Source organism: Triticum urartu, chromosome 7A, assembly GCF_056163025.1.
Source record: "Triticum urartu cultivar PI428250 chromosome 7A, HENAU_Tu73, whole genome shotgun sequence".
NCBI lineage: Eukaryota > Viridiplantae > Streptophyta > Magnoliopsida > Poales > Poaceae > Triticum > Triticum urartu.
The window spans coordinates 517,027,093-517,099,181 of record NC_141879.1 but is presented as its reverse complement, the minus strand read 5'-3'; the positions used below and the strand labels follow the sequence as shown (position 1 = coordinate 517,099,181).

The window sequence follows — 72,089 nt, the reverse complement described above, 5'->3', positions numbered from 1 at the left end:
ATCTCCGAAAGTGTCTGTTGGGTTGACACGGATCGAGACTGGGATTTGTCACTCCATATAACGGAGAGGTATCACTGGGCCCACTCGGTAATGCATCATCATTATGAGCTCAAGGTGACCAAGTGGTTGATCACGGGATCATGCATTACGGTATGAGTAAAGTGACTTGCCGGTAACGAGACTGAACAAGGTATTGGGATACCGACGATCGAGTCTCGGGCAAGTAACATAACGATTGACAAAGGGAATTGTATACGGGGTTGTTTAATCCTCGATATCGTGGTTCATCCGATGGGATCATCGTGGAGCATGTGGGAGCCAACATGGGTATCCAGATCCCGCTGTTGGTTATTAACCGGAGAGTCGTCCCGGTCATGTCTGCATGTCTCCCGAACCCGTAGGGTCTACACACTTTAAGGTTTGGTGACGCTAGGGTTGTGAAGATATGTATATGCAGTAACCCAAATGTTGTTCGGAGTCTCGGATGAGATCCCGGACGTCACGAGGAGTTCCGGAATGGTCCGGAGGTAAAGAATTATATATAGGAAGTGCTGTTTCGGCCATCGGGACAAGTTTCGGGGTTATCGGTATTGTACCGGGACCACCGGAAGGGTCCCGGGGGCCCACCGGGTGGGGCCACCTATCCCGGGGGGACACATGGGCTGTAGGGGGTGCGCCTTGGCCTACATGGGCCAAGGGCACCAGTCCCAAAAGCCCATGCGCCTAGGGTTCCACAAAAGGGAAGAGTCCCAATGGTGGAAGGCACCTCTAGGTGCCTTGGGGGCGAGGGAAACCTCCCCTTGGCCGCCGCACCTAGGAGATTGGATCTCCTAGGCTGGCGCACCACCCCCCCTTGGCCCTCCTATATATAGTGGGGGAGAAGAGGGACTTCATACCTCAGCCTTTGGTGCTTCCCTCTCCCCTGTTACATCTCTCCCTCGTAGTACACGGCGAAGCCCTGCTACTGTGACGCCCTGCATCCACCACCACGCCGTCGTGCTGCTGGATCTTCATCAACCTCTCCTCCCCCCTTGCTGGATCAAGAAAGGAGGAGACGTCATCCGCTCCGTACGTGTGTTGAACGCGGAGGTACCGTCCGTTCGGTGATTTGGATCACGTCGTGTTCGACTACATCAACCCCGTTCTTTGAACGCTTCCGCTCGCGATCTACAAAGGTATGTAGATGCATCCAATCACTCGCTGCTAGATGAACTCATAGATGGATCTTGGTGAAACCGTAGGAAAATTTTTGGTTTCTGCTACGTTCCCCAACAGTGGCATCATGAGCTAGGTCTATGCGTAGTTCTCTTGCGCGAGTAGAACACAATTTGTTGTGGGCGTAGATGTTGTCAACTTTCTTGCCGCTACTAGTCTTATCTTGCTTCAACGGTATTGTGGGATGAAGCGGCCCGGACCAACCTTACACGTATGCATACGTGAGACCGGTTCCACCGACTAACATGCACAAGTTGCATAAGGTGGCTGGCGGGTGTCTGTCTCTCCTACTTTAGTTGGAGCAGATTCGATGAACAGGGTCCTTATGAAGGGTAAATAGAAGTTGACAAATCACGTTGTGGCTTTCACGTAGGTAAGAAAACGTTCTTGTTAGAACCCTACTTCAGCCACGTAAAACCTGCAACAACAATTAGAGGACGTCTAACTTGTTTTTGCAGCAAGTGCTTTGTGATATGATATGGCCAAAGTTGTGATGAATGATGAATGGTCTATATGTGATGTATGAGATGTTCATGCTATTGTACAAGGAATCACAACTTACATGTCGATGAGTATGACAGTGACAGGATGATCATGGAGCCCCAAGATGGACATCAAAGGAGCTATGTGATATTGGCCATATCATGTCACTATTATTATTTGATTGCATGTGATGTTTATCATGTTTTGCATCTTGTTTACTTAGAACGACGGTAGTAAATAAGATGATCCCTTACAACAATTTCAAGAAGTGTTCTCCCCTAATTGTGCACCGTTGCTACAGTTCGTCGTTTCGAAGCACGCCGTGATGATCGGGTGTGATAGATCCTTACGTTCACATACAACGGGTGTAAGACAGTTTTACACATGCAAAACACTTAGGGTTAACTTGACGAGCCTAGCATGTACAGACATGGCCTCGGAACACAGAAGACCGAAAGGTCGAGCATGAGTCGTATAGAAGATACGATCAACATGAAGATGTTCACCGACGTTGACTAGTCCGTCTCACGTGATGATCGGACACGGTCTAGTTAACTCGGATCATGTAATACTTAGATGACTAGAGGGATGTCTAATCTGAGTGGGAGTTCATTAATAATTTGATTAGATGAACTTAATTATCATGAACTTAGTCTAGAATCTTTACAATATGTCTTGTAGATCAAATGGCCAACGTTGTATTCAATTTCAACGCGTTCCTAGAGAAAACCAAGCTGAAAGACGATGGCAGCAACTATACGGACTGGGTCCGGAACCTGAGGATCATCCTCATAGCTGCCAAGAAAGATTATGTCCTACAAGCACTGCTAGGTGATCCACCCGTCCCACAGAACCAAGACGCTATGAACGCTTGGCAGACACGTACTGATGACTACTCCCTCGTTCAGTGCGGCATGCTTTACAGCTTAGAGCCGGGGCTCCAAAAGCGTTTTGAGAGACATGGAGCATATGAGATGTTCGAAGAGCTGAAAATGGTTTTTCAAGCTCATGCCCGGATCGAGAGATATGAAGTCTCCGATAAGTTCTTCAGCTGTAAGATGGAGGAAAATAGTTCTGTCAGTGAGCACATACTCACTATGTCTGGGTTACATAACCGCTTGACTCAGCTGGGAGTTAATCTCCCGGATGACGCGGTCATTGACAGAATCCTCCAGTCGCTTCCACCAAGCTACAAGAGCTTTGTGATGAACTTCAATATGCAGGGGATGGTGAAGACCACTCCTGAAGTATTTGCTATGCTGAAATCAGCAGAGGTAGAAGTCAAGAAGGAACATCAAGTGTTGATGATGAATAAAACCACTAAGTGCAAGAAGGGCAAGGGTAAAAAGAACTTCAAGAAGGACGGCAAGGAAGTTGCTGCGCCCAGCAAGCAAGCTGTCGGGAAGAAGTCAAAGAATGGACCCAAGCCTGAGACAGAGTGCTTTTATTGCAAAGGGAAGGGTCACTGGAAGCGGAACTGCCCCAAATACTTAGCGGACAAGAAGGCCGGTAACACCAAAGGTATATTTGATATACATGTAATTGATGTGTACCTTACCAGTGCTCGTAGTAACTCCTGGGTATTTGATACCGGTGCCGTTGCTCATATTTGTAACTCACAGCAGGAGCTGCGGAATAAACGGAGACTGGCGAAGGACGAGGTGACGATGCGCGTCGGGAATGGTTCCAAGGTCGATGTGATCGCCGTCGGCACGCTACCTCTACATTTACCTACGGGATTAGTTATAAACCTCAATAATTGTTATTTAGTGCCATGTTTGAGCATGAACATTGTATCAGGATCTCGTTTAATACGAGATGGCTACTCATTTAAATCCGAGAATAATGGTTGTTCTATTTATATGAGAGATACGTATTATGGTCATGCTCCGATAGTCAATGGTTTATTCTTAATGAATCTCGAGCGTATTACTACACATATTCATAGTGTGAGTACCAAAAGATGTAAGGTTGATAATGATAGTCCCACATACTTGTGGCACTGCCGCCTTGGTCACATAGGTGTCAAACGCATGAAGAAGCTCCATGCAGATGGACTTTTAGAGTCTCTTGATTATGAATCATTTGACACGTGCGAACCATGCCTCATGGGAAAAATGACCAAGACTCCGTTCTCAGGAACAATGGAGCGAGCAACCAACTTATTGGAAATCATACATACTGATGTGTGCGGTCCAATGAGTGTTGAGGCTCGCGGTGGCTATCGTTATGTTCTCACCCTCACTGATGACTTAAGTAGATATGGGTATGTCTACTAAATGAAACACAAGTCTGAAACCTTTGAAAAGTTCAAGGAATTTCAGAGTGAGGTTGAGAATCAACGTGACAGGAAAATCAAGTTTCTACGATCAGATCGTGGAGGAGAATACTTGAGTCACGAATTTGGTACACACTTAAGAAAATGTGGAATAGTTTCACAACTCACGCCGCCTGGAACACCTCAGCGTAATGGTGTGTCCGAACGTCGTAATCGCACTCTATTGGATATGGTGCGGTCTATGATGTCTCTTACTAATTTACCGCTATCTTTTTGGGGCTATGCTTTAGAGACTGCCGCATTCACTTTAAATAGGGCTCCGTCGAAATCCGTTGAGACGACACCGTATGAATTATGGTTTGGGAAGATACCTAAGCTGTCGTTTCTAAAAGTTTGGGGATGCGATGCTTATGTCAAGAAACTTCAACCTGAAAAGCTCGAACCCAAGTCGGAAAAATGCGTCTTCATAGGATACCCTAAAGAAACTATTGGGTATACCTTCTACCTAAGATCCGAAGGCAAGATCTTTGTTGCCAAGAACGGAATCTTTCTGGAGAAAGAGTTTCTCTCGAAAGAAGTAAGTGGGAGGAAAGTAGAACTTGATGAAGTATTGCCTCTTGAACCGGTAAATGGCGCAACTCAAGAAAATGTTCCTGAGGTGCCTGCACCGACTAGAGAGGAAGTTATTCATGATGATCAAGATACTTCTGATCAAGCTCCTACTGAAATTCGAAGGTCCACAAGAACACGTTCCGCACCAGAGTGGTACGGCAACCCTGTCTTGGAAATCATGTTGTTAGACAACGGTGAACCTTCGAACTATGAAGAAGCGATGGCGGGACCGGATTCCGACAAATGGCTAGAAGCCATGAAATCCGAGATAGGATCCATGTGTGAAAACGAAGTATGGACTTTGACTGACTTGCCCGTTGAACGGCGAGCCATAGAAAATAAATGGATATTTAAGAAGAAGACAGACGCGGATGGTAATGTGACCATCTATAAAGCTCGGCTTGTCGCTAAGGGTTATCAACAAGTTCAAGGGGTTGACTACGATGAGACTTTCTCACCGGTAGCGAAGCTAAAGTCCGTCCGAATCATGTTAGCAATTGCCGCATTCTACGATTATGAAATATGGCAAATGGCGTCAAAACGGCATTCCTTAATGGTTTCCTTAAGGAAGAATTGTATATGATGCAGCCGGAAGGTTTTGTCGATCCTAAGAATGCTGACAAGGTGTGCAAGCTCCAACGCTCGATTTATGGGCTGGTGCAAGCATCTCGGAGTTGGAACATTCGCTTTGATGAGATGATCAAAGCGTTTGGGTTTACGCAGACTTATGGAGAAGCCTGCGTTTACAAGAAAGTGAGTGGGAGCTCTGTAGCATTTCTCATATTATATGTAGATGACATACTTTTGATGGGAAATGATATAGAACTCTTGGACAGCATCAAGGCCTACTTGAATAAGAGTTTTTCAATGAAGGACCTTGGAGAAGCTCCTTATATATTAGGCATCAAGATCTATAGGGATAGATCGAGACGCCTCATAGGTCTTTCACAAAGCACGTACCTTGATAAGATTTTGAAGAAGTTCAAAATGGATCAGTCCAAGAAAGGGTTCTTGCCTGTTTTGCAAGGTATGAAATTGAGCTCGGCTCAATGCCCGACCACGGCAGAAGATATAGAAGAGATGAGTGTCATTCCCTATGCCTCAGCCATAGGTTCTATTATGTATGCCATGCTGTGTACCAGACCTGATGTAAACCTTGCCGTAAGTTTGGTAGGAAGGTACCAAAGTAATCCCGGCAAGGAGCACTGGACAGCAGTCAAGAATATCCTGAAGTACCTGAAAAGGACTAAGGAAATGTTTCTCGTTTATGGAGGTGACGAAGAGCTTGTCGTAAAGGGTTACGTCGACGCTAGCTTCGACACAGATCTGGATGACTCTAAGTCACAAACCGGATACGTGTATATATTGAATGGTGGAGCAGTGAGCTGGTGCAGCTGCAAGCAGAGCGTCGTGGCGGGATCTACATGTGAAGCGGAGTACATGGCAGCCTCGGAGGCAGCACATGAAGCAATATGGGTGAAGGAGTTCATCACCAACCTAGGAGTCATACCCAATGCGTCGGGGCCAATCAAACTCTTTTGTGACAACACTGGGGCTATTGCACTTGCCAAGGAGCCCAGGTTTCACAAGAAGACAAGGCACACCAAGCGTCGCTTCAACTCCATTCGTGAAAATGTTCAAGATGGAGACATAGAGATTTGTAAAGTACATACGGACCTGAATATAGCAGATCCGTTGACTAAACCTCTCCCTAGGGCAAAACATGATCAACACCAGAATTCCATGGGTGTTCGATTCATCACAATGTGACTAGATTATTGACTCTAGTGCAAGTGGGAGACTGTTGGAAATATGCCCTAGAGGCAATAATAAAAGTATTATTATTATATTTCTTTGTTCATGATAATTGTCTTTATTCATGCTATAACTGTATTATCCGGAAATCGTAATACACATGTGAATACATAGACCATAATATGTCCCTAGTAAGCCTCTAGTTGACTAGCTCGTTGATCAACAGATAGTCATGGTTTCCTGGCTATGGACATTTGATGTCATTGATAACGGGATCACATCATTAGGAGAATGATGTGATGGACAAGACCTAATCCTAAGCATAGCACAAGATCGTGTAGTTCGTTTGCTAGAGCTTTTCCAATGTCAAGTATCTTTTCCTTTGACCATGAGATCATGTAACTTCCGGATACCGTAGGATTGCTTTGGGTGTACCAAACGTCACAACGTAACTGGGTGACTATAAAGGTGCACTACAGGTATCTTCGAAAGTGTCTGTTGGGTTGACACGGATCGAGACTGGGATTTGTCACTCCATATAACGGAGAGGTATCACTGGGCCCACTCGGTAATGCATCATCATTATGAGCTCAAGGTGACCAAGTGGTTGATCACGGTATCATGCATTACGGTACGAGTAAAGTGACTTGCCGGTAACGAGACTGAACAAGGTATTGGGATACCGACGATCGAGTCTCGGGCAAGTAACATACCGATTGACAAAGGGAATTGTATACGGGGTTGTTTAATCCTCGACATCATGGTTCATCCGATGAGATCATCGTGGAGCATGTGGGAGCCAACATGGGTATCCAGATCCCGCTGTTGGTTATTAACCGGAGAGTCGTCCCGGTCATGTCTGCATGTCTCCCGAACCCGTAGGGTCTACACACTTAAGGTTCGGTGACGCTAGGGTTGTGAAGATATGTATATGCAGTAACCCGAATGTTGTTCGGAGTCCCGGATGAGATCCCGGACGTCACAAGGAGTTCCGGAATGGTCCGGAGGTAAAGAATTATATATAGGAAGTGCTGTTTCGGCCATCGGGACAAGTTTCGGGGTTATCGGTATTGTACCGGGACCACCGGAAGGGTCCTGGGGGCCCACCGGGTGGGGCCACCTATCCCGGGGGGCCACATGGGCTGTAGGGGGTGCGCCTTGGCCTACATGGGCCAAGGGCACCAGCCCCAAAAGCCCATGCGCCTAGGGTTCCACAAAAGGGAAGAGTCCCAATGGTGGAAGGCACCTCTAGGTGCCTTGGGGGGGAGGGAAACCTCCCCTTGGCCGCCGCACCTAGGAGATTGGATCTCCTAGGCTGGCGCACCACCCCCCCTTGGCCCTCCTATATATAGTGGGGGAGAGGAGGGACTTCATACCTCAGCCTTTGGTGCTTCCCTCTCCCCTGTTACATCTCTCCCTCGTAGTACACGGCGAAGCCCTGCTACTGTGACGCCCTGCATCCACCACCACGCCGTCGTGCTGCTGGATCTTCATCAACCTCTCCTCCCCCCTTGCTGGATCAAGAAAGGAGGAGACGTCATCCGCTCCGTACGCGTGTTGAACGCGGAGGTACCGTCCGTTCGGTACTTGGTCATCGGTGATTTGGATCACGTCGTGTTCGACTACATCAACCCCGTTCTTTGAACACTTCCGCTCGCGATCTACAAAGGTATGTAGATGCATCCAATCACTCGCTGCTAGATGAACTCATAGATGGATCTTGGTGAAACCGTAGGAAATTTTTTGTTTTCTGCTACGTTCCCCAACACAGGTTCCATCCGCAGGGAGTCCGGCCGAGGTTTCCACTTACGACCCCGAACGATGTGAACAGGGTTCCCGAGACACCAAACGGGTGACTCGGTACACCGTGCCATGGTGTATCTACCGCAACATAGCCCACCCCTAGGGTCAGCGCTACGCACGGCCGCCAACACATAACCTACAAACACCAGAAACTATTTGCAACTCCAGGACAGAGTACTAGGGTGATTAAGAAGCCGAGAGGGTCCATTTGTTTCGGGCCCAATGTACGGTAGTAACTGCATCTTAAATCACACATACAGATCTCAGTTCTTATGGATGGCCTCAATGAAACAACCCACCATGTACTCCTACATGGCCTCTCATCGATACCTTTACCAAAACATGTTCAACACATCCCTCACATTACCGGCATAAGCATTTCACTCTAGCCCATCACCCAGATGAACCAGACCTGACACAACTCTAAGCATAGCAGGCATAGCAAGGTAGGAATCACATACATGGCTCAATCAACTCCTACACATGCTAGTGGGTTTCATCTAGTTACTGTGGCAATGACAGGTCATGCAGAGGATAAGGGTTCAACTACTGTAGCACACAGTAGTTTGAATCACGTTGTCTTAATGCAGTAAACAAGAGCAGAAGCGAGAACATGGGTTTGTATCGGAATGATCAATGGGTTGCTTGCCTGATGGAGTGGTAGTGGTATACTGCCCTTCAGTTGGATACTCGTGAATATCCTCGGAGGCAGAACCTACCACGAAGAACACATCGGAACACAATCAATCACATGACGATATGCAACAATATGATGCATGCTATGACATGGGAATATGAATGTGTCTTGGCCTAATGCAAGGTAAAACAGAAGGGGATGAACTCATTTGAAACAAAGATTCAATTATTAGCTCATTAAACATGGCCTTAATAGTGCATTACCTTATTCTGCTTAAACAGTAAGGTAAACTTGTTTTGTCATGCATGAAACCATTACAGATGGATATATTGAATTTTTCTGATCTTTTTCATATATAAATCTTTACATTTGGAGCTATGGTTGATTTTCTATGATTTTTAGAAGTTTTGATTATTTTCTGGAATTTCCTGTATAAGAATAATTCCAGTAATTTAATTACTGCGTCAGCATTACGTCAGGGTGACGTCACTGGTCAACGGGGACGTCCAGGTCAAACCTGACTGGTGGGTCCCGCGTGTCAGTAGTTAATTAAACTAATTATTTTAGTTAAGACTAATTTGATTTAGTTAGCAGAGGGGGGCCCACTTGTCATTGACTCAGGGAAGTCAAACTGGGGTCAAACCCCTGGTCAGCAGGGCTAATCCCGCCGGCATTGAGTCGCGGGCGAGGCCGAGACGGCGGAGGGCTTCGGATTTGGTCCTACGGTGACCAAATCGACGGCGGAGACGTGCTACGTGTAGCTGGGGCTCGCGCGCATCTAGTGGGGCAAGTGGGAGGAGCTGGGGTGGGGCGAGCTCGCCGGAATCGAGCTCGTGGCGGCGGCCGGAGTTCCGACGGGGTTGGGTTCGACGCTACGGTGCACGGGAGAAGGAGCTGGTGGTGGCTACGGGCTCCTGGTGCTGCGCGGAGCACAACGGCGAGCTTGGCTTCGAGCCACTGTGGCTCTGGCCACAATGGCGCCATGGCCGGCGGCGGGGAACTTTCGGGTGCGGTGGAAATGGGGACTATAGAGGCCAAACGAGCACGGGAGCTAGGGGAAGAGGAAGAGGAGCTCACAGCGGGGTCGGAGAGGGGGTCAGCGAGCTCGGGGAGGTCCTGGCGGTGGCGAATCGACCGGAGACGGCTCGGGTGCCCGAGGTCGAAGACGAGGGTGAAGACGGCGTTCGGCGGCGTTTGGAGTCGCGTGGGTCGGCGGAGATGTCCAGGGCGACGAGGCGGATCTATTGGGCTCGTCGGAGGGGCGAGGGTGTGGCTCTGGTGGCGTCTACGGCGAACGGCGGCGAGGAACGCGCTCGGCCATCGCCGGAGAGAGTGAGGGAGACGAGGGAGATAGTGAGGGAGGATGAGAGGGGGACGTGGGGGTTGCGTGGCATCCCTGGACGTCTCCAGGGCGTCGGCAGAAGCAGGAGGTGGCCGGCGTGTGGCCGCGGGCGCCGGCCACGCGCTCCTCGTCCTTCTGGCGGGAGGAGGAGGACGACTGGCAGGGCCAGTCGGCTGGGCCGAGCCAGGTTAGCTGGGCCAGCACAGGTAAGGCCCAGGTGGGCTTCCCTCTCTCTCTTTTTTTGATTTGTTTCTGTTTTTTCTATTTAACTGCAACTGTTGGGCTTTATTTAAAATACTAAAACGTTTCCAAAAATCCTGAAAATAATTGTGGGCTTTGTTTAGAATATATCCAACAGCAAGCATTTATTTCCAGAATTATTTGAGCATTTAAATTATTTTATAGCATTTAAATACCCAAATTCAAATACTTATGATTTAATTCAATGACCTTCTGTTGACCTAGAAAATTGTGCACCAATTTAGCCAGAGGTTCTAACCCAACACAAAGAGGGTGAACTTTTTAGAAGGGCATTTCAGGTTCATTGAAAATAATTTTAGTAAACCCTAGTTGTTTCCAGGGGGGTGTTGGGGGTTTCTGCCTTCCCCATTTCAAACTTAAAAGGAAATTAAACATGATGCACACTCTAATGCTTGAACTAGCTAGGGTGTGACAACTCACCCCCACTCAAAAGAATCTTGTCCCGAGATTTAGGATCCTCTGGAAAGAAGGTGGGGTACTCGAGTCGAAGACGATCCTCCCTTTCCCAAGTGGCTTCTTTCTCGGAATGGTGTGACCATTGAACCTTGAGAAACTTGATATTACGACGTCGAGTGGTACGCTCGGCTTGATGAAGGATACGAACGGGATATTCCTGATATGAGAGGTTATCTTGTAGATCAAGCGTTTCGTGGTCCACTCCACGGATAGGATCCACGAAGCAACGCCTGAGTTGTGAAACATGGAAGACATCGTGAACTTTGGAAAGATGCGGAGGTAGTTCCAATTGGTAGGCAACTTCTCCTCGTTTGGCATGAATGCGAAAGGGTCCAATGTAACGAGGAGCCAATTTGCCTTTGATACCGAAACGATGGGTTCCCTTTAACGGAGTAACCCGAAGGTAAGCCTTCTCGTCGACTTCATAAGTCATAGGCTTATGTTTACGATCATATTGACTCTTTTGACGAGATTGGGCTGTTTTCAATTTCTCACGAATAACGCGAACCTTCTCTTCTGCTTCCTGAATCATATCCGGGCCAAAGAGTTGTCTTTTACCGGTTTCTGACCAGTTAAGAGGCGTTCGCCATTTTCTTCCATAGAGAACTTAGAAAGGAGCCTTGCCCAAGATGGCTTGATAACTATTGTTATAAGGAAACTCCGCAAATGGGAGGCAATTCTCCCAACTCATTCCGAACGAGATGACAGAAGCTCAGAGCATATCTTCCAGAATTTGATTGACTCGCTCTACCTGACCACTTGATTGAGAATGGAAGGCGGTACTAAAAGAGAGACGAGTTCCCATAGCATTTTGGAAACTTTCCCAAAATCGAGAGGTGAAGAGAATCCCACGGTCTGAGTTAATTTCCAATGGGACACCATGAAGAGACACTATTCGGGAGATGTATAAATTGGCTAGCTAGCTAGCGGTGATACTCTCACGAACAGGTAGAAAGTGGGTTACTTTGGAAAGACGGTCGATCATGACGAAGATGGCATTATTCCCTCTCTTGGTCCTGGGAAACCCAGTGATGAAATCCATACTGATTTTATCCCATTTCCATTCAGGAATGGCCAAAGGTTGAAGGGTGCCAGCAGGCCGTTGGTGCTCTGCTTTAACACGACGACAAACGTCGCAATTAGCAATGTATTGAGCGATTTCTCTCTTCATCCTAGTCCACCAAAACCTCTAGCGTAGGTCTTGATACATTTTGGTACTAGTGGGATGAATGGTGAGAGGGGATTCATGAGCTTCCTTAAGGATCAGCCGCCTCAGGTTTCGTGCCTTTGGAACCACTAGGCGATTTCCAAAGTATACGACACCTTGATCATCAATGGAGAAACAATTCGCGACCCCTTTCTTAATGTTTCTCTTAATACTGGAGATTCTCGGATCTACCTTCTGTGCCTTGATGATCTGATCCGTAAGGGTAGGTTTCACCACCAGGGTGGATAGGAATCCTCGAGGAACAATGTGAAGATTTAGCTTACGAAATTCCTCATGGAGAAATGGTTGACTTTTTTGTAACATCAGGTTGTTACAATAGGACTTACGGCTTAGCGCATTAGCCATGACATTGGCTTTGCACGGGGTGTAAGTTATTCCTAAGTCATAATTCGAGATCAACTCAACCCAATGTCTTTGCCTGAGATTCAAATCTGGTTGGGTGAAAATATATTTCAAACTTTGGTGATCGGTGAAGATCTTGCAACGATTACTGAGGAGGTAATGTCGCCATGTTTTAAGTGCATGGACTACAGCTGCAAGCTCTAGATCATGTGTGGGATAATTTTCCTCATGTGGGTGTAATTGCCGTGAAGCATAGGCAATTACCTGACGATCTTGCATGAGTATGCAACCTAGTCCTTGTCGCAAGGCATCGCAATAGATAATAAAGTCCTTGGAGAAATCTGGTGGTACCAGTACGGGAGCAGATGTCAGGCGTCTTTTCAGTTCCTGAAAACTGAACTCGCACTGTGGAGTCCACTCAAACTTTTTGTCTTTCTTGAGGAGTTCAGTTAGAGGTTTAGCAACGTTGGAGAAATTCTCGACGAAGCGGCGGCAATAGCTCGCTAAGCCAAGGAAGCTCCGAACTTGCTTGACCGTCTCAGGTGGAGTCCAATCAAGGATGGCTTGAACTCGCTCGGGATTGACAGCAATACCCTTACCAGAGATTACATGGCCTAGATAGGTCACTTCTGGCAACCAAAATTCACACTTGGAGAATTTGGCATAAAGGCGATGCTCTCGAAGTTTCATCAATACCAGCCTTAGATGTTCGGCATGTTCCTCTTCATTCTTGGAGTAGATGAGTATGTCATCGAGGTATACTACGACAAATTTATCCAAGTACTCCATGAAGACCGAGTTCATTAACCGAGAGAAGGTGGCTGGGGCATTGGTTAAACCGAAGGACATAACGGTGTACTCATATTGGCCATAACGAGTAACAAAGGCCGTTTTGGGAATGTCCCCGTTTCTGATTTTGATTTGATGGTAGCCCAACCTCAAATCCATCTTGGAAAAGACTGAGGATCCAGCAAGTTGATCATACAGATCGTTGATCCTGGGAAGCGAGTATTTGTTCTTGATAGTGACCAAGTTGACAGGTCGGTAATCTACAAGCATTCGATCCATTCCATCCTTCTTCTTGATGAAGAGGACGGGGCAAGCCCAAGGAGAGGAACTAGGACGGATGAAACCCTTTTTCAAGGACTCATCGAGTTGGTTCTTAAGCTCGGCTAGTTCTAAGGGTGCCATCTTGTAGGGTCTTCTAGAAATTGGAACGGTTCCTGGAACAAGGTTTATCACAAACTCGACATCCCTGTCAGGTGGAACACCTGGCAGTTCTTCTAGAAAGACATCTGGAAAGTCTCGGACTACCGGAATATCCTCAAGGTCTGGAAGAGGGTTGGCATTTAGGGAGTAAAGCTGGCGCTTGGCCACTCAAGTTAAGACATTGTCTGTCTTGCCCGATGGGTGAGTAAGTTGAACGATTCTAGTGGCACAATCGATCTTAGCATAATGAGCTGACATCCAGTCCATACCTAAGATGATGTTTATGTCCGTGGACTTGAGAGCTATTAATGATGCAAGGAAGACAAGTCTATCAACAAGAATTTCGTTCCCATGGCTTACTCTAGAGGTTTGCCATTTGGAACCCGGAGTTTGAATTACCATGGAAGTGGGCATGTCACAGAATGTCGTGTTATGCATTCGAGCATAGTTCTCGGATATGAATGAATGAGATGCTCCAGTATCGAAAAGAACAGATGCCGGATGGCAGTTAACAAGGAGCGTACCAAGAACGACGTTGGGATCCTCATGAGCCTCCTCGGCTGAAACATAGTTGACATGGCCACGGGCAGTGGTGACCGGCTTGGCATAGAATGTCTTTCCCGCGGGCTTACCACGGCCAACGGACTTTCCAGTTTGATTGGGGTTGTTGTTCTGGGGACACTCTCGACTATAGTGACCCGGCTCTCCACACTTAAAGCATGTCACCACATTGGGGCATGGAGCAGCATTAGCAGCGGGGCCACCATAGGCTTGGGCGGTGCAAATTTCTGGTTGGGACAAGGTGCCTCAAAGGATGGCCTCGGGATGAACCTGGGTGGCAGTGCCGTGCTTGGGATCCACACCCGGCGCTTCTGAGCTCCAGAGCCGGATGAAGAGCCAAAATCACAGGAGTGCTTGCGTGAAGCGTCATAATCAGTCTGGCCTGTCTCAGCACTGATGGCTTTATTGACCAACTTCTGAAAGGAGGTGCACTCGTGCAGACGAAGATCGCGGCGAAGCTCAGGGCTAAGTCCCTTGCGGAACCTTGCCTGCTTCTTAGCGTCAGTAGATACCTCTTCAGGAGCATAGCATGCCAGATTCCCAAATTCACGACTATAAGCATCCACGGTCAGTCTTCCTTGGGTGAAGTTGCAGAACTCCTCCCTCTTGTTATCCATGAGACCTTCCGGAATGTGATGCTCACGGAAAGCCTCACTGAATTCAGCCCAAGTAGTAATTTGGCCGACCGGGCGCATAGCTTCAAAATTCTCCCACGAGAGGCTAGCAGGGCCTTCGAGGTGGTAGGCAGCGTAAGTAACCTTGTCGGCTTCGACTACGTTGGCAGAACGTAGCTTGTGGGTAATGCTGCGAAACCAGTCATCCGCGTCGAGGGGTTCGACGGAATGGTTAAACTTTGGTGGGTACAGCTTGATAAATTCATTGATTGACACCAAGTCATTTCGTGGGTGGCGTGCAGTGTTCTGCTCAATCTGCTCCAGCAGGCGGTTAGTCTCACGCTTGTTTCTTTCCGCCTCCAGCATTACTTCGGCCAGAGAAGGCGGGTGAGGCAGATTTTCACCCCTAGCTGCACTGGCTTCCCCCTGCTCCGAGGCAGCAGGGTTGCTGCGGGTGTTGACCATCCTAGGAGAAACAAGACAATGGTTTAGATAAGGATGGCTCAAACTTGGCAAGGAAGTGCAGAATGTAATGGATAACACGGAATGCAGAGATGTTCATCCGTATGTCATGGTAATATAAAACTGCCATATATATACCAACGGTCATACCCATCATACATAGTTTAGTACAAGCCCAGGCTACAGTACAACTATGATGAAAGACATTACATCTCACCGGAGGCATCCCAAGCTCCTATACATTATTTGTCTACACCACCGGAATTGATTACACTCCAAGTCATATTCCACAAGTCACGCAGGACAGTGGAGATACAACTACTACAATACTAGTGGTACTAATACTAACTCAGACAGCTCCGTAGTAGTCCTCATAGAGGTCACCTCCATAGCCTGGAAGTTCAACGTGACCATCTGGGAACAGACGGTCCTGAGGAGCCTGTGGACCATAGGGGCTAGGATGAGGTCTTGGACCAACAAACGGTGGCCTGCGGGGACCACGGGGTGGGGTGATGCCTCCCACATCACGCAAATCCACCATGTCTGGCAGAGCAGATCTCACAGGATACAGATCCCTTGTATCCATACATCCAGCTTGCACCGCAGGTGAAAACCGAGTCAATGTGGCCCAATGATCATCACGGTATTGAAAAGCTCTAGCCTCAAGGCCCAATTCTCTCGATCCTTATCTTCAAGCATCTCGGCAGTGGTACGAGTTAATGAGTCCTCCTGAGTGGAGTCAGCATAGATAGCCTGAAGATACCCTTGCGCTCTCGGAAGTGAAGCTGGCATGTAACGGAAGTCAGTGTTCCGAAGCAGGCCAGTCCAGACTCGCATGATGGTCATCATGGAATAGGCAGCATCCTGCACAGCCATCTCAACAGTAACCCCGAGTCCATAGGAACAGTGAAGGGGCTCGGTAGATCCAGGATAAGAAGGAAATATCCTGACGGTGCAGAAATATTGTCTTTGATTAAAGTCTCGGAATTGCTCTTCGATGATGTATTCGGGATACCAACGGTAACCCGTCTCGATCATTATCCGGACTAACATAGCAGTATGACCGGGCATGTCGAGGCACCGGGTCAGGCGAACCACTTGGTTTTGAACACGGTTGGCCATCTAAAAGCACAACCACAATGCAAAGACATCAGAATTTCTAGGGAAAATTGGACAGCATAACAGCTGTAAATGCTCAGAAAAAGATTTGAGACATCCACAACAGTTCGCAATACCACTCAACAACATCATATCAAGGTTCTGATCCAATTAGCAACATACTAAAAGTAGTAGAAACTGAACTAGGACTTGTAACAACAATCCTATAAGCTACTACGGATTAGTAACACGTGAACCTGATAGAAGAAGAGAGCCTAGTCCTTAACCCACGTTGAATGAGAAGAGAATGACTCAGATCAGAGGCATAGGGTAAAGGAGTAAAAGAGCCTTACGTTCCTTCCCACAATCAATTCCCCTACATATAACTAAAGCATTTCTAGACTCGACATCGACCAGTTTGGCTCAACGAACCTACAAGCAGTCCGGGTCTGATACCAACGCTGTCAGGACCCCGATTCCAAGCCACATCGATCTAGCCGGTAACACCTCATATCACTTTGTGGCCTCATGCACGGTATCCCACGGGTGTCGCCTTACCATGGCCCGGGACCATTTGCGCCTTTTGGCTCACGTATATGATAGTGTCGCTAGCATCCATATGACAGAGAACCTGGGCCGACATGGCTAGTCGTGAACCCAAAGCGGCACAGACCTATGGAGACAGGCATACATGAATCACATTGAGCATGTCTGTCATCAGCGAGTGATTCCGGGCTGTAGCACTTGGCCAACAGGACTCAGGGGAACCCGGGCTGTAGCAGGCTAGGCAGGACTCCGGAAGTCACCGCGTGACATTTCCCCGAAGGGACAGACATAGGAACGAAGTGAAACACATGCCGGCCAGTCAAGTGTCCTAAACAGTAGTGCTGGGCTAGCAGGACTCCGGTGAACCGGGCTGTAGCTGACTACTATGGCTCGAGGAACACTAGACTACATTTCCCCATAAGATAGGCTGCCAAGGATAAACAACTAGATTGTCGGATCCCACTCATACCAAGCATTTCAATCATACACACAATATGCCTGATATGAGTACATACAACATGGCATCACAACAAAACTCTACAACTCAAGTACTTTATTTAAAGGCTCCAGGGAGGCATACATAACAAGTTCATACAGATAGGGGTCACATGACCCGACACTCAAGTCATACAATCATACAAGCACATGCGGAAGCAACTAGTCTGAGTACAGACTCTAGAAAGAAAGAAGGCTTCTCGAAGCCTGTCTATCTACATAGGGCCCTCCATGGCCAGGATCACCACCCGGGTGGCAAGTCACTCGTCGACGTCAAGGTCTACGTAGAACCCATCGGAGGGGGCGGTGTTGTCGTCTAAAAATAGTAATTAAGAAAACATGAGTACAAAGGTACTTAGCAAGTCTTACATCAGAACCTAATATACATGCTCATCCTCAAGAAGGTGGTGGGGTTATTGCAGCAAGCCAGCTTTGACTCTTGGCTAAGCTATCCTACGGAACTCCACTAGTAAAATAGTTTTCGCACACGAGTCCACTACTCACCAACACAATACTCCACCGGGGATCCTCCCTCGTTATCCTGCGAGAGGGCCATGCTCGGTACTCACACATATCTTGAGTCTTTTAGTAGTATCCATTAACTTGTCTATGAACTGTATAGGCAACCAAGTAGTCCTTTACCGCGGACGCGGCTATTCGAATAGTTTTATACCCTGCAGGGGTGTACTTCTTCATACACGCTTTCACCACTTACCGCCGTTTACACGACATGTACTCGGCAACCTTCAAGCGGAAGCCCAGCGAGGGTGTCGGCCACGGCCTACCTAAACACTTAAGTCTCTAGTCCATGTTTATCGCCTATCCAGGTTCCATCCGCAGGGAGTCCGGCCGAGGTTTCCACTTACGGCCCCGAACGATGTGAACAGGGTTCCCGAGACACCAAACGGGTGACTCGGTACACCGTGCCACGGTGTATCTACCGCAACATAGCCCACCCATTGGGTCAGCGCTACGCACGGCCGCCAACACATAACCTACAAACACCAGAAACTATTTGCAACTCCTGGACAGAGTACTAGGGTGATTAAGAAGCCAAGAGGGTCCATTTGTTTCGGGCCCAATGTACGGTAGTAACTGCATCTTAAATTACACATACAGATCTCAGTTCTTATGGATGGCCTCAATGAAACAACCCACCATGTACTCCTACATGGCCTCTCATCGATACCTTTACCAAAACATGTTCAACACATCCCTCACATTACCGGCATAAGCATTTCACTCTAGCCCATCACCCAGATGAACCAGACCTAACACAACTCTAAGCATAGCAGGCATAGCAAGGTAGGAATCACATACATGGCTCAATCAACTCCTACACATGCTAGTGGGTTTCATCTAGTTACTATGGCAATGACAGGTCATGCAGAGGATAAGGGTTCAACTACCGTAGCACACAGTAGTTTGAATCGCGTTGTCTTAATGCAGTAAACAAGAGCAGAAGCGAGAACATGGGTTTGTATCGGAATGATCAATGGGTTGCTTGCCTGATGGAGTGGTAGTGGGATACTGCCCTTCAGTTGGATACTCGTGAATATCCTCGGAGGCAGAACCTACCACGAAGAACACATCAGAACACAATCAATCACATGACGATATGCAACAATATGATGCATGCTATGACATGGCAATATGAATGTGTCTTGGCCTAATGCAAACTAAAACAGAAGGGGATGAACTCATTTGAATCAATTATTAGCTCATTAAACATGGCCTTAATAGTGCATTACCTTATTCTGCTTAAACAGCAAGGTAAACTTGTTTTGTCATGCATGAAACCATTACAGATGGATAGATTGAATTTTTCTGATCATTTTTCATATATAAATCTTTACATTTGGAGCTATGGTTGATTTTCTATGATTTTTAGAAGTTTTGATTATTTTCTGGAATTTCCTGTTTAAGAATAATTCCAGTAATTTAATTACTGCGTCAGCATTACGTCAGGGTGACGTCAGCGGTCAACGGGGACGTCCAGGTCAAACCTGACTGGTGGGTCCCGCGTGTCAGTAGTTAATTAAACTAATTATTTTTAGTTAAGACTAATTTGATTTAGTTAGCAGAGGGGGGCCCACTTGTCATTGACTCAGGAAAGTCAAATTGGGGTCAAACCCCTGGTCAGCGGGGCTAATCCCGCCGGTGTTGAGTCGCCGGCGTGGCTGAGACGGCGGAGGGCTTCGGATTTGGTCCTCCGATGACCAAATCGACGGCGGAGACGTGCTACGCGTAGCTGGGGCTCGTGCGCATCTAGTGGGGCAAGTGGGAGGAGCTGGGGTGGAGCGAGCTCACCGGAATCGAGCTCGTGGCAGCGGCCGGAGTTCAGACGGGGTTGGGTTCGACGCTACGGTGCACGGGAGAAGGAGCTGGTGGTGGCTACGGGCTCCTGGTGCTGCGCTGAGCACAACGGCGATCTTGGCTTCGAGCCACTGTGGCTCTGGCCACGACGGCGCCATGGCCGGCGGCAGGGAACTTTCGGGTGCGGTGGAAATGGCGACTACAGAGGCCAAACGAGCACGGGAGCTTGGGGAAGAGGAAGAGGAGCTCACAGCGGGGTTGGAGAGGGGGTCAGCGAGCTCGGGGAGGTCCTGGCCGTGGCGAATCGACCGGAGACGGCTCGGGTGCCCGAGGTTGAAGACGAGGGCGAAGACGGCGTTCGGCGGCGTTTGGAGTCACGTGGGTCGGCGGAGAGGTCCAGGGTGACGAGGCGGAGCTATTGGGCTCGTCGGAGGGGCGAGGGGGTGGCTCTGGTGGCGTCTAGGGCGAACCGCGGCGAGGAACGCGCTCGGCCATCGCGAGATAGAGTGAGGGAGACGAGGGGGAGAGTGAGGGAGGATGAGAGGGGGACGTGGGGGTCGCGTGGCATCCCTGGACGTCTCCAGGGCGTCGGCAGAAGCAGGAGCTGGCCGGCGTGTGGCCGCGGGCGCCGACCACGCGCTCCTCGTCCTTCTGGCGGGACGAGGTCGACGACTGGCAGGGCCAGTTGGCTGGGCCGAGCCAGGTGGGCTGGGCCAGCACAGGTAAGGCCGGCTTCCCTCTCTCTCTTTTTTTGATTTGTTTCTATTTTTGCTATTTAACTACAACTGTTGGGCTTTATTTAAAATACTAAAACGTTTCCAAAAATCCTGAAAATAATTGTGGGCTCTGTTTAGAATATATCCAACAGCAAGCATTTATTTCTAGAATTATTTGAATATTTAAATTATTTTATAGCATTTAAATGCCCAACTTCAAATACTTATGATTTAATTCAATGACCTTCTGTTGACCTAGAAAATTGTGCACCAATTTTGCAAGAGGTTCTAACCCAAGACAAAGAGGGTGAACTTTTTAGAAGGGCATTTCAGGTTCATTGAAAATAATTTTATTAAACTCTAGTTGTTTCCAGGGGGGTGTTGGGGGTTTCTGCCTTCCCCATTTCAAACTTAAAAGGAAATTAAACATGATGCACACTCTAATGCTTGAACTAACTAGGGTGTGACAAAGATAGCCCCTGACTCTCCATTATGGAGAATGGAGATTATCTTGTCTCCAATTCTTGCCTCTCGCCTAATGTTACTTCCAAGAACCTCCTTGCGAATGTCCAAACATTTTTTCCATTCTTTTATTAGCATGTGTTCACCGCTTTTAGAAATCCGATATGCACAGGTGAGCTCCTTAGATTCACCTGGATGTATGTTCATAACTGCAAGGCGACCATTCTGATACATCAGATGAGGCACACAATCCATCGGGATTTCCTGTTGAAAAACATAGTAATAACTTCGTAGTTAGCAATGATGTACTAGTTTTAGAAGTATGCAAAAGATGCACGGATGTCGTAATAGTAAAAAATCTTACCAGGGTATCTCCATAGAAGTTAACGTGGTTCAACACGTGCACTAGTGGCACATATTCACCATAATTTGGAGGAGTTCGATAATAGGTATGGTAATTCTCAAGAAAGGTACAATAAGCAATCATATGACTTTTCTCCTTATAAGTTAATTCGGAGCCATCAGTGTAGTGGGTTTTGTCTACCATCTTTTGCACATTCTTTGAAGATTCAAAATAAGCTGTCAATGGAAATAAGTTGTCAACTATTTTGAAATAAACAATATAAATTAGTTAATAACTATGTTTGAGAAACTCACATTGCGATAGAATCGGAAGCGTATCAACAAGGACCCAAATGTCCATATTGTCTTGCTCGATGTCAGGATTACCAAGATCCATGGTGACAATCATACCCTCATAAAAACCATACATTTTGCAAAGTGCTTCCTAATTTTGGCAACCAAAATGGGTTACGCTCTGAGAATTGTACAGATTTGCTTCAAAATCGATATCATGATGGGTCCTTAGGTGTATTTTCTTTGTTTCATAATTTTCATGGTCTTCAAAACCCATCCTCTCCAAGACATAGCGTCTTGCATGGCATGGGATAAGCTAGTCGAATTGTAAAAGATGAAAATTAGACGTTGAAATAGTTGAAGTCATGCTTAATTACAAAAAAACACTTGTCGTTGTTGCGTACCGTTTCAACATCGAAGGTCTCCTCGAGGTTAATGCTGAAGCGCCGATCTTCATCCAGCTCAACGAACCTGTCGCACATACCTCGATCATCATGGCACCAGCTGCACTCCCCCGGGAGACTGTCGTCGTCCGAGTACGACATTTCCTACGTTCATAATTCAAAGATTATACTTGTACATATTCTAGCACGAGTCATGCTAGAATTCACGGAAAAATCCGGCATGACCTTTGCTAAAAAAAGGACATATCGAGCGCCTGAAATTTGCCGGAACGGAAATTAATCAACACTCCGGCAAAACATAGGCCACTCGGAGGTGTAACCAAAACATGAAATAATTGCTTAAACTAAAAAATAACAACAAATATGACATGTTCAACTAGTTCTATTAATTCAACTAGTTCTTACTAAATATAAACTTAGTATAAAAGAAAAAACTGGTTCTTTCTAAAAATAAAGTAGTTCAACTAGTTATTAATTTACTTACTATACTAGTTCAACTAGAACTTAACATGTTCAACTAAAACTAAACTAGTTCTATTAATTCAACTCGTTCTTACTAAATATAAACTTAATATAAATAGAAAGAAACTAGTACATCTACTACTACTAATTAACATCTAACTACTACATCTACTACTAATTAACATCTACTACTGCTAATTATACAACTAGTTTACCATCACTACTAGTAATTAATATCCACTACTTCTAAAAATCATTATCTATGAACCCTAAATTAACATCTACTACTACTAAAATCATCTACTAACTAAGCAAAGAGAGAGGGGTGGGGGAGGGGTGGGGGGCTTACAGAGGGAGAGACGGTGGCAGGGAGGTGCTCGGCGGCGAGGGCGGGCTCGGGATCGGGAGGCGGCGGTCCTGGGCGGCGGTGAGGTCGAGGGCGGCGAGAGTGTGGTCGAGAGCGGCGGCGGTGAGGTCGAGGGCGGCAAGAGTGTGGTCGAGAGCGGCGGCGGGCGGCGGCGGTGAGGTTGAGGGCGGGCTCGGGCGGCGGCGGTGAGGGCAGGCGCGCTCGGGCTCGGGTGGCGGCGATAGGAGTAGGGGAACAGGCCGGGGGGGAAAGGAGGACTTAGAGAAATTTTGAGCCGGGGGGTGGTTAACTCGAACTAGCAGTAGCGCTCATATGGAAAACGCGCTATAGCTAACTTATCTATAGCGCGCTTCAGTGAAAACCGCTACTGCTAATGGAAGCAGTTATATCAAAAATATACATTGGTCATCACTGATCTTTTTGTGTATAATCTAAATAGTCAACATGAATCCTCACTGTACCTGTATAGGTACAGGCGAGGATTCATATTGCAACCACAAATCATACACATATAGTTCAATGAAGACCAAGTGCTCGAGATAGGTTGGGAAGTAGCATCTTTAAGGTGGTAAACACCTTGTTCGCTTAGCAGTATGGGACTAAACTTAATTAGTTGCGGTGATACTTAGCAGTAGCGTGTTTTGAAGAAAACCGCTGCTACTAAGTTCTTTAGCAGTAGCGCGTCCATGGGAAGGGCGCTACTACTATATCTAGCCTGGGGGCAACACCATGGCAATTATAGTAGTAGCGCTCTTTCACCTAGAGCGCTACTGCTACTTAGTCATTAGTAGCGCTCTTTTCTGAATCTCGCTACTGCTAATTAGCAGTAGCGTTTGTTTTTAAGCCGCGCTGCTGCTAAGATTCCGTGTATAAGATTTTCCCTAGTAGTGATGCATGATTATGACCAATTATACTATCTAGCCGATGACAACTATCCATCTTGGTCAACATTTATGAAGAGATGACCTCTTCTTCCTGCGCAAAGAATGTATATTGATCTATTCTCATGGCCGCTCTCAGATGCACATATAGCGGCTGTTTTGGCTCTCTTTGGCTGGGAGTCGCCAGTTGAGCCGCTCTTGGGAACGCCGCTGGAAGGCGCGATGGCGTAGATGCCGCAACGCCACCGTGGTGGTTAATTAGGACGTGCCAATGAACACGCAACCTTTGAAGATGCTTGTGTGGAATGTGCGAGGCCTCAACGCTCCTATGAGGAGGAATGCGGTCTTTCAGTTGGTAAATTCGGCTAGCCCGGCCATTGTATGTCTGCAGGAAACGAAAATGCATGAGATCTCGGACACTATTGTACGACAGTGCCTTGGCAATAAATTGGGCAAGTTCTTTTACTTGCCTGCTGTGGGGACACGTGGGGGTATATTGATAGCATGGGATGAAACAATCACCCAGCTCGAACCCGCATCATACTAATCATACGCTTACGGTGCTTGTTAAGTACACGGATGATGCTCAGCCATGGTGGCTGAATTGTGTTTATGGGTCACAAGAGGAGAGTGATAAAGTTGAGTTCACGCAAGATTTGGTGGATATTATGGACCTACATGTCGTCCCTTGGCTGGTTGTGGGAGATTTCAACCTACTCACTAAGGAGGAGGACAAGAACAATGCTTTGGTCAATAGGAGGATGTTGGGCAGATTTCGTGCCAAGCTTAATAGACTTGAGCTCAAAGAACTATACTTAAATGGTAGATGGTATACGTGGTCGAATGAAAGGCAGAATGCAACATTGGAGAAGATAGACTACGTCTTTGCCTCCAATTACTGGGACGAGGCATATCCCTCATGTTTCCTATCGGCACTGGGCACGGCAATTTCGGACCACTGCCCGTTGATGCTGGACTTAAATATGGAGGTGTGTATGAAGAGGAGATTCAAGTTTGAAGCGTTTTGGTGTAGAGCTGATGGGTTTTTGGATGTAGTCCAGTCGGTGTGGGCCTTGATGCTGACGACCTCAAATGACTACCTCACCTTGCATAACAAGCTAAGAGCTACTGCAGTTAGTCTTCGGAGATGGAGTGATCGCTGGATTGGGAATGTCAAACTGCAAATCAGAATTGCGATGGAGGTGATCAAGCAACTTGACGTTGCTACAGACTCAAGGGTGCTCTCAGATGCGAAGAGGGAGTTGCGGAGATGTCTTAAGAAGAAGCTCCTTGGGTTGTGCTCCCTTGAGCGATCAATTGTGAGGCAAAGATCTCGGCTTTTGCAGCTGCGGGGGGGGGGGGGGGCGATGGCAACACCAGGTTATTCCACTAGCAAGCCAGCCACAGGCAGAGGAAGAACATAATCAGAGTGGTTAGGCATAACGGCCAACTCTACTCGGGGCAGGATGAGGTGGCTTCGGTCATCGATGCTTACTATGGGGCAGCTTTTGGCACTTTGACCCCGACGGGGCATACGATCAACTTGGCGGCGCTTGATCTTCCACGGTTAAACCTTGAGAATCTAGAGCAGCCATTCATGGAGGATGAAGTAGAAGGTGTGATCAAATCCATGCCATTGGATAAAGCCCCGGGACCGGATGGGTTCACGGATAGCACTACTAGGAAAAGGGCTATAGATGGAATTGACACTAATGGCGCACCAGACATGTGGTGCGCCATTACTATATACTGATGGCGCACCATCTGTTGGTGCGCCATTAGTGTGGAAGACACCAATGGCGCACCAGGCAAACGGTGCGCCACTAGTAACAAAATGTTTTTTTTTCATTTTTTCAAACATACTAATGGCGCATCCGTGCAGAGTGCGCCATTAGTAGTTAGAACTACTAATGGCGCACCAGCCATATAGTGCGCCACTACTGTATTTTTTTTTTTTACTTTTTTGCAAAACTACTAATGGCGCACCGTTGCATAGTGCGCCATTACTAGTTTAAACTAGTAATGGGCACTTTTTTTACTTTTTGATATCATGAATATTTTTAAATTTCATGGGCACTTTTTGAATTCATGAATATTTTTTCAAATTTGATGATATTTTTTCATATTCCATATGAAAAAATATTGAATATTCATGAGGACACTCGATCTCGATCCCCCTCCCTCTCGATAGTTATCCCCCTCGCCAGATCCCCCTCGCCGCCGAGCACCCCCCCGCACCCTCCCCCCGCTCCACCGCCGCCGCCGACCCCCCGCACCCTCCCCCGCTCCACCGCCGCCGACGACCCCCCGCACCCTCCCCCGCTCCACCGCCGCCGCCGACCCCCCGCACCGTCCCCCGCTCCACCGTCACAAATGAATGCAACTAAAAATCCAAAAAAACAAATTTGTTTATATTTTCAAATAACAAATTTGATGATATTTTCAAATAATAAATTTGATGATATTTTTTTGATTCATAAATATTTTCAAATAACAAATTTGATGATATTTTTAAAAAATTATTACTATTTTTATAAAAAAAATATTACTCTTTCATATTCATATGCATTTTCTAAAAAAATATTAGATGCAACAAAAAAAATTACTTATGCAAAAAAAGTTACTTATGGCGCACCTCTAGGTGGTGCGCCATTGCTATAAAAAAAGATTACTTATGGCGCACCGCTCTGGGGTGCGCCATTGCTAATTCGACTGATCCCTTCGTCCCTCCCTCGCCAGATCCACTTCGATCCCCCCTCGCCACACCCTCACGCACGCCCCCTCCTTCCGCCGCCCGGCCGACGCCATAGCCGCGCCACCGTGCTCGCCCTCTCGCCCTCTCCCCCGCTCGCCTTCTCCGCCAGATCCCGAGCCTCGTCGCCGTGTTAGCCGCGGCCATCGCCGTCCCCGCACCTCGGCGGCAAGTCCACGAGCTCCGCTTCGTCCTCCCCGACCCCGGCCTCGAGCTCGTCTTCGTTGCATCGCCCTCGTCTTCCCCCTCGGGCACCGCCACCCTCTGCTGCTACTAAGCTCTCGCCGGCCTCCTTGTGCCACCCAGTGAGCTTCCCCTCTCCCCATGCTGCTCTCCTCTTCCACCTGGTGCACCGTCGAGGTTTCCAATTGAAACATGTTCAACAATTGAAACAAGTTCAGAAATGTACAGTCTTCGCTAAAGTAATTCAGATGTTTGGGCTTGAACTTGGAGTAGAAAATCTATTGTAAATTCAGATGGTTACTGGATTTAGTTTGAGTTTGCTACTGTACATTGTTATTCACAGTAATCTTCAGTTTTTCCTCTTCAGTTTGCTACTGCATTCGAGCAAGATCTATAGGCTTCCTTGCAGATTAACTGAAGCAAGATCTATAGACTTTTCTTAAACTTGTAAATGCATGCCTTATTACTGTCCTAGTAGATTGCATTGACTGTTCCAACCAAGGTAGTATGGGTGACATCTGTACCTAAGTCTGCTTTGAAATATTCAGCTAACAACTAAGTTTGATAATTGGTGGTGTCTGGCTAGCTAGTACCCCAAATAACTATTCTGCTCTTAGTTCCATGTTATTGAACTTGCGTTGTTTATTTAAATATAAACAACAGAAACTAGCAGAATTTGAAATTCAAGTGCTCCTGAAGTGTTCCAGGATTCTGGTTTTTTGACTTGGGGATCTATTGTTTCTAAATAAACCAGCAGAAATCAAATGCCATTGTTATTCATTAAAAAAACTAATTATTACTGAACAAGATGAAACAAAATTTTATGTTATGTTTCATGAACTAAATAGTCCTACCTTTGAAAATATTCAGCTCAGCTTGGAGTATTACATTGTAAATCACAGTGCTATTTTGTTGTAAGGGAAAAGTATATTTAGATCGGATCAATTTGTAGTTTGTGTTTTTATTTGTTCCTGATTTGAGGTTGTGGCTTTGGCATTGTTCTGCTCCTTACATCTATCACTATCGTATATGTCAAACATGAGATCAAGCAAATAACTATTCTGGATACTCCTGTTTACTTCATGCTGAGAACTTTAGCTTTTTCAAGTTGCTGGACTATATGTTCATTGGTACTACTTGTGATGCTGCTCCTGTACTACTTGGGAATTTTGTCAACTTGTGATGCTGCTGCTGTACCCCGAGAGGCCCTTGAGTTTGCCGGAATGTCGATTAACTTCCGTTCCGGCAAATTCGGGTACTCCATATGTCCTATTTTCAGCAAAGCTCATGCCGAAATTTTCCGTGAATTTTAGCATGACTTTGCTAAAAATAGGACATATGGAGTTATTGCGACTAATGCATGGGCCAGGGTATCTTAGTACTTAGTTAAGTAGGATCAACTGCCCTGCCATTCTTGCTGCATTAAACCATAGGTGGCAATAGAGCCAAGTGATTAGGCCCAACTTAGAATTCTCGTTAGCATCGATAAACCCTAGATGATAAACCCAACATAGGTGGCAATAGAGCCAAGTGATTAGGCCCAACCTAGGGTGCCTCGGCATCGATAAACCCTAAATGATGAAAACTTAACTTGGCTTCTATAGGGTGCCTCGGTGTCGATGAGAACCTAAATGATGTATGCTTAGGCTTTTAGGGTGCCTCGGCGTCGACAAAACCTAAATGATGAAAGCTTAGGCTTTTAGGGTGCCTCGACGTCGATAAACCCTAAATGATAAAACCTTGGCTTTTAGGGTGCATCGGTGTCGATAAGAACCTAAATGATGAAAGCTTAGGCTTTTAGGGTGCCTCAGCGTCGACAAACCCTAAATGATAAAAGCTAAGCTTTTAGGATGCATCGATGTCGACAAACCCTAAATGATGTAGTTTTGAATTATGAACGTAGGATATGTCGTCATCATCATCGGATGACGAAAGTCTCCCGGGGGAGTGCGACTGGTGCCACGACGATTGAGGTCTGTGCGACATGCCTCACCTGGACGATGATCAGCGCTTCAGCATTAAGCTCGAGGAGACCTTCGAAGTTGAAACGGTACACAACGATGACAAGTGTTATTTTCATAATTAAGCATGACTTCAACTATTTCAACGTGTAATTTTCATCTTTTACAATTCGAGTATAGCTTATCCCATGCCATGCAAGATGCTATGTCTTGGAGAGGATGGATTTTGAAGACCATGAAATTTCTGAAACAAAGAAAATTCACCTAAGGACTCATCACGATGTGGACTTTGAAGTAAATCTATATAATTCTGAGAGCGTAACCCATTTTGGTTGCAAAAATTGGGAAGCATTTTGCAAGATGTATGGTTTTGATGAGGGTATGCTTATCACCATGGATCTTGGTAATCCTGACATCAACCAAGACAATATGGACATTTGGGTCCTTGTTGATACGCCTCCAGTTCTACCGCTATGTGAGTTTCTCAAACATAGTTATTAGCTAATTTATATTGTTTATTTCAAAATAGTTGACAGCTTATTTCCATTTACAGCTTATTTTTATTGTTCAAAGAATGTGCGGGAGATGGTAGACAAAACCCACAACACCGATGGCTCCGAATTAACAACTTACAAGGAGAAAAATCATCTGGTCGGATTTTGTACTGACATTGAGAATTACAATATCCACAATCAAACTCGTCAACATTATGGTAAATACGTGCCACTAGTGCATGTGTTCAACTACGGTAACTACGATGGAGATACCCTGGTAAGATTTTTACTATTACGACATCCGTGCATCTTTTGCATACTTCTAAAACTAGTACATCATTGCTAACTATGAAGTTATTACTATGTTTTTCAACAGATAATCCCAGAGAATTGTGTGCCTCATATGATGTATCAGAAAGGTAGTCTTAATGTTTTGAACATACAGCCAGGTCATCCTACGAATCTCAACTGTCCATACAAGATTTCTAAAAGAAGTGGAGACATGAAAATCAAAGGATGGAAAAAATGTATGGACAGTCGTAAGGAGCTTCTTGGAAGCAAAAGGAAGCGAAGCACAAGAATTGGAGACAGGATGTTCTCCATTCTCCATAATGGAGAGTCAGGGTCGATATTGCTTTATGCTATTTTAGCTTAAATAGGGTATTTAGGTCCTGCCTAATACTGATGATCATGTGCTAAGAACAATTAAGTAGGGTTGGTTCGATGACTATCAAGATGATGATCGTATGACTTGTTATGAATAACGAGTAGAAGTTGTATGATGATGATTAGTAGGACTTGTTAGGATTAGTATTACTTCCGACAAACTCGATACTCACGGTCTCGAGACTTGTAATATTTTATCTTTGTTCGGTCTTTTGAATTCGGAGACTAATATGATGAATTGTATTCGGAGACTAATCTTCTATTGTATTCGATGAATCTGCTGTTTGTTGTGTGCTACTGTCTATATTCTGTCAAATAATATATTTTGTAACCTGTGCAAAAATCAGAAAAGTAAAAAAAATAAAACCTAATATTCATACTAATGGCGCATCACTACAGAGTGCTCCATTAGTATGCCAAGCATACTAATGGCGCATCCATCCGCAGTGCGCCATTAGTGTGCCAAAGCATATGGTTAAATATGGCCCTTGGGAGGCATACTAATGGCGCATGGTGTTATATACTAATGGCGCACTGGGTGGTGCGCCATTAGTAATAAATACTAGTGGCGTGATACTAATGGCGCACCTGTGATGCGCCATTAGTAGGCAAAACTGGTGCGCCATTAGTAGGCCTTTTCCTAGTAGTGTAGATTCTATGCAACATGTTGGAATATCATCAAACATGATTTCATGAAAGAAATGTCCTACTTCTACAATGGTGATGTGAAGGGTATGGCGACAATCAATAAGTCCCTTGTCACTCTACTATCGAAGAAAGATGGGGCTTTGGATGTGGGTGACTTCCGGCCGATTAACCTAGTACATGAGGCAATCAAGATCTTTGAGAAGGTTCTTGCATGCAGACTAGTGGGGGGTATTCCTAGGCTTGTGGGGAACCACCAAAGTGCATTTGTAAGAGGGAGAGCATTGCATGACAACTTCATGCCGGTACATAGCATGGCACGGTGCCTCAATGCCCTTAGGAACCATTCGGTTTTGCTAAAGCTTGATATTTCAAAGGCTTTTGACTCGGTAAGATGGTCATTCCTATTGGAGGTTCTTCAGCAGTTAGGTTTTGGGCCTCGATGGAGGGCATGGATATGTGGCATTCTGGCTACTTCGACTACCAAAGTCATGGTTAATGGCGACCCCAGTGACACTATCTTTAACTGCAAGGGGGCTATGCCAAGGTGATCCGATCTCGCCGATGTTATTCATCCTCACAATGGAGCCACTACAGAGATTATTTGAATTTCCGAAGAGCAGAGGAGCCTTGACACCACTGGCTTAGGTGGGCATCAGGAAAAGACTATCCATCTTTGCGGATGATGTGGCCTTGTTCATCAAGCCGAATCAGAGGGACCTTGAAGTATGCAAGTGCATTTTCAGTTGTTTGGGGAGGCATCCGGCCTTCGGATCAACATGAATAAGTCTATTGCACTGCTGATTAGGTGTTCAGAGCATGAGATCTCCATGGTTTGCACTCAGCTTGGCTAACCCCTTGGACCGTTTCCTATCAAGTACCTTGGGCTCGCTCCATCTTTGAGGAATAAAATGGAAACACAATTGTAGTACCTGGTGGATCAAATGGCCAATAGGCTGCCAAAGTGGAGGGCCACTACTAGGGAAAACCTTATACACAGAACATTAGCAGTAGCGCGGGATAAAAACGCACGCTGGTGCTAATTAGCATCAACGCGGTATTTAAAAGCGCGCTACAGATACAGTTATAGCAGTAGCACGCCCGAGTACAAAAGCGCTACTACTAAAATTCCCACGGCTTAGCCGATAGGCTACACATAGTAGTAGCGATCTACATGGAACCGCGCTACCGCTACTTGTTTTGTAGCAGCGCGTTTACGGACAAAGGCGCTACTGCTAATGAAAATAAAATTAAATGAAAGCAAATAAAAAAGAGAAGGAATAGCAGTAGCGCTTGTTAGAAAACGAGCTATAGCTACTGTAGCAGCACCGCACTTCCTGGAACGCGCTACTGCTACTTTTAACTTAATTAACCACACGGTTCATTCTTCCCCCACGGCCACTTCCCCCAAATCCCTACTCCTCCGCTGTCGCCGCCCTGCATCGTCGTCGGCCGCCGCGTGCGACCCGTCGCTCTCCGCACAACTTCGACGCCTCCCCCGCCCCCGACCGCGACCTCGACGCCGCCCCCGACCCCGACCTCGACACCCCCCCTACATCGCCGCCCTCCGCCGTGCGCTCGCCGCCCCGACCCCGTCCCCAACCTCGACGCCACGTGCCCCTCTCCCTAACTCCGCTGGCGCCAGAGGTGAGCACGCCCTCCTCCTCCTCCCCTACCTCTACTAGCTAGGGTTCTTAGGGTTAAATTTCAGAGTTCATCTAATTAGTTAGGGTTCATCAAATTAGATGCTAATTATGGCAGTAGTTGTTAAGTAGAATTAGTTTTAGAGTTCATCGAATTAGTTAGGATTAAATTTTAGAGTTCATCAAATTAGTTAGGGTTAAATTTTAGTAAGTGTTTAATAGCATTAGTAAGAAAATTAATATAACTAGTTGAACTAGTTTATTTTTAGTAAAAACTAGTTTATTTTTATTCATAGTAAGTGCTTAATTGAACTAGTTGAGTTAATACAACTATTTTATTTTTAGTACGAAAATTAATAGAACTAGTTTATTTTTTTAGTTAAAGCAACTATTTTATTTTTAGTAAGTAAATTAATACACTATTTGAACTACTTTAGTTGTAGTTGAACTAGTTTAGTAAGTAAATTAATAAACTAGTTGAACTAGTTGAATTAATAGAACTAATGTATTTTTAGTAAGATAATTAATATAACTAGTTGAACTACTTTATTTTTAGAAAGAACTAGTTTTTTTCTATTTATAAGTAAGTTTATATTTAGTAAGAACTAGTTGAATTAATAAAACTAGTTGAACATGTCATATTTGCTCAAATAGGATATGTTGTTCCAAGTGTCCTATGTTTTGCCGGAATGTTGATTAATTTCCGTTCCGACAAATTTCAGGCGCTTGATATGTCCTTTTTTAGCAAAGGTCATGCCAGATTTTTCTGTGAATTCTGGCATGACTTTTGCTAGAATATGTAGGAAATATCGAGTGGCCTAGATTTTCTTGAAAAATAATGATCTAATTTAGGTTTTTTAGTACATATATTTAATTATACAAGTTTAATCTTTGAATTATGAACGTAGGAAATGTCGTACTCGGATGACGACAGTCTCCCGGGGGAGTGCAGCTGGTGCCACGACGATCGAGGTATGTGCGACATGTTCGTTGAGCTCGACCAAGATCGATGCTTCAGCATTAAGCTCGAGGAGACCTTCGATGTTGAAATGGTATGCAACAACGACAAGTGTTTTTTTCGTAATTAAGCATGACTTCAACTATTTCAACATCTAATTTTCATCTTTTACAATTCTACTAGCTTATCTCATGCCATATAAGACGCTATGTCTTGGAGAGGATGGGTTTTGAAGACCATGAAAATTTTCAAACAAAGAAAATACACCTAAGGACCCATCATGATATCGATTTTGAAGTAAATCTGTACAATTCTCAGAGCGTAACCCATTTTGGTTGCCAAAATTTGGAAGCACTTTGGAAAATGTATGGTTTTTATGAGGGTATGATTGTCACCATGGATCTTGGTGATTCTGACATCGAGCAAGACAATATGGACATTTGGGTCCTTGTTGATACGCTTCCGATTCTACCGCAATGTGAGTTTCTCAAACATAGTTATTAACTAATTTATATTGTTTATTTCAAAATAGTTGACAACTTATTTCCATTGAAAACTTATTTTGAATCTTCAAAGAATGTGCAGAAGATGGTAGACAAAACCCACTACACTGATGGCTCCGAATTAACTTATAAGGAGAAAAGTCATCTGATTGCTTATTGTACTTATCTTGAGAATTACAATACCTATTATCCAACTCCTCCAAATTATGGTGAATACGTGCCACTAGTGCACGTGTTGAACCACGATAACTTCTATGGAGATACCCTGGTAAGATTTTTTACTATTACGACATCCGTGCATCTTTTGCATACTTCTAAAACTAGTACATCATTGCTAACTACGAAGTTATTACTATGTTTTTCAACAGAAAATCCCGATGGATTGTATGCCCTATCTAATGTATCAGAATGGTCGCCTTGCAGTTATGAACATACAGCCAGGTCAATCTAAGGAGCTCACCTATGCATATCAGATTTCTAAAACCGGTGAACACATGCTAATCAAAGAATGGAAAAAATGTTTGGACATTCGCAAGGAGGTTCTTGGAAGTAACATTAAGCGAAAGGCAAGAATTGGAGACAGGATAATGTCCATTCTCCATAATGGAGAGTCAGGGGCTATCTTGTTTTTTGCTATTTTACCTTAGAGAATATAGTAGGTCCTAAGAGAATGTAGTAGGTCCTATGAGGTACAATATGTTTATTATGTGATACAATGTGTTAGAGTTGATGATGAGGAGTACTTGTGATTACGACTAGTGACCAAATATGCTATGTGATGTCTCATTGATGAAAACGATGATCTTGAGGAGGTGTTATATGACAATGATGTATTATGATGATAAGTTGTTAATGATATGATGATGATATTTATTATATCATTAGGTGAAAGAACTGCCGATTAGTTTCAAGTGGATGTCCATCCACTTGAAACTAGTCCACGGTTCTTTCACCCCGTGATGTAATAACTCATTATGATGTAAAAACAATTTCTAAGTTCATGTTATATGAAAACTTGTGTAAAGGTGTACGAATACAACATGAAATAAAAAAGAAATAAAATACGAAATAATAGTAGCAGCGCGGGCAGGGAGAAGCGCTACTACTAATTACCAGTAGCGCTCCTCCGGGAAGTCGCTACTACTAAGTCGATTTAGGAGTAGCGTGGGCGGAGGCACGCTACTGCTATACATTAGCTGTAGCGCCTTATCAGTAGCGCATCGCCCCATGCTATTGATAGGCCTAAAACCCGTGCTGCTGCTAGGCTTTTCCCTAGTAGTGGGCTGCCCTCATGCCAAAAAGTGGGAGATTAACCTTGGTCCATTCAGTTTTGTGCGCCATGCCTATTCACGCTACATATGATGGCCCTCGACCTGCCCATGAAAACGATTGCGGCAATGAATAAGGTGTGTAGGGGCTTCCTGTGGTGCAGACGAGCAGAGGCCAATGGCGGTAACTGTGCGGTCACATGGGAAACGGTGTGTGCACCAAAATGTGTAGGTGGACTTGGACTGTCGAACTTGCAGTGGATGAATGTGGCCATGCAAGGTAGATGGCCCTGGCTCATGAGGACGGACACAACCAGGCCATGGAATGAATTTAAGATCGGAGTGCCGGATGATTCGATGCAACTCTTTCAGGCTGCTACAAGGAGTATAGCTAACAACGGCCTCACGACACTCTTTTGGGAGGACCATTGGTCACACGGGTGGAGAATACAGGAAATCACCCCTTTGATCTATACAAAGATTCCATCACCAATGAAGGCATCCAGGACGGTCAGGCAGGCTATGGAGGATGGATCATGGGCATTGGATATTGGCCCAAACATGGATCCGAAGGCACTACAGGATTTCCTCGAGTTAAGGCAGAGACTTGGCACATGGGAGCCTATGGAAAATGTGTCAGATGACGTTGCTTGGTCTTGGGAGGCCAACGGGCAGTTCTAGGTGCGCTCGTCGTACGCAACCAGATTCTGGGGCAAGGAGGTGAGCCCTACAGCAGCTCTTACATGGAAATCATGGGCACCCATGCATGCATTGCCGCTTCTTTACGTGGCTAGCTCTACGGAATAGATGCTGGACTTCGGATCGCCTAGCACGGCGAGAGCTGCCACACCAAGACGCATGCCCCTTTTGTGACCAGGAGGAGGAAACGATAAATCACCTACTACTCATATGTGTGCTTACAAGGACAGTGTGTGGACTAGGATCTGTGAGGCCTTGGGGCGGCCAGATTGGGAGCCGTCTCTCTAGCCCCTTGGCTAATCAGCAAGCAAGGGCCGCACAACATGACCAGCAAGGATCTTCGCACCATCCTCGGGCTCACAATGTGGGAGATCTGGAAGCACAGGAATGTCGTAGTTTTTTATGGTGCACGGCCGTCCGTTGACTTGTTGTTGCGTTGTATTAGGCTAGAGGGTTTGGTGTGGGTGTCGGCGGGCCTACTGAAAGGGAATGTAAACCCCTTCTTTAGTAAGCTAGCAAGGCGGGAGAGTCGTGAGGAGTAGCGTGATATGTTGTTATTGTAACTATGGTGGAGGCACTCTTTGCCTTTCTTCTTTAATATATGATATGCACACTCGTGCATATTCGAGAAAAAAATATTTATGATCCCCAAACACAAACATTTTGCAAAGATGTAAGAAGTAGCAATGAAGGACATTGATAGGTAATTTGGAATGTTGCAAGCTAGGTTAGAAATTGTTTGGCGTCCTGCTCATTTATGAAACAAAGATACCTTGGTAAGGATCATGACTTTTTGTCTAATCCTACATGACATGGTCAGTGCAGATGAGAGGAATACACAGATGGTCAAAGAGTATGACAATGTTGGCACAACTATCAAGCCTCACAGACACACAAATTGCATTCAAGCATGTCTCGAGGCGTGCCGGAAGAATGAAGATCGGGCTCCCATGATCAGTTGTGTGAAGATTTCATTGAACATCAATGACATCTGCATGGGCAATAGTGTGTTTACATTTCTTTAATTCATTTTTTGTACTTGGACAATTTGGTTCTGGATTATTTGTTGCCTTCAGATTATTATTGTATTCATACAGATAGCTTGTAATAATATTGTTGAATTATTTGATTTTTATGTCAAATTAGAGTAGTAGAGTAGCTAGAAGAAAACGGGAAGAAAACTACAGAGCCTATTGTTTTGCAAACTTTGTATTTAACATCGCCTATGCAACGTTCGAAAATTTATGGTGTGCGCTCCAAAAGACTTTTGGAAGTGGCAAATATGGCAACTGCATCCTAATGTAAGCATGTAGTTTGGCCTCTATTATGCTGAGACGCACGAAACAAATGTATTATATTTGGCATTTTGGATTATCATTTTTTAGCATTAAAACTATGCAAGATTGTTAACCTATGCATGGTTGGTACGGCTCTACTACTTGGCATACATGGAAATGTGAGAACAACCTAACTAGTTACAGTATATCAATAAGTACATTATTGTATATGGTATTATTGCTAAAGCCACCAACAATAATATACATCAACTTGATCATAAAGTGCGAGAATCTGCTCCACCCGATGACGTTCAACATGCTAAGCTGAGATTTGGGGGTCATACATGCATATGAAACCATGAGGCAGACATAAGATGAAATTATGAAGAGGTCAAACAAAGTTCTTAATGAATATGGGACAAACATGCATTACAATTTTTCCAGAGCTGAACTCAAGGTTTAGTTCGAGCAAAGAAACACTCAATAATCAGTTTTCTAAATTTTTTGGTTCTGGAAACATATCCTATATGTTCCAAATATAAAACTCCACCATTGTACAGATTGCATACATTCTAGGCTTCCAGTTCCCACAAGGGTGTGTTTACATTTTTTTCAAACCACATAAATTGACTCCTAATTCACCCTACAAACCTTTTGAACTAGGCAAACAGCCCAAGTGGACAACATGTGTGTTTGCAATTCAAAGGATCAATCAAGATTCTCGTCATGGACAAGTGCACAATCTAAGCAAGCAACCATGTCGACGCATCCTTATTAATTTTGTTGAACTCAAGCTAGGTACATGCATTAATTAGCCAGGAAATTCACCCTAGTGTGAGGGTACTTGGTCATTCATTGTCCAAGGTACTCAGGGAATTGGATGAGACATGCATAATCATGGAAGCATACGTTGACCGCACCCACCTCTCCAACGGATATTTGCACTCTCCCAAGAGTGCTAACTTGGCATTACATCTTTGTATCCAGCACTGCTGGTCGTCTCTAACCCTATCTTCATTGGTTATTAGTTATTACTTGCTTGCTTGTTTGGCTTCTGTACCTTGCTCACTTGTTGTGACGCAACATATACGGTGTATCACCTGGTTGCATATCTAGAGAACTGACATTTCTATACTTGTCTCGAAAATCAGCGGTATGAGTGGCCCCTCTCATATCAGCCCTTGTCTAGGCTCCTAGATGCTCCTTCTTGCTCTCTCTTCTTAAGGGAAGTTGTTCGTCACCCCTTATTCCTCTCAATGTTGGTGATGGTTTCAATAAAATATCTAAAATCATGTGATCAAAGCCAACCATCAAGGTTTTTTTTATCTCGACAAGGTGGGAGCAAAAATGGTGAAAAGGCAACATGATGAATGCAATATCTCCTAGAAAACAAGATGCAGAATGGAGGAAATGTCGAATATTTGTATTTAGAACTCCAACAACCTTATAGAACATTGTACTAATATTTGAAGGGTTGCACTTGATCATGATTCCTAACCACACAAAGTTCAAAATGAATACTTGAAGTATATCTCTCTAGTCTTAAGTTATGTAGATGGCGAAGACTTGTGAAAAAATACCTCTCTTTTAAAAATTGATTTCGGTACCTTTAGCACTTTTGTTTTTTCTGCAAGATAATTGGTCGATGAATAATACTACCTTTGTCCGGGTTTATTGGTCCCTTCGTATTTTGTGCCAAATTTTGACTGTAGATTTAACTAACAAATATAAATTTTGTGTCATAAAAGTTATATTGTAGGATTCATATTTGAAAGATGTTTTCAATGCTACTTTTTTGTGGTACATAACATATCTTTTGATAGTTAAATAAAGGTCAAAGTTTGACCCAAAATACATGGGGGCTAATAAACTAGGACAAAGGTAGTACAACAAGTAACTAATTTCCCCCGCTAAATGTTTCTTCGCCGATCTCCCTAACTAGATGAAAAGATAGAAACTTAAAGCGGGAACAACTTAAAAAAATTGTCAAAATAAAGCCAAATCTAGGGGGACCCAATTGGGATTTTCCCAAAAAATATATGTGTGTTCAAGTTGTGAGGTCATTATCTTACATGGGCATAGTATTAAAAACCGAACCGGAAATCGAACCAAAAAGGTTGTCGGTTCAGGTTTTTACCGGTCAGACCGCCGGTTCACCAGTTCGATTGTCAGTTTTTTAAGAAATAAAATAACATATGTTGAGTAATATAGTGTGAAACAATTGTCAAATAAAATTATTTCCATGTAGTGGACAACAAAGTAGCACAGCCGAGTTGATTATTAGGCCGTGGGCAGGCCCCCCGTACTGCTCACACGTCCTAGGATTGAATTCCACTTCTCCCAATTTATATTTAAAAATTCCTGTTTTCCCCGGTTCAATGGCCTGGTTTTTTCACCGGTTTTCCAAAAACTCGTCTGGTTTTACCGATTTTCTCCGGTCTGATTGTAGAACCGTCTTATTAGCTTAAAAGTCAAGGAGGCCACCAGTTCCATTTTTTTCTGGTTCGACCATCGGCCCGTTCCGGTTTTATAAACTATGTACATGGGGTAAAGATTACGACCACACCCAGCTTGCCACTCATAACCGAGATGTGAGTGCCTAGAGAGAGCAGAGCTTCACAACATAACGTTTATGGTACACGTCTTCCACTACTCATAGCCCCAATCCTGACATAACCATGGTGTATCGTTCTTAGGAAGTAGTCCACTATCCAGTAAATCACTCATGGTACATCGACTACTCATTGTTCATCGGAGTGGTGGCCTAATGTCTACTACACACTTCTATTTGTGTAGTCATTTGTTGGGCCTCCAAGTGCATAGGCTTGTAGGGAATCATCAGTTTTCCTCAAGTGGATGACCTCAGATTTATCTGTTTGTGAGGCATAGAATGAAATTATTCTCCTCTCAAGCAACCTTGCAATCAAGATACAAGTAGTCTCTAGTGTTCATAATACACTAGCACACTTCTCAATTTTGTAGTGCCCTACTTCAGTGAAGGGATTCATAATATAGATGGTAGATTTGTTTTTATAGTTTCGGAATAGATAAAAACATCAAAGTCGAAGTGTGCTAAGCATGAAAGAAATGATTTTAGTGATTGAAAACAAGGCCCAGGGCTTGTAGGTTAGCTAATGGAAACTCTCAAATTAATAATTTGATTAAGTTATATGATCTAACTTGGCAAAGTTCTAGTTTTATTTGATGAAAATAGGATTAGACCGGTAAACACGGGAAAGCGTCACACCGAATTGTCATCTTTCTAATGTTGATCCAATGAGCACTCCAATGTCATCTCGCACGACTGGGTTTGTCACGTCCGAATAGGTGGCCATTCTCATGTGTCGAGGCGTGTCCTCGCGATCCGTAGATTGATCTGGTATGCCCTGCTTTATTGTTCAGGTTCTGCCGGAGGTCGTATGTATGGCCGTGGGCTAATTTACCTCTGCCTGAGTGATGAGGCGGGGCAGGCTGGTGTTCGACATGAGTTGCCATTTTGTCGCGACCACGTGGTGGTCGATCGTCTGTATTTTGCGATGGTGGTATGTACTCCGGCGCCTCCTCGTCGAACTGAGGTAGCAGTTTGTGCTTTCGGTAGCTTTTGGTTGGGCACTTGAGGCCGTATTCTTCGGCTGCTAGGACATCAGTCCATTTATCATTGAGCAGATCTTGGTAAGCTTGAAGCTGCTGCTGCTTCTTTTTCAGGCTCCTTGCCGTGGCTATTAGCTGGCGCTTGAAGCGCTCCTGCTCAAGAGGTTCCTCGGGCATGATGAAATCTTTGGTGCCGAGGCTCACCTCGTCTTCGGAGAGCGGAAGGTAATTATCGTCCTCCGAATCTTCGTGTGTGGCCTATTTAACAGGGCTAACATGCTCATCTTCCCGTTCATCTTATTTGTTTGTTTTATCGACGGGGTCTTCATTATCTTCGGCACCTTCCGGAGTGTCATCTTCTCCTGTGCCGGTGTTGCTGTCTTTACTGCAGCGCGACTTAGAGCGGCGCTGCTGACGCCGGCGCTTGGACTGTATTTCAGAAGGTTTATCCTCAACTGGGTCTTCCTTATCGTCGCCGATGTTCTCCTTTGGTGCATCCACCATGTATACGTCATACGAGGAAGTGGCCATCCAGCGCCCGGTGAACGGCGGGTTCTGGACCTCTTCTTCTCCGGCATCATCGTCCATACCATCGATGTCCTCGGAGTCGTAATCAAGTTCGTCGGTCAAATCCCCGATCGTGGCTATAAAGTGGGTGGTGGGTGGGAAGTAAAATTCTTCATCGTCAGCCCCTAGTTCGAGCCGGATATAGTTCGGCTGAGAGTCCTCCGCCAAGGACAGGTTTTTTAATGAGGTTAGCATATCGCCCAAAGGCGAGTGCTGGAAGATGTCTGCGATGCTGAATTTGAAGATCAATAAACGATCAAGCTCGGCATCCGCGGGCTCGCGCGGTTCGGAACCTACGGCCGGAGATGAGTCCAGCGTTCCGGTGGTATAGGCATCATGTGAGACTAGGTCCATGTGCGGCTCCAACATCGTGGAATCTGCGGCCTCCGAGGTGGGGTTAATCCTCCCGTCTTTGGATGGCGCGGCCTGCTCCGGCTCTAGGGCCAAAGCGGTTACAGGAGCGATCTCCTGGATGCGGCCGCCACGGTATCGAATCCGGCGAAGATCAAATCTCCATGGATGTCCGCGACGTAGTTCAAGATCTCGAATCTGACATAAATGGCCAGGGGCGTAGATTTCGATCTGCTCCAGATGGCCAAACGAGTTGGCCCGCAGTGCGAAGCCGCCGAACACGAAGATCTGTCCGGGGAGGAAAGTTTCTCCGCAGACAGCGTCATTATTGACGATTGAAGGGGCCATCGAACCTTTCAGCGACATCACAGAGGAACTCTCAATGAAAGCACTAATGTCGGTGTCAAAACCGGCGGATCTCGGATAGGGGGTCCCGAACTGTGCGTCTAAGGTTGATGGTAACAGGAGATAGGGGACACGATGTTTACCCAGGTCTGGCACTCTCTATGGAGGTAATACCCTACTTCCTGCTTGATTGATCTTGATGAATATGAGTATTACAAGAGTTGATCTACCACGAGATCGTAATGGCTAAACCCTAGAAGTCTAGCCTGTATGACTACGGTATTGAGTATATCCTTTCCGGACTACACCCTCCGGTTTATATAGACACCGGGGGGATCTAGGGTTACATAGAGTCGGTTACATAAGATGGAATCTTCATAGTTGTTCGCCAAGCTTGCCTTCCACGCCAAGGAGAGTCCCATCCGAACACGGGTACAGTCTTCGGTCTTCATATCTTCATAGCCCATCAGTTCGGCTGATAGATAACAGGCCGGACGCTCGAGAACCCCTTAACCCAGGCCTCCCTCAGGTACCTTTAGCACTTCTGATTTTTTTTGCAAGATAATTGGTCGATGAATAATACTACCTTTGTCTGGGTTTATTGGCCCCTTCGTGTTTTATGCCAAATTTTGACTGTAGATTTAACTAACAAATATAAATTATGTGTCATAAAAGTTATATTGTGGGATTCATATTCGAAAGATGTTTTCAATGCTACTTTTTTGTAGTATATAATATATCTTTTGATTGTTAAATTAAAGGTCAAGTTTTGACCCAAAATACAAGGGGGCGGGCTAATTAATAAACCATGACGAAGGTAGTACAACAAGTAACTAATTTCCCCCGCTAGATGTTTATTCGCCAATCTCCCTAACTAGATGAAAAGATAGAAACTTAAAGAGGGAACAACTTTGTATTTTTTATGTCAAAATAAAGTCAAATCTAGGGGACCCAATTGGGATTTTTCCCAAAAAAATATATTTTTGTTCAAGTTGTGAGGTCATTATCTTACATGGGCTAAAGATTACCACCACACCCAACTTGCCACTCATAACCGAGATGTGAGTGCCTAGAGAGAGCGGAGCTTCACAAATATCGTTTATGCTACAAGTCTTCCACTACTCATAGCCCAAATCCTGACATAACCATGGTGTACCGTTCTTAGGAAGTAGTCCACTCTCCGGTAAATCACTCATGGTACATCTACTCATTGTTCATCGGAGTGGTGGCCTAATGTCTACTACACACTTCTATTTGTGTAGTCCTTTGTTGGGCCTCCAGGTGCAGAGGCTTGTAGGGAACCATCAGTTTCCTCAAGTGGATGACCTAAGGTTTATCAGTCTGTAAGGCATACAATGAAATAATTCTCCTCTCAAGCAACCTTGCAATCAAGATACAAGTAGTCTCTAGTGTTCATAATACACTAGCACACTTGTCAATTTTGTAGTGCCCTACTTCGGTGCAGGGATTGATAATATAGATGGTAGATTTATTTTTATAGTTTCAGAATAGATAAAAACATCAAAGTGGAAGCATGCTAAGCATGAAAGAAATGATTTTAGTGGTTTAAAACAAGGCCTAGGGTTTGTAGGTTGGCTAATGACAACTATCAAATTAATAATTTGATTAAGATATATGATCTAACTTGGCAAAGTTCTAGTTTTATTTGATGAAAATAGGATTAGACCTGTAAGCACGGGAAAGCGTTACACCGAATTGTCATCTTTCTAATCTTGATCTAATGAGCACTTCAATGTCACCTCGCATGCCTCCCAAATTGTACTCCCTCCGTCCCATAATATAAGAGCGTTTTTTACAGAACACTAGCGTAAAAAACACTCTTATATTATGGGACAGAGGGAGTACCAAACAATGACCATATGATCTTCATGATTCACGAAGTTGAATACACAACATGAACAAAATACAAATCCAATATAAAGAACCTCATATCCACAAGCACATCTTATAGTTAACTACATTAATAAAGCCCAATATAACAACCTCGCATTATATGATAAAGAGAGAAAGAGAGACAACACACACCTATTACTTACAAACTCTCAGACCTACACGCATCATCATGAGAGGATTACAACGAAAAGAGTTGTTGGTGATGGTGATGGAGATGGCATAGATATTTGCGTCAGCATGCAGGCACCACATGTGGAAAGGGGAAGGGGCACCTCCTTATTTTTCTTCCTTAGCCTTCTCCCCGGTAACAATAGGTGTTTCCACTCCAAGTTTTCACGGCTATGGTGAAGAGCTCCTTCCCCGAGATTGTATGTCAGTTCTAAGGTACCAGTTTTCTGCCTCATGTCATCATTTTATCGCCGTATGGAGATAATTAACTCCGGAAAATAGGATGGTGAATATTTCTTTACCAGCCTTCGCCAACGTGTGGTGCCACACGTGGAGTAGGGCCAGAAGCACTTCACCCCTACCCACGCTAGCGCATATCCAAGGAAGCGGTAACGGATCCCAAGCGACGGGGTGGGGGATGAATCTAAAGAGGTTGGTGAGCCCAAAAGGGCCACATGGCTGAGCGGACACATGCTCCGCCTGGGCCTGTCAGGGAGGGAGGGAGATCAACGGTGTGGAAGTAGCAGCCAACAGAAGCTTTCTCTCTCTACCTCTCTCTCTCTCTCTCACCCACCCACCCACACACACACACACCAAAAGTCAAGAAAAGTTGGTCATCGGCCATGTGATCTTTTTGCAGCATGATACAACAATCAGCTTGAGCTTTTGAAGATCATTTTTATTGGCAGAGCCATCAACATTGACATACACATCAACTTGGTTAATTAAGTGCATGAATCTGCTCCGAGTCATAGCACTCAACGCGCTAACGTTGAGGGTCATGCATGCATATGAAAGCATGAGCTAGAAATAAAATGGAATATGAAGTCAAACAAAATACTCCATCTGTTTTGTTTTTGTTGTCGCCATTTGTATATCTGATTTGTACTACTGTAGCTCTCCCTCCGCGACAAGAAAAACAAGATGGAGGGAGTACTTAACAAATATGGGATGTACGTGCAGTATGTTTTCGGAGCTGCAGTCAAACTTTGAATCAGAGCAAAGAAGACATCAGTCGATTTTGTAATTCCTAGAAATAAGGGTGTGTCTAAGGCACATCTAGATATGCTCTAGTTATTGCACATCTAAGTGAGTGAATCAAGCATAAAGAGAAAAAGAAAAAAAGAAAAAGAAAATACCCACACGAATCTCAACGTAAGATCAATGACATAGGATTTAGATGTGCAATACTTATCGCACATCTAGATGTGCTTTAGCAAAACTGTAAAAATAAATCAGATTTGTAATCGGATTTGCTAATTCCTTTTTAAAATTTTCAATCATATAAGGCCGACTATAAGGTGTGCATAGATCCAGGCATCCAGAAAGCGTGTGCTTAGAGCGTGCTTTCTCAGACCGTGCAAAAATTGACCAGTACTCATCTTTTGAACCAGGCCAACAACCCAAGTGGACAACATGCCTATTTGCGATTAAACTGTTTGTCTAACACCCTTTCATTCCAGCCATCCAATTGCACCATCAATCAAGACTCTGGGCATGCACAATTGCACCATCCAAGCAAGCAACCACGTCAACGCATCCTAATTTTGTGCAATCCCCTGTCAATTCCATGCGCTTTTGTTTTCTCTTCTTCTCATTGCGGACTTGAACTTCACCAGAGAAGCCTTGCAGATGTTTGGCACAGCTTCAGGACTACACGTCAACTTCGCCAAATCTTCGGCGATCAGGATTAGATCAAACGAGGCTGACACGGTGAGGGTCTCCAATGCTCTGCCGTGGCATATGGAAGTTTTCCCATGCAAGTACCTTGGCATGCAACTTTCTATCAAGCAGCTCACGCGCTCGGAGTAGCAACCGGTGGTGGATGATGTTCTCAACTTCTTGCCGGGATGGCAACGTGGATTGGTGACGAGGTCTGGTAGATTAATCCTTGTGAACAACGTGATCAGAGCTAGACCCACACATCACCTATTGGTTGCCGGCGCGCCAAAGTGGGCCCTGGAACATGTCGACAAGAGTTGTCGCGCATTCTTTTGGGCGGGCTCGGAGCACATTCATGGTGGCAAGTGCCTAGTCTCCTGGCAAAGAGTTTGCCATCCTAAGCAACTTGGTGGTCTGGGTGTGTTGGACTTAAGTAAACATGGATTGGCCTTAAGATTGAGGTGGGAATGGCTTAAGCGCACCGATGAGACTCGACCCTGGCAGGGCCTACCGCATCTTATGGACACTCAGGTACAAGCTGCGTTCAATAGTCTCGTGCAATGGAAAGTGGGAAATGGTTGGCGCACATTATTTTGGAAGGTTAGATGGATCGAGGGACAGTCTATGGCTGATGTTGCACCCTTGGTTCTCGCGCTAGTACGCACGCAAATCATCAACATGCGAACGGTTAGTGAAGCTCTATCTTCTCATCGTTGGGCTGACGACATATCTGGAAGCCCTTCCGCAGATGCCATGATCCAGATCATTCACCTCTGGGAAATCATGATTGAGATTATCCTAGTGCCAACACAAACTGATGTCCCCATCTGGAGATGGAATACTAGAGGCTCATACACCTCAAAATCAGCCTATGAGATGATGTGGCAGGGAAGCATCCGTTTTGCACCAGCTATGGCGATTTGGAAATGTTGGGCGCCTTTGTCGTGCAAGCTATTCATGTGGCTGGCCACTCATTACAGACTATGGACATCAGATCGGCGCCTGCGTCACGGACTACAAGACCAAATCTCACCTTGCTACATTTGTGATCAGGAGGAAGACTCAGTGGACCACATCTTGCTCCAATGTGTCTTCGCTCGGCAAGTCTGGCATGCTGCTTCTTGAGAGCCAGCATCAACATCATGCTCGTGCCTACAACCAACGACTCCATTGTATCTTGGTGGATGGAGACCCGCAAGAGGATGCCGAAGGAGAACAGAAAGGGGTTTGACTCACTTATCATGATTGTTTGTTGGCACCTTTGGAAGCATCGCAACAGAATGGCCTTTGGCCCTAGGAGAGAAGTGTCTACTGTAGCAACTTTCACGTCTCAAGTGTTCAATGAGTTGCAAACTTGGGTTACGGCGGGAGGTACCGGAGTCAATGTATTTTGTGAGTAGTCGAGTTTAGTGCTAGGAGTGGAGTCTTCGGGCCGGAGGGTGGCCTAGTGGGTGGCGCCTGGGCTCTTTGTGTCACATTCTTGTACATATTTCTGCCTTCTATAAAGCTAAGGTACGCGATTGCATACTCTCAAAAAAAGTTTTCTCTTCTTCTGGTCCGGCTCTGACCTTGTCAGCCTTCCGGTCAGTAAGCATGAGGCTACAGCTCGTCAATGAAGCTCTACAATAATGACCCCTACAATACTACATAAATGATATATGAACTCCCTCCAAAAAATGAAATGTGAAAAATATATTCCCTCCGAAAAGAAATATAAGAACGTTTATATCATTATTTTAGTGATCTAAACGCTCTTATATTTTTTTACAGAGGGAGTATTTCATAACATATAAATGTTAATGTTTTTGTCTGTAAACTTGGTCAAAATTAAAGAAGTTTCACTTTTTGGAAAAATAACTCACCATGTATGTTGAAACGGATGGAGTACATTCCAAGCACGACTCGATCTACAACCATATCCAGACTTGATGCATCTCGTGGAGTTCGTTAGCGTGACCATGGAGCGCTCTCAATTCCCGCGCATGTGCTCAGGCCCATTGAACAAATATTCTTGTTTTAAATTGTCCAACATGACAAACACAATGACACGAGCAACTAAATCTCATTTCGAATATCTAAAACGTTGGATGGCCTAAATCTTTCATCCGATAGACAATTTGTTCACCATTACCTTAGAATCGATGAGAGATTCAAAATTATATCCTGATACGTCTCCAACGTATATATAATTTTTGATTGCTCCATGCTATATTATCTACTGTTATGGACTATATTGGGCTGTATTTTCTACTTTTATATTATTTTTGGGACTAACCTATTAACCGGAGGCCCAGCCTAGAATTGCTGTTTTTTCCCTATTTCAGTGTTTCGAAGAAACGGAATATCAAACAGAGTCCAAACGGAATAAAATCTTCGGGAACATGATTTTCTCACCGAACGTGATCCAGGAGACTTGGACCCTGCTCCAAGGATCAAAAGAGGCGGTCACGAGGGTGGGCCCCCACCTAGGGCACGCCCCCTGCCTCGTGGGCCCCTCGTTGCTCCTCCGGCGTACTTCTTCCTGCTATATATACACACGTACCCCCAAACGATCAGAAGATGAGCCAAAAACCTAATTCCACCGCCGCAACTTTCTGTATCCATGAGATCCCATCTTGGGGCCTGTTCCGGAGCTCCGTCGGAAGAGGGCCGTCATCACGGAGGGCTTCTACATCATCATAGCCTCTCCGATGAAGTGTGAGTAGTTTACTTCAGACCTTCGGGTCCATAGTTAGTAGCTATATGGCTTCTTCTCTCTCTTTGAATCTCAATACAAAGTTCTCCCCCTCTCATGTGGAGATCTATTCGATGTAATCTTCTTTTTGCGGTGTGTTTGTTGAGATCGATGAATTGTGGGTTTATGATCAAGTCTATCTATGAATAATATTTGAATCTTCTCTGAATTCTTTTATGTATGATTGGTTATCTTTGCAAGTCTCTTTGAAATATCCATTTGGTTTGGCCAACTAGATTGGTAGTTCCTGCCATGGGAGAAGTGCTTAGCTTTGGGTTCGATCTTGCGGTGTCCTTACCCAGTGACAGAAGGGGCAGCAAGGCACGTATTGTATCATTGCCATCGAGGATAACAAGATGGGGTTTATTTCATATTGCATGAATTTATCTCTCTACATCATGTCATCTTGCTTAAGGCGTTACTTTGTTTTTAACTTAATACTCTAGATGCATGCTAGATAGCGGTCGATGAGTGGAGTAATAGTAGTAGATGCAGAATCGTTTCGATCTACTTGTCACGGACGTGATGCCTATATACATGATCATGCCTAGATATTCTCATAACTATGTTCAATTATGTCAATTGCTCAACAGTAATTTGTTCACCCACCTTAGAATACTTATGCTCTTGAGAGAAGCCACTAGTGAAACCTATGGCCCACGGGTCTATTCTCATCATATCAATTTCCATCACTTTAATCTTGCTTTGCTTTTTTACTTTGCTTTTACTTTTTACTTTGCATCTTTATATCAAAAATACCAAAAATATTATATCTATCATATCTCACTCTCGTAAGTGACCGTGAAGGGATTGACAACCCCTAATCGCGTTGGTTGCAAGTAGCTATCGCTTTGTGCAGGTACGAGGGACTTGAGCGTGTCCTCCTACTGGATTGATACCTTGGTTCTCAAAAACTGAGGGAAATACTTACGCTACTCTGCTGCATCATCCCTTCCTCTTCGAGAAAAACCAACACAAGCTCAAGACGTAGCAAGAAGGATTTCTGGCGCCGTTGCCGGGGAGTCTACGCAAAAAGTCAACATACCAAGTACCCATCACAATCTCTATCTCTCGCATTACATTATTTGCCATTTGCCTCTCGTTTTCCTCTCCCCCCAATTCAGCCTTGCCGTTTTATTCGCCCTCTCTCTCTCTCTCTCTATCCTCCCTCTCTATTTGCCTCTTTTCCCTCGCCATGTCAGAACCAAAAAGAGTTGGGGGTTCTCTCCCAAGTTCTAGTGCTTTAGACAATTCTGCTATCTTATCTAAACTCATAAATCGGAATGCTATAGAACAACTTTCTAGAATTATCAATGAGAACCTTAGTAATTTTGATGAAGATGATTCTGGAATTTTTTGTTATTTACTTGATGAATCTTTGAAAGATGCTTGGGATAGGCTGTTAAGGATCCGGGCTAGCTATGTGCCCCAATATCAAATTGAGGTTTACTTAAAAAGCTTCTATGTTGGGCTACCCGCTTCGTTCAAACAAGTTTTAGATTCTATTTTCAAGGGGGATTTTTCTTGAAGGGGACCCCATAGATACCTATGAGAGGATGAAAACAATATTTCTTCTACCATTAATGGACATGTGCTCTGTCAAAATAGAAAGATTAATTCCATAGATAACAAGTTTGCTCTCTTTCTCTCTAGAACCAAAGATGGCAATACCTAGATCTATCCTCGCTTTTATGCCTAGCTAGGGGCGTTAAACGATAGCGCTTGTTGGGAGGCAACCCAATTTTATTTTTATTCCTTGCTTTTTGGTCCTGCTTAGTAATAAATAAATTATTTAGCCTCTGTTTTGGTTGTGTTTTTTGTATTTAATTAGTGTTTGTTCCAACTAGAACCGTTGGGAAGACTTGGGGAAAGTCTTGTTGAACTTGCTGTAAAAAGCAGAAACTTTAGCGCTCACGAGAACTGCTGTCATTTTTATTTGAAGAGTGCTATTTAGTTAATTCTTTTTGAAGATGATTAATAGATAAATTCCTCACGTCCATAAGTTTATTTTAGAATTTTTGGTGTTCCAGATCTTGCGCTAGCTACAGATTACTACAGACTGTTCTGTTTTTGACAGATTCTGTTTTTCGTGTGTTGTTTGCTTATTTTGATGAATCTATGGCTAGTAAAATAGTTTATAATCCATAGAGAAGTTGGAATACAGTAGGTTTAACACCAATGTAAATAAAGTATGAGTTCATTACATTACCTTGAAGTGGTCTTTTGTTTTGTTTCTCTAACGGAGCTCACGAGTTTTCTATTTTGAGTTTTGTGTTGTGAAGTTTTAAAGTTTTGGGTGAATTATTTTGATGGATCATGGAACAAGGAGTGGCAAGAGCCTAAGCTTGGGGATTCCCATGGCACCCCCAATATAATCCAAGGACACCAAGAATTCAAAGCTTGGGGATGCCCCGGAAGGCATCCCCTCTTTCGTCCACTTCCATCGGTAATTTACTTGGAGCTATATTTTTATTCACCAACATGATATGTGTTTTGCTTGGAGCGTCTTGTATTATTTGTGTCTTTGTGTCTTAGTATGCCACAATCATCCTTGCTGTACACACCTTTTGAGAGAGCCATACATGAATTAAAATTTGATAGAATACTCTATGTGCTTCACTTATATCCTTTGAGCTAAGTAGTTTTGCTCTATGTGCTTCACTTATATCTTTTGAGCTAAGTAGTTTTGCTCTATGTGCTTCACTTATATCTTTTGAGCTAGATAATTTTGCTCTGTGTGCTTCACTTAGATCTTTTAGAGCACGGTGGTGGATTTTTTTAAAAGAAACTATTGATCTCTCATGCTTCACTTAAATTATTTTGAGAGTCTCTTAATAGCATGGTAATTTTCTTAATAATAATATGCTTGGTATTCAAGATTTGTGAAACTTTCTTTTGAGTGTGTTGAATACTAAGAAAAGATTGAAGCATGATAATTGTTTTGAGATATGGAGGTGATAATATTAAAGTCATGCTAGTTGAGTAGCTGTGAATTTAAAGAATACTTGTGTTAAGGTTTGTGATTCCCGTAGCATGCACGTATGGTGAACCGTTATGTGACGAAGTCGGAGCATGATTTGTTTATTGATTGTCTTCCTTATGAGTGGCGGTCGGGGACGAGCGATGGTCTTTTCCTACCAATCTATCCCCCTAGGAGCATGCGTGTAATACTTTGCTTTGATAACTTCTATATTTTTGCAATAAGTATATGAGTTCTTTATGACTAATGTTGAGTCCATGGATTATACGCACTCTCACCCTTCCACCTTTGCTAGCCTCTCTAATACCGCGCACCTTTAGCCGATATCATTCACCTACCATACACCTTCCTCAAAAAAGCCACCATACCTACCTATTATGGCATTTCCATAGCCATTCCGAGATATATTGCCATGCAACTTTCCACCATCTAGTTCATCATGACACATTCATCATTGTCATATTGCTTAGCATGATCATGTAGTTGACATAGTATTTGTGGCAAAGCCACCGTTCATAATTTTTCATACTTGTCACTCTTGATTCATTGCATATCCCGGTACACCGCCGGAGGCATCCATATAGAGTCATACTTTGTTTTAGTATCGAGTTGTATTCATTGAGTTGTAAATAAATAAAAGTGTGATGATCATCATTCAATAGAGCATTGTCCCAATAAAAAAGGGCAATGCTACTATCCTTTTTTCCACACTTGTGCTTCAAAGTAGCACCATTATATAGCGAGTCTCATATATTGTGCTTCAAAGTAGCACCATGTTCTTCATATAGGGAGTCTCATATGTTGTCACTTTCATATACTAGTGGGAATTTTACATTATAGAACTTGGCTTGTATATTCCAACGATGGGCTTCCTCAAAATTGCCCTAGGTCTTCGTGAGCAAGCAAGTTGGATGCACACCCACTTAGTTTCTTTTTGAGCTTTCATACATTTATAGCTATAGTCCATCCGTTGCATGGCAATCCCTACTCACTCACATTGATATCTATTGATGGGCATCTCCATAGCCTGTTGATACGCCTAGTTGATGTGAGACTATCTTCTCCTCCTTTCTATCTTCTCCACAACCACCATTCTATTCCACCTATAGTGCTGTATCCATGGCTCACGCTCATGTATTGCGTGAAGATTGAAAAAGTTTTGAAAAATTTAGAGTATGAAACAATTGCTTGGCTTGTCATCGGGGTTGTTCATGATTTAAATACTTTGTGTGGTGAAGATGGAGCATAGCCAGACTATATGATTTTGTAGGGATAACTTTCTTTGGCCATGTTATTTTGAGAATACATAATTGCTTTGTTAGTATGCTTGAAGTATTATTATTTTATGTCAATATAAACTTTTGTCTTGAGTCTTTCTAATCTGAATATTCATACCACAATTAAGAAGATTTGCATTGAAATTATGCCAAGTAGCACTCCGCATCAAAAATTCTCTTTTTATCATTTACCTACTCGAGGACGAGCAGGAATTAAGCTTGGGGATGCCTGATACGTCTCCAACATATCTATAATTTTTGATTGCTCCATGCTATATTATCTACTATTTTGGACTATATTGGGCTTTATTTTCCACTTTTATATTATTTTTGGGACTAACCTATTAACCAGAGGCCCAGCCCAGAATTGCTGTTTTTTGCCTATTTCAGTGTTTCGAAGAAACGGAATATCAAACGGAGTCCAAACGGAATAAAACTTCGGGAACATGATTTTCTCACCGAACATGATCAAGAGACTTGGACCCTCCTCCAAGGAACAAAAGAGGCGATCACGAGGGTGGGGGCCCCCCCCCCAGGGCACGCCCCCTGCCTCGTGGGCCCCTCGTTGCTCCTCCGGCGTACTTCTTCCTCCTATATATACAGACGTACCCCCAAACGATCGGAAGAGGAGCCAAAAACCTAATTCCACCGCCGCAACTTTCTGTATCCACGAGATCCCATCTTGGGGCCTGTTTCGGAGCTCCGCCGGAAGAGGGCCGTCATCATGGAGGGCTTCTACATCATCATAGCCTCTCTGATGAAGTGTGAGTAGTTTACTTCAGACCTTCGGGTCCATAGTTAGTAGCTATATGGCTTCTTCTCTCTCTTTGAATCTCAATACAAAGTTCTCCCCCTCTCTCATGGAGATCTATTCGATGTAATCTTCTTTTTGCGGTGTGTTTGTTGAGACCGATGAATTGTGGGTTTATGATCAAGTCTATCTATGAATAATATTTGAATCTTCTCTGAATTCTTTTATGTATGATTGGTTATCTTTGCAAGTCTCTTCGAATTATCCGTTTGGTTTGGCCAACTAGATTGGTAGTTCTTGCCATGGGAGAAGTGCTTAGCTTTGGGTTTGATCTTGTGGTGTCCTTACCCAGTGACAGAAGGGGCAGCAAGGCACGTATTGTATAGTTGCCATCGAGGATAACAAGATGGAGTTTATTTCATATTGCATGAATTTATCTCTCTACATCATGTCATCTTGCTTAAGGCGTTACTCTGTTTTTAACTTAATACTCTAGATGCATGCTGGATAGCGGTCGATGAGTGGAGTAATAGTAGTAGATGCAGAATCGTTTCGATCTACTTGTCACGGACGTGATGCCTATATACATGATCATGCCTAGATATTCTCATAACGATGCTCAATTATGTCAATTGCTCAACAGTAATTTGTTCACCCACCGTAGAATACTTATGCTCTTGAGAGAAGCCACTAGCACTACTGGAATCAGCTAATTTGCCATCTGCCAGCTCTTTGCCGTCTGCTAGCTGACGGCAAAGAAGCTCTTTGCCATCAGCTACCAAAAAGCGGACGGCAATGATCTGGCGGACGGCAAACAAGCTCTTTGCCGTCCGCCAGATCTTTGCCGTCTGCCAGCTGACGGTAAAGAATCTTTGCCGTCAGCTGGCGGACGGCAAAGAGAGAGGTGGCCCCCACCCCCCGCCCGTTTGGGAAACACTTAACGGCCCACCTCTTTGCCGTCTGCCAGCGGACGGCAAAGAGGCAAAAGGCGGACGGCAAAGAGGCAGTACCTAACGGCCCGTATGCCCCCCGCCCCTCTCTGTTCTCTCCTCCCCCCACTTCCCACCCGGCCCACCGCCGCCGCCTCTCGCCCCCGCCGCCGCCACCCCGTCGCCCCCGCCTCCCCGGGCCCCCGCCGCCCCGTCGCCCCCGCCCCGGCCCCACGCCGCCCCGGCCCCCCGCCGCCCCACCGCCCCGGGCCCGGCCCCCCGCCGCCCCAGGGCGCCCCGGCCAGCTCCTCCGCCGCCCCGGGCCCGGCCCCCCGCCGCCCCAGGCCGCCACGGCGCCCCGGCCAGCTCCTCCACCGCCCCGCCCCCTCCTCCACCGGCCCTGCCCCAGGTGAGCCCCCTCTAGTTTTAGTTTAGATTTAGTTTTAGGTTTAGTTTTAGTTTAGTTTTAGGTTTAGATTTAGTTTTTTCCTTTTTTCTGTTTTATTAGTTTTAGGTTTATGTTTAATTTAGATTTAGTTTTAGTTTTAGTTTTAGGTTTAGTTTAGTTTGAGGAAAGAGGAAGAAGAAGAGAAAAAGAGGAGAGGAGGAGAAGAAGAAGAGGAAAAAGGAAAGGAAGAAGAAGAAGAGGAGGAGAAGAAAAAAGAAGAAGAGGAAGAAGAAGAAGAAAAAAGAGGAGAGGAGGAGAAGAAGAAAAGGAAAAAGGAAAGAAGAAGAAGAAGAAGAAGAAGAAGAAGAAGAAGAAGAAGAAGAAGAAGAAGAAGAAGGAAGAAAAGGAAGAAAAGGAAGAATAGGAAGAAGAAGAAGAAAAGGAAAAAAGAGGAAAAAAAACCCGACCCGACACGGCACCCCGACCCGACACGGCACCCCAACCCCGACCCGGCACCCCGACACGACACCCCGACCCCTAGACCCCGACCCCGACACCCCGACCCCGACCCCGACCCCGACCCCGATACCCCGACCCCGAGCCTGACCCGACACCCCGACCCCGACACCGACACGGCACCCCGACCCCGACCCGGCACCCCGACCTGACACCCCGACCCCGACACCGACACGACACCCCGACACCGACACGACACCCCGACACCGACACCCTGACACCACACCCACCCTTACCCCGACACCGACACGGCACCCCGACCCCGACCCGGCACCCCGACACCGACAGGACACCCCGACCACCGACACCTCCCGAAAAGGTGTTCTTTGGCCTTCCAGAGGCCGACGGGGTCATATATTTGTGAATTATTAGTTAGGTCATATATTTTTCGATTTTGTTATGAAAAACATCATATATAATTGTGTTGATCATGTAGTTTTAAATGTGCAGTTGTTTCATCGCTGCGAGGTTTGGTGTTCGACGACCTCGCCGTGCGTTTGACGAGCTCTGCCCCTTCGTTCGTGGGTGAGCACAAATGACAAGTCCTCCTCCCCCATTAATTATTTGATCTATTCCGATGAAACTTGATAGCTAGCTACATATGTGTCTTGAATCATCAGTATGCGTAACCAATATGTGTCTCCCGTTCGAAAGCGTCATAGTTATAAATATGCATGCATTTGCATATTTATAACCTTGATTCTTTCGAATTGTCCAACGCTATCCATGGACAGCCCGAGTATGTGTAGATTGGGTTCGTTTTTCCATATGCTTTGCTCCGGATCCGACGCATATATTTCGTCAGTGCCTCCCCTGTTGTTCTCCGGGTACACATCCTCTCTGTTTATTGCAGAGACGTGTATCAGGAGGACAGCGGGGAGGTGCTGCCAAAATTTTGCGTCGGATCCGGAGCATAGCATGGGAAAATATACCCAATCTACACATACACGGATGGGATTAGGACCTATCATTACCTATTAGAGTGTAGGTTGCATGGACGTAATAAAATTGACAAAGTAGATCAACTGATGAATACATACATGGTGAATTACATATATAATTGTTGTGTGTCCAGTAGCTCTGAAAGTCAAGATGAGTGACCGTGCTTGGATGTATACCGGTCACACTGGTCAGAACAAATGGAGCGTTGAATGGTTCACAAAAACTAAGGGGTTTGTGCAAGCCGCATTTGCAAATGGCCAAAATAAAACCTGGTGCCCCTGTTTCCGGTGCGGCAATTGGGAAAAGAAGACAGAGGCTGAAATGGGCAAACACCTGGAGAAGAGTGGTTTTACGCCCGATTATACGGTGTGGACATTTCATGGTGAGTCTGCCCAACGTGACCGAGCTGAGGTGGATCGTCGTCGCACCGACGAGCATGGTACCGGGATGGAAAACATGGTGCAAGGCTATGATGATGATCGGGATTCGGACGAGGAGATGGAGGAATCTGCAAAGGCCTTCAATGAAATGTTGGAGTCTTCGAAACGTCCGCTCCACAAGCACACTGAGCTTTGTCAGTTGGATGCCATCTCACAAGTAATGGCTCTGAAGGCTCAGTTCAACTTGGGCAGAGAATGCTATGACGCAATTATGAGAGTATTTGGACGCTTTCTACCCAAAGGCCATGTAATGCCTGCAAACCTGTACCAGTCGGAAAAAATCCTCCGTGCACTGAAGATGCCCTATGAGAAGATACATGCCTGTGAGAAAGGATGTGCCTTATTTAGGCTTGACTATGCGGACTTGAACTATTGTCCCATTTGCAAGTCTTCCAGGTATATTGTGGTAGACAACGGTATGGGTGAGAAGACACAGACCAAAATCCCCGTTAGTGTTCTTCGGTATATGCCAATCGTACCAAGACTTCAACGTCTTTTCATGGTCGAAGAGACGGCCAGACAGATGACATGGCACAAAACAGGCAAAAGAACCGAACTAGATGCAGATGGGAATCTGATGATGGTACACACATCGGATGGTGTTGCGTGGAAAAGGTTTGATGAATTACATGCTGACAAAGCGGCAGATCCGAGGCATCCTCGAGTCGGCATCAGCACGGATGGGTTCAGTGTGTTTGGTATGACGGCAGCCCAATACAGTTGTTGGCCCGTATTTGTCTTTCCACTCAATCTCCCCCCGGACAGATTATGCAAAGAAAGAACATTTTCCTGACATTGATAATTCCAGGACCCAACTATCCGGGCAAAAATATGAATGTGTACATGCAGCCGCTTAAGGACGAATTGCAAGAAGCCTGGGATAATGGGTTCAAGACATACGACGCCTTTAGCAAACGGAACTTCATAATGCATGTCTGGTACATGTACTCGATGCATGACTTGCCGGCGTATGCGCTATTCGTTGGCTGGTGTGTGCATGGAAGGTTCCCGTGCCCCACATGCACGGGAGCTCTTGAGTTTCATTGGCTTCAGGCCGGTCGCAAGTTTTCTTGCTTCGACATGCATAGACAGTTCCTAGATCCTCGCCATAAGTTCAGGAAAGACAAGAAGAACTTCATTAGGGGTAGAGTTGTCAAAAACTCTGCACCACCTGGATTGACAGGCCAACAGACCCTGGATCAGTTAAACGCTCTCGAGCCAGATCCACAACGTCCAGGGTACTTCAAGGGGTATAATACTAAGCATGCGTGGACTCACAAAACATGCTTATGGGATCTGCCTTACTTCAAAGACCTCCTTTGCCCACACAACATCGACGTGATGCACACTGAGAAGAATATCGCCGAGGCACTTTTTGGTACATTGTTCGGCATAGATGGGAAGTCAAAGGATAATACTAAGGCTAGAGTCGATCTGGAGGCGCTATGTGATAGGCCGTTACAAAACATGAAAGAACCGAAAGGAAAGCAGAACTGGACGAAGCCAAAGGCATGGTTCAATCTTGGAAGGCCAGCTATGAGGGAAATTCTCTTGTGGGTGCAACAGCAGTTGATGTTCCCCGATGGGTATGCAGCGAATCTAAAGAGGGGAGCGAATCTTGATAAACTAAAGATATTTGGTCTCAAGAGTCATGATTGGCACATATGGATTGAGCGGGTAATGCCGGTGATGTTGCGTGGCTTCATCCCTGAGGATGAATGGCTAGTACTGGCAGAACTCAGCTATTTCTTTCGTGTTCTTTGTGCGAAAGAACTATCGCCTGGCGTGCTAGAAGAAATGGAAGAGTTGGCGCCGGAGTTGATCTGCAAGTTAGAGAAGATCTTTCCACCGGGCTTCTTTAATCCAATGCAGCATTTGATTTTGCATCTCCCGACCGAGGCAAGATTGGGGGGGCCCATGCAAAATCGTTGGTGCTACCCAACTGAGAGGATGCAGAAGACGCTTCGAGAAAAATGTAAAAATAAACGTAGAATTGAAGCATCGATGGCTGAGGCATTCATCACAGAGGAGGCGGCAAACTTCGTAACAGCGCACTACGAAGCCAAAAATCGTCATTTGCATAATCCGAAGCCTCGGTACAATGCTGACGAGCCTAAAAAGGGTGGATCCAACCTCAGCCTATTCAAAGGGAATCTCGCACCAGCTAGTGTTTCACATCCAGTATCTTTGGATAACGAAGAATGGCGGACCATTTCGTTGTATATCTTCAACAACCTGATAGAAGTGCGGCCGTACATCGAGTAAGTTCTCGGTACATTGTTTCGCAACTTCTATTTCCTTTGAACTACTCTTATTCCTGGATATGTCATACAGTCGATACGTCACCATATTCTCGTATGGAGCGGAGATCCAAAAGGATTCCGTCGAAGAGTATGAGCTTCTCGCAAAGCAAGGAGGTGGCTATCCCGGTTTCATCTCTTGGTTCAAACAAACGGTAATTTCTATTAGACGATTTCATATCATTCGCTAATTTGTGCATAATACAACAATCCTTTCATATTAAACTTGTAGGCTAATTCAGAGTCTATGGACGCCGAATTGAGACAAGTCGCTAATGGTTTTGACTATAAGGTCCGTTCATTTGACAAGTACGACATCAACGGGTATCGCTTTCGTACCTATGGCAAAGAGCTATCTATGGCCGACCGAAAGTCAACAAATTGTTGTGTATCTGCTATCGGCGAAGGAGGTGCCGAGTATTATGGGAGAGTTGAAGCAATTTATGAACTTCTGTTCTATGGTGAAAATCCACCGAATGTCGTAGTCTTCAAATGTTATTGGTTTCAGCCGAAGGAGACTAGAAGGACTCATGAGCATGTAGGGCTAGTTGAAATCAACCAAAGCACTCATTTAGATGTTCCTGATGTCTATATTATGGCTCAACAGGTGACCCAAGTATTCTATCTACCGTGGGCCTGCCAAACTAATCCAAATCTGAAAGGTTGGGATGTCGTTTATGAAGTGCCGCCACGTGCTAGACTTTCTCCCCCAAAGGAAGAGGATTATGAACCTCACATTAACCCAGACACATATGAAGGAGAATTCTTCCAAGAGACACGTCTTTCCAAAAAGCGTTTCAAGAACCGCTATACTTCACCCCAAAACATTGAAGTAGACAGCGACAATGAATCCGACATCACCCCAGAGGAGGAACAAGAAGAGCCGGAACAAGAAGAGGTTACTGCTGCGGATGACCTGTCAATGCTTGACCGATTACGTCAAGGTGGCCTTGCACATGTTGATGCCAATGAACCCTATGAGCCCGTCATTGATTATAGTGATGATGATGATTATGCATTTAATGATGATACTGATCGAGATTATTAGTAGTGTCAGGTATTACATTTTTTTATGTTGTACTTGATGATGATACACTTAAGTGATACACATATTATTATTCATGTCGGTCTTTTTTTATGTTGTACTAATTTCGTTTACTGTTTGTCATGGCAGGTGTTGAAAGATGGTGGGCGCTGGTCGGGAGCGTGGTCTGAGGTCTTCCATTCCAGACGCACCTCTCCGCCGAGCGTTGCTTGACAGTATGGCCACACCGCCGGGCCCTTCTTCGTCGACCGCGGTGCCCAGCAGGGGACGAGCTCGAGGTAGGAAGAGAGGAGGTGGGGCACGTGGTCGTGGGAGAGGAGGTAGGGCTACGGCGCCTTCCTCGCCGCCACCCCCAGCTGTTTCACCCGAGCACGTGACTGCTAGGGTGGACTCGTCCGAGGAGGAGGCTACACGGACTCCGGTCCACGAGCCTCCGGTCCACGGGTCTTGGGCCCACGAGCCTCGGGTCGACTGGCCTTCGGCCCACGAGAGTTCGGCCCACGTGACCCCGGAGGAGCACACGTCCGGATGGGGTACCTGGCCGGATCAGCCCGAGGAGCCGAGTGGCCATGCTGATGATGGTGGGGAGCCGACTGATCTTGAGGAGGAGGGGGGCACCGTCTACCAGCGTGGTGCTACACGGCTCCCGTCCGTGCCGGTGACCCGCGAGCAGAGGTGGTTGATTTTCCCTGATGGGGAGAGGTACGTAAGTGCATTTAATATTTTTGTACCTTGTGCATTCATGTTTTTTCAAATAACTAATGCGTTGGCCTTGTCATGCTGCAGGGGTTGGGACCACCATCATAGTGTCCGCCGGCCCAACTCCGTCCTTGGAGTTCTTTGCCGGCAAAACTTCCCGGGGTTTGTCACGTTGCCTGGTGAGGGTCGGCTTCCAGAGCTTGGATTGAGCTGGGAGCACTACGTGGCTGCCCCGGCCCCGCCGGATGAGATTATCGACGGTGTCGTGTGCGACACGAGGGCAGACATGGTGATCAGAAAGTTTTGGGTAATTTCTCCTTTACACATTTAAAAATCTTCAACTAGCTAGTTATTAATTGTACTAATCAATATTGTCTCATTTGATTGCAGACATTCTACAGGTGTGAGGAGGGATACGAGGAGGACGCGGCACATGTTATCGAGAACGTCTGCAAGCGCCTACTCCAGAACTTACGGCACGAGGCTCGGGTGCAGGCTGTTCGAGACTACTACGCCTTGCGTGGTATCAAGAAGACCAAGCCGGCGTGCCGCGATAAGTTCCTGAGTAAGGAGCAGTACATGAAGGTAATTCTTAAGGCCTTCTCTACTTAAGTTCCTTCATTTAGTAATTCTTAGCCGTAGCGCTCAAGTTTCTATTTGCCAACTTAGGCGCCTCCGAGATGGTGTGTGGATCGGATGGATTGTTGGGAGGTGTTGGTCGATGAGTGGTGCTCTCCACAATGGCTAGCCCTCCACAACGAGGCCAAGGACAAACGTGCCCAAATGGAAGGTGTGCCACACCATCAAGGCAGCTCCAGCTTATATCAGTTCGGGCGCAACTGGGTATGTTGTTTGCTTCATGATTCATGCAATTCATTCATCATGCTAGCTTGAGCCCTTTAATTACTAATTTTCATTGTTTCTCTCTTTCAGGCACGCTACAATAAGGCAGATAAGGTGCCAGAGGTGTACGACCTGTATGCCATGGCCCACACTGCCTCTTTCAAGAAAGTCAAGGCTTTCTCTCAGTCTGACCTCGATGATGCAAACAACTTCACCAACATCTCCTCCCACAACAAGCTCGTGAGATATAGAGATGAGGGGAAGGCGAGGAAAGGGGAGGACTTTAACCCGAGCCAGGGTCCCATTGATCCAGAGCTGTTGATGATATCTGGTGGCGGGAGGTCCCATGGCTCCATAGCCATTGGAGATGGACTTATCCGTTGTCCTAGCACTCTCCCGGAGATCAAGGCGCGCCAGTCGAGCTCCGCTCCTGAGATAAGGCCTCGTGAACAGCCAGTGCAACTCACCATCAAGGTTAGTGATACGTACTCAGTTATCTTTCTCCATTACATTCTGTGCGCTTCCATCAATGATTACAAATGGTCATGTGAGTGGTGTTGCAGGCTGCTATACAGAGTGAGAGAGATAGAACGGAGAAACTTCTGGCGGAGGCGGCGGAGAGGCAGCGGGAGTTGGAGGAGAGGACGACAAAGATGATGGAGGAGGAGAGGGCACGGAATAACATGCAGGCAAGGGCCATGTACGAGCTCCTTGTGGTAAGTTTCTTCTCCAGATTAGCCAAAACATTCATGTAGTGTTTGTCTCATTACTAACTAGTATGACTGAGTCATCAAAACCAAATGTGCAGTCTGTGTGCGAGAAGACAGGTCAGACCGCTCCGCCGATGCCAGTGATTGCTCCTGGGACCACGGTGAGTTTTATTGAATGGACATTACTTGCTAGTCTTAACATTTGAGTGTCATCATGCTAACAAGACATTGGAAATGATCTTTGGTGCAGCGTAACTCCAGACAAGCATCGCACGATCCTTCTCCAGCTACCGACACGAGCTACCCCGCTCCTACACCTCCTACATCTTGGTAAGTTTATCTAGTGTTTTGCTTAACACATGCATAAAGACCTAGACTTAGCTTTATTTCCTCCAATGTTTACCATAATGACCTAGACTTAGCTTCTTCACCTCCAAAATGACTTAATAAGCTTACTGACCTCCAAAACCATCCATTTTACCTAAGTTAGCTCTAAAACGATCTGTACTTAGCTTTGTTTCCTCCAAAATGACCAAAATTAGCTCTAATATGCTTAGTTAACTAGGTTTGCTCAATAATGACATGTACTTAGCTTACTTATGTCAAAAATGGCATAATTAGCTTAGTTAGCTCATAAACGATCCATTTTACCTAAGTTAGTTCTAAAATGATCCATTTTACCTTACTTAGCTCATAAACGATCCATTTTACCTACGTTAGCTCTAAAATGACCCATTTAACCTTACTTAGCTCATAAATGATCCATTCTACCCAAGTTAGCTCTAAAATGACCCATTCTACCTAGGTTAGCTCCAAAATGATCCATCTTACCTAGGTTACCTCTAAAATGATGCATTTTACCTAAGTTTGCTCATAAGCGATCCATTGCACCTAGGTTAGCTCATAAACGATCCATTTCACCTAAGTTAGCTCACAAATGATCAATTTCACCTAAATTAGCTCATAAATGTCATATATTCTTCTTCTTCTTCATTTTATTCTTCTTCTTCTTCTTCTTCTAATCTTCTTCTTCTAACTTTCTTATTTCCCATTTTGCAGAATTCATTCACTTCACAGAAGCTTGCATAGATGGAGTGCTTGTTTGGATGAACTATGTTTCCTTTGTATCTATGAACTATGCATCTATGGTAGGATGACACTATTGTAATATGTATGGTTGGATGCATGTATATGTCGAACTTGCTATGTATGGTTGATGGAACTATGCATGTATGATGAAATTATATGTGTTGGATATCTCATATGTTTGCTGTGAACTTGCCATGTGAAAAATATATATGTATCATCTATTTGCTATGAAAATGGTTGGGTATATGAAAAAACAGAGGCAATGCAGGCTCTTTGCCGTCTGCCACTGACGGCAACGGGCTCTTTGCCGTCTGCCGCGGACGGCAAAGAAGCCACGTGGCATCCAGCTGTGCTTCCTAGGAGCTGACCCATTTGGTCAGTTTGCCTACAGTGGCAGACGGCAAAGACTTTGCCGTCAGTGGCAGACGGCAAAGAACCTGCCATGTAGTGACGTGTCGATGACATCATACGGTGGACGGCAAAGACCCTAGAAATTTTGCCGTCAGCGGCGGACGGCAAAGGCCTTCCGTTAGCCACTTAACGGACTGACATCGCAATTATTGCCATCCGCTCTCTTTGCCGTCCGCCGCGCTCTCTTTGCCGTCCGCCGCAGACGGCAAAGACTTTGCTGTCAGTAGCAGACGGCAAAGTAGCTGTTTACCGAAGCCTACTTTGCCGGAGCCTTTTGCCGTCCGCGGCTGACGGCAAAGGCCTTTGCCGTCCGCCGTTCAGGCCTTTGCCGTCCGCCGTGGCAGACGGCAAAGTAGCTGATTCCTGTAGTGTAGTGAAACCTATGGCCCCCGGGTCTATTCTCATCATATCAATTTCCATCACTATAATCTTGCTTTGATTTTTTACTTTGCTTTTACTTTATTACTTTGCGTCTTTATATCAAAAGTACCAAAAATATTATATCTATCAGATCTCACTCTCGTAAGTGACCGTGAAGGGATTGACAACCCCTAATCGCGTTGGTTGCGAGTAGCTATCGCTTTGTGCAGGTACGAGGGACTTGAGCGTGGCCTCCTACTAGATTGATACCTTGGTTCTCAAAAACTAAGGGAAATACTTACGCTACTCTGCTGCATCATCCCTTCCTCTTCAGGGAAAACCAATGCAAGCTCAAGACGTAGCATATCCCACCAAGTATGTTTCGAGAAAGAAAATATAATCTTTTGGTACCTCGTTGTAATATGCTAGTTATCATCCTAATTTGTGACAATTTGCCATGTGATCTTAAAAAAGTGGTGGTAGTGATGGTTAGTGCGAATGAGTAAATTATCAGCAATTCACTATGGTGTATCAACTGTCCAGTAAGTACATCACAACCTTGGTGGCAACTAACACTAATAATCATGGTAAATGTATCACCTAGTGGGTTTTTTGCGAAAAGAGACGAAATCCTCTACACCTAAGAGAGTCATCCCAACTAACTTATTTATCTCAACATGTAAGTATAGCACCTCACCATACAATTATGAATAGGACAAGGCCCACCTAGACATGCAATCGTGCATTGAAAAGACACATCACAACATTCAACCATATGTGGGAAAATGTTTTCCATTCAATTATATTCTACTTATATTCAATAAATATTGTTATAACTATACATAATCAAATATAATTAGTCTATTTATTTTTAATTTTGATTCCAAGCCATGTTCATCAACTAATTCATGTAGCAATGCACGGGGTGTCCTCTAGTTTATTATGAAGATCCATCAATATACAAATCACCCCAATATAATGAAAATTACATTGAGGTGCTTAGATCATCAAAACAATCACTACCACCATTAGAATGAGCAGAAGATGCGTTGTTGGCGCTGCTCCCCTACCGAAGCCAACCTAACCTTGTCGATCACAGACTGGAAGTCTTTGAGCACACGTCTCGGAGTCACAATCGTTGTCGCCAAAACCCTTGAGTCATTCCAGTCCACGATACCTAAAATGACACCTCACACTAGATTTGGTTGGTGTGCACGCATGTCAAAAATCCCTAAGCTAGCTCGACGCCCCAAGGGAACACCATGTTTGTATGTGAGATCTCGGTCGACCCCGTCCTAGCATAAGAGCTTGATGTGCATCGGAGCCCGGAATACCATCTCCATGCAACGGCCCAGGAGTACCTAGCCTTACCTTATCTATAGCCAGAACATAGACATCCGGAATCCCCTCCCTGCCACCAGCCTGCCACTCTAGCAGGCATAGGGGAGGCAAACTCTCGGGCACACCGCGGAATGTCGGTGGGAACGACACCTATGGGATCACTGGGATCCCTTCTACGGTTGGCTGTCGCGGGGTCGTGAGGAGAGCAGGTTTAGGAGCAAGCACACGAATCGTTTACCCAGGTTCGGGCCACGAAGATGCATAAAACCCTAGTCCTACTTTGGTGGATGTATTGAGTGTTCTTAAGCTTTTTGAACTAGCTACGGTGGCTGTCCGTTCTCAAAAAGCCGAATCCCTCTCCTAGTCGCCTCGAGCCTCCTTTTATAGGAAAAAGGGGTTGCCACAGTGGCACACAGGAGGTGGAAAGGCCTACAGTGCGCAAGCTTATCGCATGGCATTACGGAACAAAGTGCATTAAATGCGCTACGTAGGTGTCCATTAGCTTTATCGGGGACGAGAATGAGGCCCATCCCGTCCGTTGCCGCTTCGTCTCGCTTCGACACGCGCCTGGACCAGCGATGCATGCCGCGCCATATAGGTAGGCAGGTAGCTGAGGTGGCGCGGTGGTAGGGCCTTCATGAAGATCTGCATGTCGCCACGCAGGTGCTTGCTGATTTGGCCTGGAAGCTGCATGTTCCCACGCAGGTGCCTGCCCAGCTGGTTCAAACAATGAATTCTCTTGAAACTCAACAACCTATGTTCTCAATCACCAAGCAATTGTAATTCAACTTATTCAATAGAGTTTAAGTAAGAGCTCCACATACTCAACCATCATATAGTCTTCTATGATTGCTAACACTCACCACATACACAGAGCAAAACTTTCAACCAGACACATAGAAAGATAGGGGCTTATAATTTTGCCTCCCAACATATTCACCTCAAGGGTGATATCAACAATAATAACTCATGCTACCCATATCCAACTGGATATATGTGTCTAGATCTTTCCTCACCACATGATGCTTGCCAAAAGAGAAAATTAAAAAGGAATAGAGAGAAAAAGATTGAATCTTGCATGAAAGTAAATACATAAAAGTAAAAGATAAGCCATGCGCAGAGGGAAGCAGAGGTTGCCATGCGCTTATTTGTTTGTATGCTCAACCCCTTAGTGCAAAAGAATGTTACGTTATATTGCCCCTTATGATAGCAACCTTTATTTTGCAGTCTGTCACTTTTATTCTTTGCCATCACAAGTTCGTACAATGCTCAATTTTCTCTTACACTAAATGATCTAACAATTTTAGAAGCAATTTTTATTGCCTTATTTCACCGATGACAACTTGAAGGATCTTTCTCAATCCTTAGGTAGGTATGGTGAACTCTTGAAAATAAGATTTGGGTTTAAGGGTTTTTAGATGCACAAGTAGTATCTCTACTTGGTGTGGGATTTTTGGCTAGCAAGGATGGGTGCAAGCACCGCATGCTGAAGGATCTATGACAATATAACTTCTATGTGAATATGAACAAACGTAAACCATTATGTTGTCTTCCTTGTCCAACGTCCACAATTGTAGCGACCCGACCTCAAACGGTCAAGTCTCTGTGCTTCGGTGTCGTCCCTGGATCGGTAATGCAGACACGCACAATACTCGAAGGACTTATAACAGAGTGGCAATCACACACTTATTACATTGAATGTCTCAAAAGAGAACCTAATACAATAAATATGATTTAAGGCCATCTAATACGATAATAGCGGAAGGCTTGGAAGATAAAGTGAGTCCATCAACTCCAACGGCATAGCTGAGTGCATGACAAATGACCTATCGCACCTTACTCCTCATCTAAAAAGTCTGCAATAGGATACGTTGCAGCCCAAAATGGGCCAGCACATGGAATATGCTGGCAATTTAGCACAGGAGAGTAATGAACAGATAAAAGCTATCACTATATGCATGTATGGTTGGTGGAGGCTGTATGGTTAACATATTTTGCGAAAAGCCAATTTTTTCCCACAACAATGGAATACATTTTATTTAACTATCTTGGTAGTTGAACAATATCTAGAAGGTTGCTCCAACTCAATCCCAATTAAAAGTAATTATCAACCCAACAAATTATTTTAGAGTGATGAGATCCATATGATAATCGAAGAACCAGATACTCAAGATGTCCAGAACCGGGGACACGGCTAACCATGATTAGTTTATACACTCTGCAGAGGTTTGCACACTTTCCCCCACAAGACTCCATCTCCTCCGTTGGATTTCTCGCACTACAAGGTGTTGGACAAACGGATGACCGAGACACAATCTTTCAGAAGCATTTGCTCTTTACTCTGGGCGGACCGGTACACCTACAATCCCCTACATCTGCTAGTCCACCTCTTCAAGAACTCACACAACTTACTAAATTATGCCAGAGCCCATAATGGCTTGTGGCTGCACATGGAAGTTTCTAGCATGAATAGTCTTATGATCCCTTTGAGCCTGGGTGGCGGACCGTAGGATGATCACACGGGTTCTCCGGGATATCCTAGGACAACACTGGATTCTCCAAGTGCCCACAAGCAATCCACCCAGATGTGTACTAAAGTTGCCACCTTAAGTTGAACCATTAATTAACAACTCACATCTGTCATGGATACAATCAAACCCAATCCACGTCTACGAGCATAGCATGGCAATATAAGCATAACGTAGAAGTAACTCCCAAGGGTTTGATAATAAAACAGGTAATAGGTTCTACATCATTATATACTTCCCAGACCCACATGTTAAGAGATCCTACTCATGCAATGTGTGAAAGATTGAAACTAATGCATAAAAACTAGGTGATAAAGGGGTATGATCGAAGTGTTACTTGCCTTGCTGACGATCTGCAAATCCTAAAGAGTTGTAGTAGCATGTTTCGCACTTCGGGTGTTCTATCGCAAACAAACAATAGCATACATAAGCAATCAAGCATAGATGCACGGGAAAATATCAAATAAGAAGATCTAACCAGAAAGTTCAACTGAAGAACTCCGGTTTGCAAAAATAATCAAATCAAATGGAGCAACGAAACTCAAACTGCGAAAGAAACAAGATCCGATTACTAATCTGGACTAAAGTCAAAGTTTACAGTACCAAAATCTTGTTCAAGTTGGTTAAACAGAAAGAGGGCTTCGAGACGAAGATTTAGGCGCTTGAATCGCCTGATTCCGATAAACGAGCAAAAAGATAAACTAAAATGAAAAACTGGGCAGAAATCACGATCGAAAATAATTGCGGAAAAACCCTAGAAAAAAACTGACGAACAGGCTAACGAACGAATGTTCGCTGTCTGCGGGTTACGGGTGAAAACCGTTCGTTAAAATTAACGTACGAACGGGCGTTCGCTAAATAACTAAACTGGGGAAAAAAATAAAAACTGATCCGATCTATTAAAAACACGGATCTAGTGTTTTTACTGGAAAAACCGAACTGACGAAGAAAACTGGCGGCGGCGGCGGCGAACTCCGGCGAGCAGTGCGGGTGGCGGCGCAGCGGCGGCAGCAGCGCGGCGGCGAGGCGACAACAGTAGCGCGCGGCGGCGGCGGCGGCTGGTGCGGCGGCGGCGCTAGGGCGGCGGCGGCTTAGGGTTTCGGGCGGGGCGCTGGGCTGCTGGGGTCGGGCCTCCCGGCTTATAAAGGCCGGCTGGGCCAGGAGTCCTAAGAGGACACGGCCCAGACAGGAATCCTGAAATAAATTTCCCCGTCCTCTAAAAATACGCCGGACAAGGTGAACATTTATTTGGGCCTCTAATGCAATTTTGAAAAACGCATATTTTTCCTAATTCAAATAAAATAGCGATAAAACCCCAAATAAAAATACAAATTGATTTTGATATTTTTCCTCCAACATTTCATTTATTTTGGAGAAGTCATATTATCTCCTCTCATATAATTTTAATATGAAATATTTTTGGGGGAGAAAGATAATTAAAACCAAAGTGATCCTTGTTTCAATATTTGATAAAACTCAAACATGAGAACGAGGGAAAATCCCCAACTCACTCCGAGGGTCCTTGAGTTGCTTAGGATTTCGAGGATCACAAGAACAAAATGCAATAAAATATGATATGCATGGATGACCTATGTATAACATTCCAAATTGAAAATTTGGGATGTTACAAACCTACCCCCCTTAAGATGAATCTCACCCTCAAGATTCGGATTGGCTAGAAAATAGGTGTGGGTGGTCCTTGCGTAGATCATCCTCTCTTTCCCAGGTGGCTTCGTCCTCGGTATGGTGGCTCCACTGAACTTTGCAAAACTTGATAACCTTGCTGCGGCTAACTCGACTGGCAAACTCGAGAATCTTGACTTGTTTCTCATCATACGTCAAATCACTATCCAACTGAATTGCTTCCAAGGGCACTGTATCTCTCAGAGAAATATCGGTCATCTCAGCATGACACTTCTTTAACTGGGAAACATGAAACACATCATCAACTCCCGACAATCCTTCAGGTAATTCAAACTTGTAGGCAACCTCTCCCATGCGCTCTAGAACACGGTACGGTCCTACAAATCTCGGGGCTAATTTCCTTTAACTCCAAAACGCTTAACTCCTCGTAGAGGTGACACTCGCAGATATGCTCTGTCTCCGATTTCATAGACTACCTCCTTGCGTTTCGAGTCTGCATAACTCTTCTGTCTAGACTGAGCAACTTTCAGTCTATCTTGAATTAGATTAACTCTCTCCTCGGACTCCTTAATCAAATCTGGTCCAAACAACTGGTGGTCTCCAACTTCATCCCACATCAACGGTGATCGGCATCTTCTTCCGTACAGGGCTTCAAACGGTGCCATCTTCAAACTGGCCTGGTAGCTGTTTTTGTATGAGAACTCCGCGTAGGATAAATTATCATCCCAACTAGACCCGTAGTCTAGTGCACAAGCTCTCAACATGTCTTCCAGAATCTGATTGACTCTCTTAGTCTGTCCATCTGTCTGCGGGTGAAAAGTTGTACTAAACTCCAGCCTGGTTCCCAAAGTCTGGTGCAGTTGATGCCAGAACTTTGAAGTAAACCATGTTCCTCTATCTGATACGATGGTCCATAGAACTCCATGCAGACATACGATCCTGGTCATATATATCTTGGCCAACTTTGCACTTGTATATGTGGTTTTCACTAGGATAAAGTGAGCTACTTTGGTCAAGCGGTCCACTACTACCCAGATAGAATCATATCCTAATCGGGTCCTAGGTAATCCGGTGATAAAATCCATGCCATGTTTATCCCACTTCCATTCGGTTATCGGCATAGGATATAGTAATCCTGCTGGTTTCTGATATTCTGCCTTCACTCCACTGGTAGAAAAAGGGCCTATAGTCCCGGTTCGTAAGGGCCTTTAGTCTCGGTTCCTGAACCGGGACTAAAGTGTCGGTACTAATGCCCCGACCCTTTAGTCCCGATTCAATCCAGAACCGGGACTGATGGGCCTCCACGTGGGCAGTGCGCAGAGCCCAACCAGGAGACCCTTTGGTCCCGGTTGGTGGCACCAACCGGGACCAATAGGCATCCACGCGTCAGCATTTCTGTGGCTGGGGTTTTTGTTTTTTTTAAAGGGGGGGGGGGGGGTTGGGGGTTTTGGGGGGTTAATTTAGGTGTTTCATATATTGTGTTAGCTAGCTATAATTAATAGAGAGAAGTGTCCTCTCTTATGTCCGTGCTTGGTCAACGCTACGTACTATACATACGTATAGAGAGGACTAGACACGCTGGCTAGCTAGTAAGCAAACGAAGGAAACAGAAGATCGTCATGAACATATATGCATACAGAGAGAAGTGATATCGACCACCTCTCCTTCTCCGAGAGGTTGGTCGAACAACAAGTTCTCGTATATCTATCTGACACTACCGGCTACATATATACAATAATTATCTCTTACAAATATAATCATACGGACTCAGGGTCCACATAGAATTCTTCGTCTTCAGGGATCATGTGGTCAAGAAAGAATGCCGCCAATTCCTCTTGAATTGCTCGCATGCGAGCTGGTGCTAGGAGTTCATCCCGCTTCCGAAACATCTAATTTGAAGAAGGGGGTCAATACATATATATATATATATATATAAATGAATGAAACTCAACGCAAATGATGGTAATAAAATAAAATTGTGAATGTTGTTATTTACGTACTTCATATTGTTCGTTAGAGTACCTGCCCCGCTCACAGGTCGTGTGGCGGATGGACTCGCAGATGTAGTATCCACAGAAATCATTCCCTTGTTCCTGCCACAACCACTTTACAAGAAATAGAGGTCAATCAAACTGATAACCAAGAATGCTAAATGGTATTGATGAAACTAGCGCTTGAATCACTTGGAGATGCGCGGAACATGCTACTATAGTACTTACTTTCGGGTGTCTAAATTCCAGCTCCTTGGGCAGCCCCGGAACTGTTTTGGTGAATTTTCTCCAAACCCTGCTGGACAAAGAAAACAATTACTTGATATCAGGAAATAAACAAAGTTGCTGATATGGTGGATAATGATTGATTTAACTTACTTCTAGAGTATGTGAGTCATGTCTGCATAGTCCTGGGGATCTTTTCGTTTTGAGTCTAAGACGGTTACTAGTCCCTGCTCAAGCTTAATCTCTAGTAGAATATAGTGGAAACTGCACACACATGCATAACTCATGAATTACATTACTATAACCTTGACTAATATATAAGGGAAACCGAATACGCACAAGACAGTAACACTCACCTGAAGTTGTAAGGAAAGAGTATTATATCTTTGTTCTGATTTATTACGAACGATCGTAGCAAGTTGGCCTCGGTAGCTGTGGCATGAAGTTTAACCTGAGTTGCATCTATGAGATATGTGTTAATGAACCCAATATCACCGACTTGTCTTTTCTTCAATTCGGCGATCTTCAATCTGCATAATATAGTGAGGATGATTATAAATACATGCAATGAAAGAGCTAAGCTATATAGAGAAACTTAATGACAGAAGTAGTACTACTTACAGACAGTAGCAGGCGACCGTTGTTTTATCGAGGGCCA

At 44.9% G+C, this 72,089-nt stretch overlaps 1 pseudogene; it reads left to right on the top strand.

The window, feature by feature from the left end:
- Window positions 1-45,222: 45,222 nt before the first annotated feature.
- Window positions 45,223-46,519, top strand: LOC147960216 (uncharacterized; annotated as a pseudogene).
- Window positions 46,520-72,089: the final 25,570 nt, after the last annotated feature.